The 64,527-nt window shown below is 34.0% G+C and overlaps 2 protein-coding genes across 4 annotated transcripts in view; both read left to right on the forward strand.

Annotated features, from left to right (window-relative positions):
* LOC138938913 (putative leucine-rich repeat-containing protein DDB_G0290503) overlaps positions 1-5,193 on the forward strand; it is a 6,376-nt gene extending 1,183 nt beyond the window's left edge. Inside the window, exons 4-17 of the mRNA XM_070306316.1 lie at positions 119-411; positions 514-618; positions 694-762; positions 873-1,022; positions 1,131-1,337; positions 1,822-2,227; positions 2,389-2,610; positions 2,682-3,096; positions 3,174-3,867; positions 3,978-4,235; positions 4,312-4,482; positions 4,563-4,876; positions 4,969-5,035; positions 5,117-5,193. Of these exons, the coding sequence (XP_070162417.1) occupies positions 119-411; positions 514-618; positions 694-762; positions 873-1,022; positions 1,131-1,337; positions 1,822-2,227; positions 2,389-2,610; positions 2,682-3,096; positions 3,174-3,867; positions 3,978-4,235; positions 4,312-4,482; positions 4,563-4,876; positions 4,969-5,035; positions 5,117-5,185 (3,440 nt within the window). The 3' untranslated portion in view covers positions 5,186-5,193. The remainder of the gene's footprint in view (positions 1-118; positions 412-513; positions 619-693; positions 763-872; positions 1,023-1,130; positions 1,338-1,821; positions 2,228-2,388; positions 2,611-2,681; positions 3,097-3,173; positions 3,868-3,977; positions 4,236-4,311; positions 4,483-4,562; positions 4,877-4,968; positions 5,036-5,116) is intronic.
* A 1,971-nt stretch (positions 5,194-7,164) lies between these two features.
* On the forward strand, positions 7,165-55,127 carry LOC138938510 (ras-specific guanine nucleotide-releasing factor 1). 3 transcript variants are annotated; one of them, XM_070305552.1, is made up of 26 exons: positions 7,165-7,740; positions 9,478-9,705; positions 11,610-11,740; positions 14,392-14,508; positions 35,292-35,398; positions 40,603-40,750; positions 41,952-42,265; positions 42,653-42,882; positions 43,106-43,302; positions 43,945-44,070; positions 44,158-44,260; positions 46,903-47,154; positions 47,541-47,701; positions 47,956-48,338; positions 48,602-48,711; positions 48,831-48,941; positions 49,086-49,298; positions 49,463-49,642; positions 49,799-50,073; positions 50,273-50,403; positions 51,136-51,156; positions 52,128-52,503; positions 52,729-52,826; positions 52,891-53,173; positions 53,355-53,552; positions 53,808-55,127. In XM_070305552.1, the coding sequence occupies exons 2-26, from the start codon at positions 9,678-9,680 to the stop codon at positions 54,024-54,026; spliced, it is 4,512 nt and encodes a 1,503-aa protein (XP_070161653.1). In that variant the 5' UTR covers positions 7,165-7,740; positions 9,478-9,677; the 3' UTR covers positions 54,027-55,127. The 3 variants fall into 3 exon arrangements, with proteins under 3 accessions (XP_070161653.1, XP_070161654.1, XP_070161655.1); XM_070305553.1 differs by having other exon boundaries at positions 47,550-47,701; XM_070305554.1 differs by lacking the exon at positions 51,136-51,156.
* Positions 55,128-64,527: the final 9,400 nt, after the last annotated feature.

Here is a 64,527-nt window from a genome sequence, read left to right on the forward strand (position 1 = left end):
TTTTACTTATCGAAAACTAAAATGTAAAATTAATTTTTTTTTATTAAGCAGTTCTCGGCTAATTTTAAAAATTAAAGTAATCTATATATCGCATTTTGAGCTATAATAAATTCTATAGATTATAGCGATCAAACAAGTACTTATATCGAGTACGTTGACGCATCTTCTCAAGTGATGCAAGAAGTTTGCGAAGTGGGTGTACAAACGGACGGATATAAAAATGACGCTTACGATGGACAATCTAATGTCGACTCGTCGTCTAGTCAATACTGTGAAAGTAGCGAAAGTGTATCAACATCGGAAAGCGAGTTAAGGATAAACTTGGATCCCTTGGTAGTTTGTGAGAAAAATCATAAGGGAGTAATTATTCAAAAAGATTCGGAAATTATAGTTTTGAAGAACGAACTTGGTGTACGGAACAATATTAATTGAATGGAATTTTTATCAAAACGAAATTTTTATGTAACATATATATCTACATAGTAGTGAACTTGACTCATTTTTACTTTTTAGATGAAGGAAGATGAGCTAGAAGAGCTGCGTGAATTGAATAAGCATTTACAAACATTGTTAAAAGAAGAGGATGAAAACGCAAACATTTTAAGACATAATTTTAATGTAAATCAATATTTATTGTTAACTACTTTAGTTAAAAATTTATCTATAATCATTTAGATCTCTCTTATATCTTAGATCTTGCAAGAAAAGTTGAAAATAGTAAACGATAAGCGCAACGTTGAAGTGGAAAATTTAAGTGCAAAAGTAATACGTATTTTCCGACAAAAAAAAAAAAAAAAGATTTGTACAAATTATTTTTTATATAATTGTATACATATTTTTTTAAATCGAGTTTTATATTATGCACTATTTAGCTTTCTTCTTCGGAGTGTCTGGTGGATCAGTTGAAGATGGAATTAGGTAGAAAATGTCAAGTTTGTTATTTGCAATCGCAAGAAATCCAAAAACTTAGACAGGAAGTTAAAGAGACAGAAGTACTTTCCATAGAGAACGAGTCTCTTACGGTTAGTACGTGAGACATAGTATATACTACATAATATAATTAGCTTAGAGAAATTGAATTTGACTATAGTTTAATAAATTAATGTGCATATAAAACTATGATAAATTAGCGGAAGATGAAAGAGATGGAGCATTTATCTAAAGAGGCGGAAAGCTGCGGTATTGCTTTAGAGCAGGTGAAAAATGTCTGGTGGGAGCGGGATATGCTTCAGAAGCAATATCATGAACAAAGTTGCACGTTGGCGGACAGAGAAGACGAAATAAAACGACTATTGACGTTGATAAAGCAAATGTCTGTTGCGGCCGACACTCGTGAGGTGCGTCATTTGGCTTCTCGTGCATCACGTCATATTCTCATAATTTTAATGCCGATTCAATTAATAACGGGATATAGATATTTTTTGAAAATGTCAGTACAACGTCACATTTTACCTTAAGCTTTTAGTTATAAAAATATACATAATTAAATTTTATCAATTACAGACTTATCGATTATTGAAGATATACAGAGAGTTACAGTTCTGAATAAAAAAGAAATTATACGAAAATGTAGAGATAATGTTTTAATGAAATACTTTCTTTTTTTTCGCAGGTCTAAAAATTAATTTTACGGACAATATAAAGTATAATAAATATATAAAAGGATTAATAATAATCGCGCTTTGTAAAAATAATTAGGTATAATGTTATATCAGTAAACTCGATGCCTGGTATACGTAATCAGATCTAATCCTAAATCTTAAACTGACTTTACGTAGAAGTGTATAAATAGATACATAGTAAAATTGTGTTCACGATCAGGTAGAGATGAATGATGTAGTGGCCAACTTGAAAAATGAGATTCAGGTCAAAAACGAGAAGATCTCGCAGTGCGAAATGCAGCTAATTTGCATGGAGCGGGAAGTCGGTAATCTCACTAACATGCTGAAAAGTAGTTTGAACAATTTGGACGAGTCTAAGATAGCGTATGAGGGGATTTGCGAGTACACCAAATGCGAGCACGACACTTGCTTAGATGTCCAGAGCGCGTTGTCCGCTTTAAAAGCGTTCATAGCCGAGTTGGAGGAGTGTAAACTAGAACGACGTAATCGTCTGCGGGAGATAGATAACTTAAAGGCTTATGTGGCATGTTACAGCCAAGAGTCCGTCAGCGAGATTACAAACACAGATTTTGATACCGGACATGGATCGATCCAGCCGGTTGCAGGTATATTCCGAGGCATAAGTTAAATAATAATGGAGCGCATAGGAAATTCATGACATTGGCAGATTACATCTAATTATATATTGATCGATACACGATTACGTATTAATAGATAATCTGTGATACGCGCGTACAAATGCTAATAAATTGCAATAATATTGCAGAAGACTCCACGTCGAGTAATTGCGGTGACTGTCATTTATCTAAAGAATTAGTTAACGTTCAGATTCAGTCGGATGATATTGACTCTAGTGCGATATGTTCCGAAGAATCGGAAAAAATAGAATTGAACGAAATAATTTCGTACGAAGAAATCGATCACGCTCTCGCGACGCATATCAAACGTTCCATCGACAAGATACACGAGATATCCACAGTTCTTCAAGGTATAACATGTATAGTATATCGTATAGTTTCTTGGTGACACGTCGATTGACAGTTAAACAAATTCATTAAGGCGCCGGGGATTATCACGTGCAGATCGTTAAAGAGTTCGCGAAGCAGCAACAGGAGCTGCAAAAGAAGGATCTTGAGATTACGAAATTAAAACAAAAAGTGGCGGAGCATATGTTGCAGAGGGGTGAAGGGGATTGCATGATTCAAGAGCAGATAAGAAAAAGGATGCTTGAGAAGGAGAAGGTGTTGGAAGCTGTAATAAATAAGAGAGACTCGGAGATTGAGAGGTTGCACGAAGATCTTCTCTCATTGAAAAGTGAAAACGTTGATCTTTTCGATACAAACACCGCGCAAAACGAGGAATTACGAGTACAAAGAGACCAGATGCGCAAGTTAAATCAACAGATAGATGACCTACAGCAAACCATCAATATTTTAAAGCAGGAAACAAATAATGTCGACAATATGAGAAAAAAGTTAGTACCCTTATTATTTATATCGTTAAAAATATTTGATCGATCTTTCTTAAAATCGAAATTTATCCGTTTGGCAGATTGATGGAACTACAGATGGAAAATAATGATCTGAAAAATAAGCTTACACAAGCTAACGAGATTATCTCTAAGAACGCCGAAATAATAGCGGATCTGGAACGTAAGGATGAAAAGAATAGAATGACTTTAACGCATGAAAGCATCAGATACGATGCCATGATAACGCAAAAACAGGACGATATCGTGAAGCTACAGAAAGAGAATCAATCATTGTGCGACCAGTTGAGCAAAGTTGTAATTGAACTCGCTCGGAGCAACGACACGATTTCATTATTGAGAAGAGAAAGCGACAATATGGCCGTGATAAATGTTCTGCAAGCGAATCTATCGGATTTAGACGTGGATAAAGAGAGGCTATTGGTGAAAGTGGACTATCTGAGGAGCGAGATAGTGAGTTGTCAAAGTTCCACGGCGGACATCGAAAATGAACTGCGAACGATATCGCAGAGAAATGAGACACTGAAAACGGACATAGACGCTGTAAAAAATACTAACGATCAATTGTTGTACACACACGAAGACATGGTCAAGTCCTTGAAAGATACACTGTACACACTTCCTGGGAAAATTTATGAGAAAATCGTGCGCCTTCGAACGGAAATTAAAGAAGACGATACAGAGATGGAGAATACGTCTGAACAACATCAAAGCAAAGAAATTTTGGAAAATGAAAAGGGAAAGCAACAGGCGAAAGTATATGCTGATAAGGTAAACACATTTACTAAATATTATTGTATACTTTTATCGCAATGACTAATTAAAATTTCGGGTATAATCTAATAATGTCGACAATTTCCTTCAAGTCTTGTCAACAAGATGAAGAATTTTACGCGAGTCAATGCACGCATGATGAATTAGTTACGGTCGCTCAAGAAGTAGATTGTAATATTGAGAATGCTGTGCACAAGTTAAGATTCCTCGAAGGACAATACGAGAGCAAACTGCATGAAATTAAAAATTTGATGGATGACGTAAAGCTGAGAGATTACGAAATAAAGAATCTTGAAGAGTGTATTACCTATCTGTTGCAGGAGAAGAACGATTTACAAACTAAAGTTAAAGTACATAGATTTTTTTCCTTTATAGCGTTTTTCTTTTGGATAATTTCTTGTAAATATTTTAATTTCGTTTTAACAGTCCCAGGTAGAGGAGTATCAGAACAAACTGGCGTTGTTGAAGAAAAAATATGACAGTAGTTTGAACGCTTTTCGTAAGAGACACAATGAGAATGTTGAAAGATTGCAGACAAGATTCGAAGACATTATGAAAATGGAGAAAAGCCCGTTTGACTCGGAGAGTTGGTTACAGGTACCCGTGTTTGCAAGAGGGAATCAATTAGTACATAACTTTTTACGCGTCGCGATTTATTATCAATCCATCCTTTCTAGTCGCTGAACTTGAAGGAACTGACGGAACTACATAATCGAATCAATATTTTGAGCTCACACGCAGTTGAGAATACTGAATCAAACATTACACATACCGAAACGAAGGACCATTACAGACCTCGCAATAATTCCGAAGACCATAAGTTCTATAATAAGTTCACTTTACATAAGCAGTACACGACAGAGAATAGGTTGTCTTTAAATAAAAAAGCAAGTAAAAATGAACTCATTTTCGAAAATCTCAATATGGAAAATAATGAAGAGAAAATTTCTATAACAGAATTATATTCTCGCGATTTTAAACAGAAACATAGGTAAAATATTTTCTATATATTTATATTTACACTTATACATGAATTTCAGTAGAACTTATTAATAACACACACGTTTTGCAATAACAATTCAGATTTTTCGACGATGGGAAGGAACAAACGGAAAATACGGAATCATCTAAACCTAGAATAGACAGAACCGTAAGTGCATGATAATTATTAAATTATAACATTACGTATATTATTGCATTCAAAACGCACATGTAAAATAATACGTTGCAGCTTGATTGGCAGAGAGAGAAATTTATCTATCAATGTAGCATACATCATAAATTGAACAATGCTCGCTGATATCGACGGATAAAATAGTATTTCATAATATAGAGATTTTCAAGCGCAAAACGGATATAAAGCACGAAATAATTTTATTATCTTTTCATTATTATTCTATTTCGGTATCCGCGCGCATAAATATATATATTAACTATGTACATTTTATAAAATCAGATCCAATTGAGAATATTACTTTTTACTTACTTTTTTCTTCGTATATATGTATACATATAATTTTTTAAATGTTTTACCAATGCTGTTATTCTTTGTCTAATTAAAGTTATATCCATGTTACACCATTCGTAGAAAAACATGTATTTAAAAAAAAAATGAATTTTGTAATAAATGTACATTATATAAAAGCCGAGAAAGAATCTCTCTCTCTTTTTATATGCACGTATCTTTATCAATAATAATGTATCTATTTATATAATTAAACAATTTACAAGAATACATTCGTAAAAAACATTTTGCTATAAATGATAACTTACATATTCTGGGAAAAGAAAATAGAGCGAAGGAACTTGAATATACAGAGAATTTAGCTTTGAACTTTCGCCGTAATGCAAAGCTGCGGTGCATCGCATGATACTCTAGTTATGTTACGGGCACTGACAAAATGCCCCTTTCATCATCCCGAGAACAATTTGACATTGAAGAGAAAATATCTCTACGCATGCATACGCGTTACGTATATGCGGGTGGCCCTGTCTTGCCGCATAGAAGACGGTAAATTGCGTTCTGTTCTCACAACGCCAAGTTTATCGTCGCTCCTAATGCACGAGGCGTCGGGTGCATATGCTCCTGTTGCGATATTCCAGCATTCGACAACCCGATTATAATTCGATTATAATCAAAAGGGCGTATCTATAATTTCGCTTTGCGAGGAATAACGCGACTATTTACGCGTTACTCCTATTACTATGTACGTTTTCCTTTTCTACATGATGCCTACAATTACACGGATTGATGCGTTTCGCGCATTGAAAGATTGATAATAAATTTGACAATAGGCTCTCTTAGATATGATTAAACAAGAATTTCTGAAAAATATGTCAAATCTTCAAACTTTGCTTTATATTATAGGTAATTAGACAAAATCTTATTTTCCACTTAATATTAAATTGTCCATAATTCATTTTTTTTTTCTTACATAAAAAGAAGTTATTCTTTTTTTAATAGCTCTAAATAAAATTTGTTAAATTTAAATATTTAACTTTTAAATATTTTTCTTTTATCAGACAAAAAAAGTATGAGACTTTTTTAACGTATTATAAATACTCTTTCAAGATCTATATAAATATACAAAAAAGAAAAAAAAACATTTAACTCCTGCGTTCGAGGTCGCCGGATTAGTCGGGGTCACGGTTTAATGTGGCCCTTGTCAAGGGACGATGCATTATTAATTTTCACAGATAAGGGATACGCGCTCGCGGGTTTTCCCTCGTAGCGCCTTTGCCTCGTACCCACGCGCGCACATACGCACATATATATGTATCCAAATATATATATATATATATATATATATATATATGTCATATCTTGTTATATTAATTTTGCTTCGTTTTCTGTAATTTTTTTCTATTTATCTATGCATTTTTTGTTTTGTATGTTTCCTACTCTGCGAAGGATTTCTCTAGAGCTAAAATTAACGCTTTCTACTACAGTTAGTATGTATAGCTCAGCTTGGTCCGACCTGGGTGTTGTCGATGTTGAAGATCCAAGGCGGCCCCTCGGCAAGGGCCAGGCAGGTACGCAGGCAAACGCAGGTAGATTTCTCTCTCTTTCTTTCTCTCCCTACCTCTTTCCGCTTCTACCCCCTCTCTCTCTCTCTCTCTCTCTCTCTCTCAGGGATTGCCGAGAAAGCGAGGCGCATACGAAGAGAAAAGGGTGAGTTTGCGAGCTTGCGCACTTGGGGGCCCATCTGGCGCAGCCTCCAGGATCCTTTCGCGGGGCGGTGGACGCGCGCGTGTCGCGGTATAAGCAGAGGACGGAGCTTGTCGGTCGGTGGTCGGTCGTCCCCGCGCGTCAGGCACGTCGCAACCCCCAACGCCGTAATATCGCAGGTCGTCCGCGCGTCTTCCGATCATGAGAAGAGGAAGGTCGGATGCGGTCACCGCCGGCCGTCATCAAGGAACGTCGTTTCCGCCAACATCGTCGTCTATATCAACGTCCCGGTTGTGCCTGAAATAAAATTTCCCGGCGTTTGGAAACTGTCCGTTTATCGTTGTTATCGCCGTCACGAGAAATCGTCAGAAAAAGAAGACTAGCGGATAAAAACCGGTGACACGCGCACCGGTGCGGTCTCGCGGGCGCAGGGAAAAGAAAAGGTGGAGGAGAGAAGGAGGAATATATATATCGATAGTTTGGTAGAGAGAGAGAGAGAGAGAGAGATAGTGAAAGAAAGACAGGGTGATAGTTATACGACATGCGGTCTTGAGAGTAGGCACGAACAGGTGGCGAGGCGAGATCACTCGCCGGAAGACAGCGGAAGCTGGCGGAAGAGAGGGTGGATGAGAAGGTGGGAGGAGGCAAATGACGCGTGCGACGAAATACGCACGTAGGAGTAACAGGTATTGTGAAAAAGATATGAGATACTTTCAACTTTCTTCCATCTTCTTCTTCCTCTCTTCTTTTTCTCTCCTCGATTTTTCTCTATCGAAATTTTCAAAGTCACTGATCATTTTTATGGAAGAAAACAAGAATGATCTCTCTTTTCCATCTCTCTGGAAAATTCGTGTCCTGTAAGATTCTCGTCGTGTGCTTATCGTCACTTCCCTCCCCTGTTTCATTCCTCTTGCTAAATAATTATCTTGCGTTTCTTGTCTTCGATCTTTATCGATACTTTCGAAGAGTCGACGATTTTTTCTACAGATGCTGACGGGATAATGTTGCAATTCCTTCGTTTGCAAATGCATATAGTAGGAGAGAGCGAATTCAAATTATACTAAAGCATGAGTTGCATTTTTCTCCTCTTATCCTCATTTCGAGATTAAATGATTGACAATTTTTTCCTATAATTTCGCAGCGAATATAAAAGCATAATAATTACAATTTAAACAACAAATATCATGAAACAACAAATGGAGTAATTAAATGCAAAATCGTGTGGCGAGTGTTTAAAAAATGGATCGTATCACTAGCCGTATCGGAAAACTCCCCAGACCTAGCTTTAAATAAAAAATCATATAACGCAGCATACAAATATTCCTTGTATATAGATTGCAAATCCATTTCTATTTCAATTATTTTAACGATACGAGTGTACTTATAAACTGTGAAACATTGACTATTTTTAATTAATTGTCGAGCTATATATTAATTTTTTTGATTATCGGAAATATTTTATTCATATTACAAATTATATAACGCATAAAAAATAATAATACAGTATTTCTTTATTAATGTGTTTCGAGGCGTTTCACACACACACACACACAGACAATCTTTTTGTTAAAAATCACAAATTAATTTTATTTTAGTTTAATATAATATAATTGATAAATTAATGCGAGAATAAAGATTAATGCGTGATATTTAGATACGTATAGAAAGCGTGAAAGCTGCATTCGCAATCAATTTGATTGAGAGCAATCGGAACGGAAGATGGCTATTAGAGATTCGCGCTTTCATTAAAGTTAAAACACGAGAATATCGATTTTAATCGTAAATGGATTAACATCTTATTTCCGCGAGATTAGCGTGTGCCATCGCTTCAATTTCCTACTTTTAGCAGCGTTAGCGTTTGTTTTTGTAAACTGGAAACGACTTACAAAACAAATAATTCCAAATAATAATATGAACAAAAGGATAAAGTAAAAATTAATCAACAGATATCGAAAGTTAGCGACGTCGAGATTTCGAATTAATGCGAGTTAGAAAATCGAAAGCTTTGATTGAATATCGTTTCGATTCAATTATCGTGATACGAAATTATTGCATCGATGCGTGCTAGCATATTTATTGTATGTAAATATATCGCGGACTATCGTTTGGCAAATTTTCGTTGTGTATTCGGAGATGCGAATGATTCCGGTTATGTTGAATCCGCTAGATAATAATATTCACTCAATTAATGATTCATCTGATTTATAGGAGTTTACGTTATCGGAGCGTTCCCTCGTTGAAGCTCAATAACATGTCATTACGATAATAAGCATATAAAATATCAATATCTGTCAAAAAGATTTATCTCCGTCAATCGCGAATCGGTGGCTACTGAAGGAGATTGAAGCTATAACAATTTTATTAATATATATATATCCCCTCGACATCTGCGTTACTTATCAAATTTTCTTTCATGTTCGCAGATGCTACGGCTTTCGATAAATTCACGGAAAAGCTGGCATCTTCAAAACCGATCGATGTATATCCTTGACACTTAACTTTAGCACGCAAGATGTTATTTTCTACACTATTGGAACCTAAACAAGGTAATCTGGACAATCAATCACCGCTGTGAAGATCAACGTGAGAGAGAGAAGCATCCTTCTGTTAACGACCTGTGATCATGCTCAGTCCCAAGATGCAAAAAACTGGTAAGATGTATTTCGTTTTTTTGTTACCTTTGCTCTTCATAAAATAGTGTATGAAATAATGGATATAACGCGCAGTGTATGTAAGAGAGATTTAAATTTCCACAAATAATATTTTCCGATTTCATGTTGTATGTGTGTGTGTGTGTGTGTGTGTGTATTAGAGAGATTTTACTATTGTATAATATTTATTCTAAACCCGCAGTAGTTTTAAATGGAATTGAAATATCGTGGAAGAAGGTTATTAATAAATTCATATATTTTTATAAAAGATAATTCTTTGATGATCATTACTGCATATTTGAATATGTAACATCGCTGTAATGAAATTTGCGAACAATTTGCATCACGCATTTTATAAATTAATGTTTTTTAAAAAATTTATTTATTTGTAATAAACATGTTTAAAATATAGTAAATATTTATGGAAATTTAGTTAATCGACAAATCAAAAAATATCCTTAATTATTACATTAAATTAAAAAAGACATAAACCAATTGATATTTCAATGATATTTTCATTTCAACGAATAATAGTGTTATTTTTACTGAAATTGCGCGTGTCAAAAAAATTTGATGTCTTCTCGATACTATGATATTTACGTCGAAAAAAATTTGCCTCCTCTCACTGAACTGCTCTCATTGCAATAATGCTCGTATTATATAAGTTTATTGTTTGCATAGACAATTTTTTACGCGATATCGAGATTAGATTTTTATACGTTTCGCTCCATTTCTCGCGAAACGCGCGTGAGATTATGCGAATTTCGTCGCCTATTCGCGGATAAACTTCGAGTTCGATTTGTTCGAGTGGAATAAAGTTTCTTAAACGTCCCTCGTATCTCCGCGCTAAAGTTAACACACAACCACGAAAGTTCGCGACGTACGAACTGTTATAATCGCGAATTGCACGGTGACTTCTCGCAATTTACGTCACACACGTGTTGGACGATCGAGCGGACGACTTTCGCATTCGTGCTGCAGAAGCTGCAGTTAAGTCAAAGTTGCATTTGCCTTGAGTGTACTGGGAGCTGCAGATCGTTACCGGAGATTGAAATCTTCGAAATGACCCGAGTGTAATTTGCATGCATGAACGGCATCTCTCGGTATCGCGACTCTTCAAATATTGATTTTGACAGATCGTGATTAGTATTATATACGTGAATCCGTAATTTTTTAATCGCGGATTATTTGTCTTCGCATAACTTGTCATTCGCTCCCTCAAATAACGGCCGTATGTTTTTAATTACGAACACTGTAATTTATTGGACGTTGACTTATTGTACAAACAAACGGCAGATTTGAACAATATTGTCTGCTAGCATGCTTGTCGTCAACGGATTATTAATATTTACACTCATATGATGTAAACAAGATTCGCCTCGGTACTTTGAACGCTATTATTTTGAAATAGCGTGACAATTCGACGCATAATTGTGATGCAGTGCATTGCATTCGATATTATGCGGTAAACGCGTAGATATATATCCCATATATAATTTTGTAATTCAAATGTATTTAGATATTATATGTTGATTTGCAAATATATCTTTATTTGCACAATTAATATATATTCTCGCAAAAGTCGCGATGTATCATATAAAACTCGTAAATGCACGCATTTCAAATACGCATACGTGATAAAGAGTGAACCATCAATCGAAATAATTTTGATACCAAAATATTTTTTAAGAAAATAAAGGTTTTTTTTTTTGCAAAAATTTACAAATTGTCCTTCGTATAAATTTCATTTCGCGTGAGTGTTTGTGGAAATTTGAGCAATGGCACATTGCATGCGCTACATTTTTCGTGCATCCATTGCCTAAATCTGGACGACTCCTATATATGGTACACGTCGGTTTTAATTGCTCTATTCACACACGTTACGTGTCTGCGATGTGTTACAGTGAGGGTAAATGACGCCCAACTAGTCATGCTTTCGGAGAAAGCCCATTACGATCATTCGCTGTCGGGATATTTGCACAAGCGGACAGCTGATTCTACTAAATGGCAACAACGATGGTTCGTTCTCTACCAGGTCAGTGAATTGTTTATTATGTCGTGAGATAGGAAAGTGCACGATTTACTTTATTTGTATCGTAAAGAAAAAGGGAGAAAGGGAGAAAAAGGGAAAGCGATCTAATTTATGTGTTCCATTTGAACTTGTCGGAATCTGAATTTGAATTTAATTTTACATTTATCAACAATTTTTGTTTTCTGAGGATATATATATATATGTATATTTATCTCTTTATTAATTATAACAAAAAAAATTATTTTACAATTATATTTCGTAGAGAGTTAATGATTTTCCAATATTAGTTACTATGATTTTTCTCATGAAGTTTGCTTGGCGGAAAGTTATCATTATTTCTTGGCATTACAATCAAAACAATGTGATATTTTCAACTATTAATAGCTATTGAAATAAAATAACGACAATATCTAAGTTTGCTCAAACTTGTACAAAGCACAAAGCTTCTTCCTCGCAATTCGCGGAAATTTCTTTACTGCTTACGGGGATATTGTTTCGTGGCCGTTAGAAACTTCGAAAAGGCCTCATTAACTCTCGCGGCGTTTCGGATTAACCAACTAATACAATTAAGGAAAGAGCTTTCGACATAGTTTGCGACAAATACTTTGTCATTCGGGAGATATCTACGCCAAGAATTTTCGGCCACATTTTTCCTTGCGTCATTTTTTTCCTCTGTTCTCATAATCCCTTAAGTCATAAGTAAATCATCCCGTTGTATAATTTTTGCGATCGTGAAGCCGCTCAATTATGACGGCGATGGTGTAGACGCGAAACTTATAATTATTCTATTAAAGACGGGAGTGGTGTCATCGCATCGCAAATGAGTTTGAACTTTTTAAACAAAAATTACGTTACATCATCCAATCGTTTAACTAATTTTAGTTTGAAAGAAAAACATTCTACCGAGTATCCTAGGATTTCCACACTTTACTTTTACCTTATAGACGCTCAGGACAGCTTATATACCCAAGGATAATGGGTAGGATCAAATAAATACAGGAAGTATACTGCAGTTCTCTTTTTCGTTTCGATACGATCAAATACATACAAGAGAAAATAAGATATAAGTGATGTAATTAATAAAATGCGATACCTCGTTGTTTGCGAGAGTTCGTCAAATGAACGGAGATATCGTTGCACGGTGAAGTTGCGTTTTGCTCGTTGATCATCGAAATTTTTACACGGCTCGCGATAATCGAATATCTTTCTTGCCGAGACGTTCCGAGTCATTGGATCTTAAAGCTTGTTAAATTTATCGCGCTTATCTTGAATTACTGCGGATCAAAAACTTGGCTCGCTCGTAATCGATCTTTATGCGAGAACGCTTATATTCTTCTGAAGAAAAAAAGCACGTGTTCGAAACTAGTAAAAGGAATGAAACTCTCGTCGCGCGCGATAAAAATGCACACGCCATTTCGGAGACAGAAGTTAAATTAATCTAAGATTCGTGCTTCGGGGTTTTTCTCCGAGAGCGTAGTATCTTCTTTTCTTTACGAAGTTCGTTCCATAAAACTTTATTATGAGACATGAGTCTCATCGTCGCAAATTACTTTTTATTTTATCGACAGACACGCGTACAGCACCCCATTTAATAATTTAGTCGACCTTTTTCTGCAAAATTTAGATTGTTGTTCTGAAACCGGGACGCGATCCGGGACGCGGTTCAATTGATCAAGATACTCGCTGCAAAGTACACGAATGGAACGCTATTTGAAATGACGAACAATTCTAGAGATTTATTGATAATGTCACGTTGCGACGATAGAAAAATTGTTTTGAATTTGTATCAGGTATCAGCGATGCGAATTTTATTCAGCGGATTATCTCGAATGTAACTGGCTTTATGAAATATGAGAGCATGTGTCGAATTGCGATATTCATTCCATGAATTTTCCGTCGACAACGCGAACGCAATTTAGTTTAACGTAAACCAGATATAATAGTATTTTATACAGTTCTTATTTTCTAATAACAGTAGCAATTGTATTTCTGTAAATTATTTTATTTCGCGTACCTGAGCGTAATGTGCAATTTCTGCTTTCTATCCTTACAAATATTACGAATTATTATTTCAAATGAAAGATATAATTACATTTGAATTAAGTTTTACATATTTAACAAACATTGCGCTCATAATATAATCATGATGTACGACATTAATTTTATCTATGTACATGTGCGCGTGTGTGCATTTTTAAATAAATTAAGATTTAATTACTTCCGAATAGCTCTCGTAGAAATTTCTTACTGTAAAAAGAAAATTGTTTCGTGTAATATTTTATACCGCGCCCGAGCAAGGCGGTCTTTCAGTAGAAGTGGTCTAGATGTGGTCGGGCATATTCCTACACCTTCTGGCGCTGAGAGAGAAAAGATTATATGTCAGAAATTTAATAATAGAAACTAAAATCGTATACTTGAAAATGAAAAAGAGATACCTAAATTATCGTTAAGACATTTAAATCTCTTTTAATATGCAAATTATGTAATGATGTAACACGATTATGTTAGCCAGGCATGACTCATTAAATATCATTATCTTTCGATATCATTATCTTTTCATACAGAGAATATAAGAAATTACAATTGTTCATTTCCTCACGTTTTCTTCGCGAGAAAAGCAATTTTGTCTTAGGCGGCTGTGATATATGTTACAGAATTTACTATTCTATTACGAGAGCGAGAACTGTTCACGACCCAGTGGCGTCGTTCTGCTGGAGGGCTGCTATTGCGATCGACTCATCACCGCCAAAGGCAAAGAGCCGGATAAACAGGTATGTGTCTTGGTATGAGCGCGTAAGCTGGGCAGCATACGCAACAGCTTACGTTATTCGCTACTAGAAAGTCCAGTGTAAGAAGTTATCCTCGTCCTCAATACCTATGCGTGACGAAAACAAGAACTTTAGCGGAGAAATTGAATGTTCTTCTTCCACTTTCGCTTCAACATTACACATGTGTTCCACTTTAGCACTATAAATATGTCAATAGGAATTGCGTACGTAACGAACGTCGGGTTAATCGCAATTTCAAAGTTCGTGAAACGCGCCGCTTTTAAGCTTTTGCAAACATGAAATATTATTGTATATCGCAAAAGTTAAATTTTAGAGTTAAATCTGAGAAAAAATTGTATTCCAATACATAATTTGTATCTACAAAGAAGAAAAAAAAATTTTTGATATATTTTAATAATTTTTTTGCGTGATTAATATCATTTAAAAATTGTCATAGAAGATAACACGCAAAGTAATGTAACCTCTCCAGCTTTTTTTGTGTGATGATGTATTCAAATGCGCATAATACATAATTGAAAAACGTTCATTTTATAAAAATGTATTTAATGTCAAAGGCTAATGTGTCATTTGTACGCACAAGGGGCACATGTTAATTTAAAAACTCGTACGCTATTTCTAACAATCTATATATGTCGGTCTTGTGTATTTTTTCCGTGATATTCAATTCGTAGAGCGAATTGATGTTTCAAAAGCTTTTTACACAATTTCTTTGATACGCACGTGCATTTGTAGAAATATGGCAACTTTCAAATAAGCTCCAATTTATAATATAAAACTCTCGAAATATCGTGATCTGAGATTCGTCTTACTATACAAATGCAATAATTAACACCAAATGCAGCTATTTAATTTCATTTAGTTTAATTCTTTTTAGTTAATTTAAAGATATTATTTTAAATATTAAAGATATCGATCGGGATCAGACGGCTACATCTAACGCAAAAAAAAAATGTGCAATGAATCTTTTGAATTTATGAACGCAAGAAATAAAAAGTGTATCTAGTCATTTTTCGCACTCTTGGCAGCACAAATCCCAAGTTATTATGGTGGATAAAACATTTCCTGCCGAATTTCCGTGTATATAAATTTCGGGAAAGAGTAACTTTCTCGTTAAACGGATAAATCCGAAATACGTGGAGCAATTAAGGGATTCATCGAGAATATGTGGATGCGTGAGATAATAGGGATAGAGAGAGCGTATCGATTTCTGCAAAGGTCACGTGATGCTCGTCGACTTTCCCACTTTTTCTAAAGATATATCGGCCGTTTAGTATTTTCTTTTGGTCTCCTAGACAAGGAGGAAGCTGTTTTTTTTCCTTATTTCCACTTTCGTTGCGGCCGATAAATCGATTGCATGTGCCTGCTGCGAAAAATAATGCGAGGCTGTAACTCCAGTCGCTTTAACAGCTCGGCTTCGTTTAATATCGCAATTATCGCCGATAAGAACTGCAAAGCATACTGAATGTTTTACTGGTTCGTAGAATTTATATGGTTTAGTTTTCAATTCGGTTTGAAATCTGTTTTTAATAGCTCTTCGACGCGAGATTTAACAAAAATATAACTTTCATATATATCTTTTTCATTTTTAAAAATATTTATCACGATTGGAAGTTTTGATAGGTAGAATGTTTTAATATTATGCGTCTAACGATAAGAAATATATTGAGATAAACATTTTAATATAATATTAAATTAAAATATATTTTTCAGACCAATCACACATATGGTACATACAAGTTGCCTCAATCAAAATACTTTTAATTAAATGTCTCTTTTTAAAGCTAAACTAGAAATACTCAACTTTTCGGTTCAACGCATAGATCGCGAAATTGAAATTGATTTGCAGTTCTTCTTTTAGCGAGAGTAAGTACGAAATCAACATGAGCCTTGACGATGTCGCGTCACGTAGTGGCCGTCGCAAGGACGTCGTTCTTCTTGTGTCCCAGTATAGTCGTTCCATTTTACAACCCCATTGTCATCGACGATGGCGCAGTGAGCCTTCTACTGAATGCAACGACGCGGGCCTGTTACGCGTCTCTTTTCTAAAGACGTGACGCGAAGACTTGCGCCTCTCCCTGCCGTACATCTTTTTCGCAGTTGGCGCAGCGGAAAATGTGTTTACTCGGCAAACGTAAATTATTTAAAGAACTCGGTGGCCGGTTTACGAGCAAAGTGGTACACGTTGCGAGTCACAATAAAATGAAATTATCCGATACCTTTGATACACCGCGCGTTACTTCTTCGTAATTTTCTCGTACTCGACTGGAAACTTGTTTTAAGAATATAGTTTATTTATCTTCCGCAGGATAATATACGTCTGAAAATATAGATAAATAATAATACATTTCCTATATACAAGTGTATTTGAGTGACTTTTACATGGAATGTCCATTTATTAGCGCATTTCGATTCATATATTGTATAATATCAACTCAAACATTTTTCATCCGCTTCATTTAACGCGCTTTAAATACTTAAATATCTGTCAAATTAATATCGGATTAATATGATAATATTCTAATTTCGCACACACAAACACATATATTATATGTATATATATATATATATATATATATATATATATATATATATATATATATATGTACGTATGCATAAATATACATATGCATAAATGTAAAAATATTATTACAATATTGTTCGTACGAATTTCATCCCACCATGGGTACCATGTGTTCCATAGTTCTCGATGATCCGTGAACCGAGGAAAGAGTAGCTATAGGGAGAATATTTTTTTTGTATTGTACAAATAGCGCAAAAATGTTTTCATTTCGTAAAATGTTGTTCGATTTGTCACAATACAACAGGATTTGGATAAACACACGCTGAAAAATAACGGAAGCGTAAAAAATATATATATATTCTGATAATATTGAACTCCCCCTTCGCGAGTGCCGAATGCGTTAATTGAGTGAATGTATGTATATTGTATTCTCATTCGAACGTCGACAGTCTATTAGCCACATACAATATTTATCCAAATCTTCCCCATCTGTTGTATGCATAGTTCTATCGCATAATATTTCAATTTGTCAAATACGATGACAAATCATAATGTGAATTGCTAAATTATGTGGATAACGATTGGCGTATTCGAATTATTTTAGAAACACACTCGCGTTAAATGAGCTTCTCATTTCCAGTTGGCTATTCTCGAGGTAATGTGGCTGTTTAAATAAAATTGCGGGAAAATAGATAGAGTTATGAAAGTACAATGCGTTAGAGTTGATGGGATGAATAGTCGTCCAGATGCATCGTAGTTTCGGTGCGCTACTATGTGCAGAATGTGTTTTCGCTTGAGGTCGCGTAAGCGAAATGTACTTGAGTCCTCTTTTACGAAATAATTTCTCTTGGCGTAGAAAAATTATTAATAATTGGCAAAATTTATTAATTGCAATAGTACATTATTATTATTATTATTATAAATTATTGATTTATTTGTCTGTGATAAAGTCAATCATCATTCTAATTTCAATGTCTCGATCATTAATCGCTTCTAAATAATCTGATTTTAAAAATAGCTATGAAAATATTTTTAAGATTTGAGAAATTTTCACGGATTTTCGCAAGACTTTTTCAATCTGTTTAAGTTTTGCATTATCATATGTGCTGTCGCGACCTTAAAGCATGGACAAATATGGATCTTCCTATTTGAGAAGCCACGTGCTGGGAATATTCTGTCTGCCTGAGGCAACCGTTTTGGATTTCTCGCATCATCGAACATTGTTGTTTCTTCAACAAACAAAGATATTTTTCTTTCTAGTAAAAACTGACTCATTGTTAGTTGTCTGTCATCGAGCGTTCAGCCATCGGTTCGTATTCTTCGATGTCTCTCTCATATTAATGGATTTCGCGATTAATTTCTAAAAAGTACAGCCATTTAATAATAAGTTTGTAATACGATAAAGGAAAAAGTAAGTAGTGTCTTGATTAATTATTCGCGCAGTCGTGTCTGTGAGGGATATCCAAGTAATTCAGCAGTCATCGTTTTATTTCAAGCTCCACTTTTTCATTACCATGATAGAATATCCAAATTACATTCTGTAAGTACAACCACATGCATACACACACATATATACGACAGCTGAAAAATAGCTTTCAATAAATTATATTTCCCACTGTGGCGCAGTAGTAACCGAGATGCTCTTTATTCCTTCATGCTCGCGATGAGGTCAAGGATGGTGACGGTATATCGAGACGAGTGTGAAAGTTAAATCCGACGATTCCTAATTGAGTATCTTGCACATTCAAATCTGTACACTCATCTATAAAAATGCAGAAATATTTCGGCGCTAATGATCTTAAATTGTATAAATAACGACAGTCGTTATCATTTTCAAATAAATTTTTGATACCACATGTATGTTTTATTATGAATCAGGAATATTTTGCCAATAGTTTATATTAATTATAAATTTTATATTAATTATTAATTTATATTAATAAAAGAATTATTATTAGAAATATTACAGTAACTTCCTATTCTCTTATATTGTATGTAGGTTAAGTTCTTTTAACAAGAGCTACGCACGATACACTTGCGCATAGAAATAATATCAATCTTTTATATTTTAAATTATTGCGATGTTTTTGTTTGTTAATTTATTATTATAATGTGTGTGTGTTCAATGTTTAATATTGCTTATTAATTTAATTAAGCAGAGAATGAATGTTGTTTATAAAACCGATCAAACGTGAAAAGAGATTCGGAAAGACGAAAATAAACGAGCGTTGTACTTGATTAATTTTTCTCGTATAATTAAAGCGTATCTTACTTTCTATCTATTAAGTATGCTATCAAAAAATTATTATTGGAATATTCAATTTATGTGCAAAGGTTTCAATTACTTCACTTTTCTATAATTTTTCAAAAGCTCGCAGATTTCAGAGTTTTGTTACAAAGTAACAATGTTGTGCCTTTTGATAGAAAATCCTGGTATAAAATTTCTCTAATGACCAATGATATTTTATTATTAACGAGAGGTTAATTCTTCAAAAGTCAACATTCGTAAGTACTTTTATCTATTGTTCCGAAAAATTCTCAATTTATACAAGCGACGAATTTACAATTTTGACAGACGATCAATGACGACACATCGTCCTTCATTATACACTTCTTGTTTTAATTTCGTGCTATATAATTAATTTCCCAATCATAACGTGCAACAAAGTTTGCTAATTAATATCGCAATGTAATTAATATTGACGCGTTAACATTAATAACTATGCCGAACGCACGTTGAAGGATAATCGATACCGCCATAAAAGCGCAACGCGAAAAATTAACATAGAACGACAATGCCATTCCGTGTCAAGCGCAATAAAGTCATAAACTCCCCACATATTTTCGACATTTTTTCACTTGTCGCTACGATTTAGCTTTGTTGAGTGCTCGAAACTTGAGCGCTGTAAGTTCACAATCAGCTTTTCTCGTCGACTCGAGTGGTGAAATAATCGAACAGGCTGCGCTCGGCTTTAGATAGAGAGGAAGAGAATAAAACAAGCCAAAGAAAAGCTATTACATGGCCGGAAGACCATGAAAAACGAGCGAAATCTGTTGACGGATACACGTGTATGCTATATCGCGAGATTTTCGTATACACGTTACCGAGAAATATGCAAGTTAAAACGGAGGACAGAAGCGCTTCAATTTCCCCTTTTTATGGAATCACAATTTTACGCGAGAAATCAATCTCGAGGATAGTTTTTTGATCTTGTGAGATTTCGAAAATGGATCTGGCAGATTGATCGGTATTCGCTCATCCGAAATTGTCCGTATTATTAAAATATACATTTGCGAAAGCGAAATTGTGCTGTGAAAAATTGGTTAGTTAGATTTGATGAAATTTTATTTTAGTATTCTAGCGAAATATATAATTTTCGATAACCAGAAAAAACGATTCAAATATATTGTGGGCTAGTTTTCTGTTATCATATTCCCTGATATAAAATAACAAATAATTAATTTTTATCAAATGCAGTAAATTCCTTTTCTGTTAATATTTTCAAGTCAAAATCTCGCGTTAAAATACAAAAAAAAAAAATTGTAATACACGATTTGTGCATATGTATAATCGTTTGACACAATGTAGTGTCGCCGTGACAGGTCGCGATAAATTGATCCGTTAATTGATTTTCGAGGAAAAGTCTCGTAACAATCGTCGCGATGCTTTGTAGGGACCGTAAATCGACGTTATACGCGCAGTTCGCGATGTGCATGCAATGCACGTATGTAAATGTATTCGTTGCATTTGCGGTGCTTTAATTCGTCGATTGCCATGCCAGGCGCACGATGACAATTGAACAGGTGGCGCAGGAAAGGGCTCGAAGGGCCGCATGTTGCGGCGCATCAATTGCACACACTCTCGTCCCATCTATTCTTATCGCATCGATTCGCATTGCCGATAATAACTACCGTTCATATTACCTCCATTTCATCTCCTTCTCTCCCTTCGTCATCGTAAAATTAAATCCATTCTCGTGAATATATAACGGGTTAAATTCAAGCCGCGTCGGCGATGTAGAAACTTGACGCTCTCTCTCTCTCGAGTGAGCGGGAGGTCAAGCGTGACTCAAATGCTTTTCTCTACGCTTTTTCGTGCATCTCTGTGAAACGTCAAAGAGCCCCGTTTGACCTGTATAAATATTCCCTGGATGCATCTACAAATATTCAAATCAGTTTGTTTACGCAGTGATTATATTATATACGGCAGACGAGCATGATCATTTTACATTGTATATCTTATCGCTGTGCGCCAAATATTTCATTCCACGAAAATGTAAAAGCCGATCGTGTGTTAGCTACATATATATTTATTGGCATCGCAAGTCCGATTATGGGAAATTGCATAAAATTGGCATTATTACTGAAAGAGGGAGATTTATATTTCATGAAATATTGTATTAAATATTATTACGAGCTTCGCAGTATTTATGCCGCGCGCAGACAAGGTTTCACATGTTAATTAACTTTCGCGAATTAACAATTGTCGATACCCGATACCCGATATCCGGCACGATGGAATCACACCGAGCTCGCTAAATATCGACAATCCGCGCCGATGTACATCAGATCTATCAATGATGCTTTGCGATGCTCTTGAATGAATCCATCACCAACTACGAACATTAATGGACAACAATTATCCGAGCGAGATTCATCATCAATACGCAATGACGTTGCCGAGTACTTGGTTCAACGATCGATACTGTTTGCATTCGCTTGATTCTCGAATTAATCTTATACCGATATTATGTGTATATTTCATCGCAAGTGATACTCTATATGTATAATGTAACTTCTCTAAAAACCAATAATGTTGCTCATCTAAGTGCGGAAGTGATACGCAATTCATAAAAATTTTCTTACAACTTTTACGATCGTGGCAATCGACAAGGTTCTGATTCGTTGGTGAGGGTGTTTACGATCAAAGCAAAATGAAAGGCGTATTTCGAAGAGATAAAACGCCCCGGATGCTGAACCGAAGTACTGAATTTTACATCGGTTTTTCTCACTGTTGTATGGACACGCGCGGAATAGGGCCACGGGGTAGATGTGTCAAGATATACCGGCGAAAGAGGGTCAGAGGGGCATAATATATGAGAAAGAGAGAGAGAGAGGAGGGGGGGGGGGCGGGAGAGAGAGAGAGAGAGAGAAAGAGCCATGGAGCTTTATTTGAGACCGACGTCGCCTGTTGCTGCGCTTCATGTATGTACACAAGCACGAGTCGGTGTATATATATATAAGCCCGATGTTCCATCTGCTTCCTTCTATCTCTTCATCCTCTCTCTCTCTCTCTCTCTCTCTCTCTCTCCCTTTCTCTTTCGCATAACCACCACCCTTCGTGTGTCCCTCCCGTGGCCTTATTCTCACCCTCATCCTTCCTCTCTCTTCAGTTAGGCTCGATGTTGCTGGTACCATCGCGGCAACTGGCATAGCATCAGAAGGGATGAATCGATTCTGTTTCTAGCTAAAAATAAGCTTCTCATGGAAGCTTACCTCGCGCAGAGCAGCATCCACGCCGTTTATCTCTTATCTTCCTCCATCTCTCCTTTTTCATATTTCTCATTCCTTTGGCCTTCGCTAATTACATTTTTGCGGATTTACCTAGAATTTAAAATCAAATTTACCTGCATTTTCTTGTGACATCTAACATAAAAGCGCAATGTAATTAACGACTTGTCTATTTCTCGCCGCGTCGTTAATTATACGCCACAGGCCACATTTTAACCATATTCTCTCGACGTATCGTTAATTAGCAAATATTATTTTAACATATCGTTTTATTAATTTTATTAACAGCTGATTTCTTTCATTGAAAGATTGTATGTGTATACATAGTTTATTATTTAACTGTTTTTATCACTTTTTAATATATAAATATATCATATCTACTTTTTAGAAAATTTTAAAAATTGAATTTTTTTACTAATACATATTACATATTGCAAAAGCATGCTTTCAAATTTTTCTTAATTATATTTTATTTTTTTTATGTTCTCACATGCTAATTTGATTTGCCTATTAATATCTACATTTTTCTTATCCGCCCTCTCTAGCTGTTCCCAGAATGGCGATAAATGCTTTTCTCAGTCTATCTCTATCTTTCTTTCATGACGCTATGAACAGTCGGATCAACTGCATCCGGCTTTCCCGGGAGGACACTAATTTCTGTTCATTACGGAAATACATCCGATAACGCTAATGCACCGTGCGAAGATTGACAGAAGATGCACAATGCGCGATCATTCGACAACAATACATTGAAGGTCCGTTGAGAATTCAAATGCTCGTCAATTAGATGATTTCAAACGAGAATACCTCAGTGGCAGCGAGATATATTGTAGTTAAGATCTCACCTGGACGAAATAAATTGTAAGAATTTAAACAATGTCTACGATAGAAGCAGTCGACAGATTCTTTTGTGGAATTGCCATTTCTCGCATGAAGCTTCATCCGTTATCGTATAGCTGTTAGCGTCCCGTTACTAGGACATTTCTTCCTTAATTACAATATCGGCTATTATTTTACGGGTGTTTAAAAAATATTATCACGGATGATCTTTCTCTGTAAAAAAAAAAAAAATATTCTACAAGTACTGTCTTTTTCTAAACATTAAATAATTTATTGTTCATATCTCGATTGGTGTCAATCAATTCTAATATTCTTCCAGAAATAATTTTTTGTTTCAATATCTATAAAATGCTAATCTTATATTTCTAACTGGTAAATATTCGTATTAGCTTACACATCGCGAATCGTTTTCATTTTTACATATATTGTAGAGGATACAATCTTAAGTAATAACGCTTAAGTAAAAACGCTTTGAATTTTCTGGCGCTCTTTTCTAATTCCAGAGATATGCAATTTTGAGGTGTATCGTAATTTTCGTATTTCCTTGTGTTATTTTTTTCGTTATATTCTACTTGCATGTTTCATAAATTCAAAATCGGTTTGGATTAGATTATATCTTCCGCAAGTGAACCCCGCTCCACGAGGGGGGGGGGGAGGGGGGGAGATTGGCGGAACCCGTTGCATCCACGTATACACTTTTCCATCCAAACGACAATTGTGAGATAAACTTCGCTTTGCTTTGTAAAGTATATGCGTGAACACAGAAGGTTCCGCTCCTTCTACGAGGAGGAAGATATAACTTAACTCAAATCTATTTTCAGTTTCAAAAATAAAGTTGGGTTATTAAAAACTGTTAACGAATTACGAGAAATAGATGATATACATTATTTACAAAATATTCATGACCGTGAATATAAACGAATACTTTTTCATCTGCTCTACAACAGATACAATGTACACAAACTTCACTTTTCTATATGTTATTTTATAATACTTGAGGAAAAGCATTAAAATATGTGAAACTTTAAAATCGCATATCTCTGGAATCAGAAGAGAGCACCATAAAATTCAAAGCGTATATTACTTATGAATGTTCCCTCTCTACAATATATACAAAAATGAAAACGATCCGTGAGGTGTAAGTTAATCGGAACATTTACCTTCTAACTTATATTTTCAAAGGATTAACAAAGAATTTAAATTTATCGCATTATAAGCGATACATCGAATGTAAATATTACCATTACACAGTTCAGGAGTGATAATATACTACAGTTATATATGTATTTTCAATATATGCCTGTGGGCAAAGTATTGCAATTATATTGCCGTTGTTAATCATAATTTAAATGACATACTATGATATACTAACGTAAAGATCAAACTTTACTTGGGAATTTGATATTTTCAATGTATCGATTATGAGATACGGCTATATTATAATATTTGCTTTTGTAGTAAGTATGACAATTATAAAATATATGTTTATTCTGTACTCCAAAATATAAAATAGTATTTTAGTAAATTAGTATTTTATCAATATTAAAGATTCTGTATTTAAATTATTGTATAATCGTATTATAGATGCAGAGATTATATACTACGCACAGATGTTCCATAATCTGTTTTTATATATGATTTATTTACATCAAGTAAATAATATAAAGATTATTCCGTACAATGTATTTACATTTAAAGAGTTTCATACAGAAAACAAATATCATATTAAAATTGCAACTCTTACGGATAAATGTTTATTTTTTTTGTCTAAGGTTTTATAATATGCAAAATAAAATACAAGATTGTTTTTCTAAATCAAGATACTTATAGACTATATTGTTAAAGAGTACATTCAAGTAATCTATAGATTTACAGAAACGTATACACATTTGAATGTATTCTATATATTAATTAATGGAGTTCTAAATCACTTAGTGTCAATTATAAATTGATAATTAATAATTACAGAACCAAGTACAATATTTGGCCAATTGCATTCATTGATATTATATTTTTCGTTGAACAGTTAATTTTTTAACAGTGTTATTGACAGTTTTAATTTTTCAGATTTTTATTTGTTATATACAAGAATGTGAGCGACTTGTAGGATTTCGTTAATTAATATCCGCTAAATCATGTCCTATAAATTGGGATATGATTTCTTAATTTATTATTATAGCCACATATTTCTTTATCCAATTTTTCCGTAGCGGGAAAAAATCATGCTTTGCACTGAAAACATTTCATTAATTTCTTTTTGCGCGTGCGTTGCGAATTCATTAACTCGGTCAGAAATATATGCGCGACCACATATAGTATAATATTTCAATATTTTTATTATTTTCACGATATAGTATATTCATATATGTGCGTATATAATTCAATAACTCGTGAACGATTTTATAAACTGAATTTCCATTATCTTTAATTCGAATAAATTAGAACGTGAAAATGCTACGAGAGCTAATAACCAATCGCGTACACGCGTTATCGCATGCGTAACTTTATATCCACATTATATATTGGCTGATCGAATAAGCAGAAGCTTTAGAGAGGATCTAAAGAGAGGAAGAAAAAATGTATTATTTCCCCCCGCCCTCTCTTCTCTTGTCAAATATTTACCCACAGCATTCATCTTAATTTCTCTCGGGGGGGGGGGGGGGGGGGACCGAGGAGGGATCGTGAATGTTGGTGCGCGCAATTTAACTTTATTATATGCGAGACCAGAATGGTGAATTAGAAAGAGTTGTAACTCTCTGTCCTCGTTCATTTTCTTTGTCCAGTTTTTACTTTACATTAAGAGTAATAAGTGAATTTTGCGATTTCTATTTTGTTCGTGTTCCATTTATCGTTTACCGAATTACGTAACACCTCGATCGGAAGCGTAGGTGTTGTCTAATAATAGTAATTTTGAGCTCTCTTTCTTTCTCTCTCGCAAAAAAACGTCCATTGAATCTCTGATTGACCAGGTGGAATATATCGGAAAATGGTATTGTTCCAATTGCAATGCACCTACGTGTCTACAGAGGCGAATGGCGGAAATATCTGAAGATATCGCGATGTTTCGACGCGAATGATTTTATTGAGGATTCATCTCACGTGCGAAAATCTATAAAACAATCCTAACATGTGCAACAAATCACGCTTTGCGATTTCGCGATAGTTTGTAACATTATATGAAATTTCTGGAAAATCTTGTTATATACGATAGTTTGTAACTTTATACAAGAAATCCGTTAAGCTTAGAGAATGTGAGTTATGTGACTCGTTATTTAATAATTTTCAATTTCACGTAGAAAGTGTCTTTAATTTCGAGCTTTTAGAAGAAAATAATCCATTTATTAAATTAAGTGAAATGAGATACGATAATTTTTATTTTCTCATAAAATAGTGTAAACTGCTCACGAGTTCGAAAAATGGAGTCCTTAATTTAACATAACCGTTTATGAGCAGAAATTAGTTTTTCGCAAAATTATTAAATGTGATAGGGAGACTTCTTTACAAAGAATAAAAAATATTCGATATGTAAAAATTATAACGTGTAAGTTTTGTTCATTATGAATTCTCTAATTTATAGTGAATATTAAAAGGCACCGCCCTCTTTTGCCTTCGATGCGGATTAACCTTTGTTTCTTTTGTTCGGCTTGAATTTCAAAAACAACAGTTGTTTTTTCTCGTTTTATCTTTCCTTATACGTTTTTGATATATTCATCTTTCGCAATGTCGGTTCTTTCCATTCGCTTACGTAGAGATACTTCGCGTATTCGTTTCTTTATTATTTTAAACTTGTTTTCGGTTTTTCACGTGCATGACATATAAAAATTGCATTTAGAGACGGTCGGGCGACCCTCGAATGGTTGTTCTAACTTAAAAATTCAGAAGTACGAGCACAAACCTTTCAGCAAGGATTCATGCCAATGTAATATTAATGCTATACTTTATATGTAAAAAAAAAAAAAAAAAAAAACTTTTTATATTTATTCGCGAGAACGCAAAAACAACAATCGGCAAATTGTATCCGTAGCATTTTACGAAAAAAAAAATTGAATTTATTGAAATTATTTTAATTTTTAACCCACGAGTTACTGTAGTATCCTGAGGCTATCAAAAATGGGTCAAATTTAATTCGGTTTGCTTTTTTATGCAAGAACCTTTTGCGTAAAAAATAGATAATATTTTACAAAAAAGCATATCTATTTTTATAAATATAAATATATATGGCAATATAATGGAAAACAAATGTGAAATATCTTTTGATAGTATTTTATCTCACAATTAAAGCGTGCAAAACACTGAGAAAAACATTGGCAGACTCTTATGACTTTGTACTTTTGTTATTTTTCTATCGTCATTGATTTATTTTTAATTTAATTTGACCTATACATATTTTTTCTTTTTATTATGTAATACTTTGTGTGGCTGAAAAGGCACAAGTTTAGTATCGGACCGTCCCACGTTATACCATTAAAAATTGTGATCGATTATATCATATTTTATATCAGATTAATTCAAAAACGATCTTATTATTCTCTGCTTGAATTGGCCTTTAATTAATATTTATAAAAATTTTTTAAATACTACGAGCTTTGTTCGTTACATTTATTGAAATACTTTCTTTTATTGAATCTATTTTGACCATTTTGTAATAAAATCATTGGTTTGTATAATTTCTTTGAGCTCTATATTGGTAAAACATTTCATGCGAGTTCTTTTTTGGATGCTATACTAGTATATCAAATGTCTAAATATTTGTACTTCACTTCAATATAGGATATTTTATCAAAGAGAATTTGATGTTTTTGCCGTTGATCATTTCAGCTTGTGATGATTTAACGAGACCCAATTGTGGCATATCATTTGTAGGCATTAAAACCCGCTTATATGCTTCGAGAATTGGGAAACTAAATTTAATAAGATGAAAGAGTTTCTATAGACAGGGTGTCGCGTAATAACCGTATCATCTCTCGTGTGCAGATGAAACCGAGAAGAAAAGTCCTTTACTATTTTGTCATCGAGCAATTTGCGTGAGTATAAGAGCGCAGTAAAAAGGGACAATCCATTGATGTGTGGTTGTTAGGACACGAGAATCCATAGTTATGTACCGCTCGTATGTAACCGTTATCATTTGTAAAGCGCTCCTCCTAAAATTTCATCGTGCGCCTAGCGACCGCAAATTTTTGAGTGGTCTCTGAGCTGTTCTTTCTCGCCGTGTGTTTATACTCACTCAAATTGATCGATCTTTTTTAATTAATTTCTCTATAATTATTACAAAAATTGCAAAATAATAAAGGACTTCTCTTCGCGGTTTCACCCGCTCTACCTGCATATATAGAGAGATGATACGGTTATTATGGGACACCCTATATTTTATACCGCAGAACATCCTTCTCTTTGTGGATTCCATGTGGATTTGGAACGAGACGAGCAAATGGCTGCTTATTAAATGGGTATTAAACCCTCTATTTGAAAGAGATTACTCTCTCAAAAAGAGATTACTATTAACGCACGACCTCTTTCATCAAGTAGCAGATAATTTTCAGTTAGTGCTTATTTGCGCCACGCCAAGACTCAATGAAAGCGATAGATTTACAATTCGTATATTTACGTCATAGTGCGATCGTAAAGCTCGATATAATCTATTCTAGATTAAATCGTAAACTCAACCTTGACATAAATCGAATATATATTGAAGGTTCTCCGCTTCGAGGATTGCTGCATATTCCAATAATACTCTCGTCATTATCGTTTAATTATGTAATTTATTACAAAAAGCGATGCAATGGAGAGACTAACTGATTTTAGACTTGTAATATTCAAATGAAGATATGGAATCTTGTTTAAACGGAGTTAGTTAGTTAGAATTCTCTGTATTAACAGAATCAAATAGAATCTATTACGCGCCATCTAATCTAAACGTAAGTTGATACGAATTTCATCTTGATAAGAGAGACAAATAGTAAGTGGCAAGAGGATCCTGTGTCATCGTCGGATAAATTATCAGAACAAGACACTTTCTCTGTATAGGGTCTCTCAGAAATTGTTCTTAAATAACTACGAATATATGTCCGAGTAGTAAACTCCCCGTAATTTCTAATAGCTGCCGGTCGTATGATGGATTGTCAGCTTAGCCTTGGCTTACTATGCATAACTAAGTCGCTAATTCAACCGTCTCCTCTTTTAGTATGAGCTATAATAATGTCAAATAATGCAAATATTTGTCAAAATCTCTAGGATAATAACTAAATGTTTGAATGCATGTGTGTGACTTTTTTAATCTTTCTAAACTAAATTTTTACCAAAGAGAATACCCCCTTATATATAAAAATTTAATCTTCTTTTTTTTTTTAATATTCGAAGAGTTTCTGAGATTTGTAATTCAAATCGACGGATGTAAAATTTCTTAAATTTAAAAAAATAATTTATATATTTGAATTTGCAACTTTGAGATTAATATTTAGAGCGATTTGTATTAATCCTGATCTCGTATTAATCAATTCCATGTGACGTACGTGGAATGCACAAATAGAACAGTATCAAAGATTACCGGCGTGTTACATTAGAAAGTCAAAAGCCACATTGCGTGCGTAAACGTTAATTGTAATAGTGTCGAATAGATTTTATTCGAATGAGCCGCACAATCGTCAAAAACGCAGAGATAAATTTTTCCTATGTGAATAGTTTCGTGAGCAAAGAGCTCGTCAAATACACGTGGCAACTACAGTACTTTTACGGCCTTAGCGTTATTTTCGTGTCCCCAAGAGACCTTCTTTCAAACGTGCTCCTTTTTTCGAAGTTCTCGTATCACCGTTAAATCCTCACGTCTTTTAGAAACCAGAGAAGAAAGTTTCCCGAGCAAAGAGTCATCTTGATCGATCACGACGTTTTTCTTACAGGGTAAAAGAGAAGGCATCACACAATGACTTTTCAGTCTCGTTCCTTTTATATTATTATCTTTTATGTGGTATTATTAAAAAGTAAACAGTATTAATGAGTTCGAATTAAATTTGACTTTGAATAATAAATTAGGTTTTTATGCAAGAAAAAAATAATGCGACAGAAAACTAAAAACTTAAGATATTATAAATTTAAACGAGAAAAAGACATTTAATATTCTGTAATTTATATAATCTATATAGAGTCCCAATAATCTATCAGATAAAATCTTGAGGAAAAAATTTACATAGAATTTAATTTACATTTTCGAAAATGTATCAATGTATTTACATAAATTTGCGCGATAATAATAATATAAAATTATGTAAAGTGATTCATACAATTGCTCTTGTATCAGGAGTAGTTGTTTGTCTTGAAAAATGATGTGGTTCCGAATATATATATATATTCATTCAAATTGTAAAATCTACAAGAAATCTCGCACGATGCGAGAATCAGTTTTGCAGTTTATGATAAATTTTTATGACCAAATTCCAAAGAAATATGTATCCGTATATGCAAAAACGGTGTTTAGAGTACACTGTAACGTGGAGTTATATGCGAAAGCACTATCGCGATGCAAGGGGAAAAAAAAAAAAAAATGCAGCTGTCGGAAACTTAGAATATATATTTTGCTAACTCTGCCCTATATTCTTGTAATGTAGCGCGACAGTTAATTTAAATTTAACGCGAGAAGTTTCATGATGCATAAAACATTCATCTCAAATTTTTTAAGCAAGTAAGATGTAAGTATGTGAATTTATTGTGATCTTATCGGTAATTTGCGGTGTCTTTGATCGTAATATTTTTTTTAATTTTTTACAAATTTCTCTTTATACGGATTTTTTATTTTGAACATATGATATTTCTTTTCCGATTGGGCGTTAAATCGATAACAATCGACGCGATCGCTTAAATTCTCATCTCTTTTTCCTTAATATTAGCAGTTTGCTTAATATTAGCAAAATAGACAGTAAGTAAAATATCCGTCGCATGGAAATGGAATAAATTTTATTCTTTTTTGCCTCGAGTATTAAAAAAACAGTAGAATGAGCGATTTCTGGCCAAATGTGCTCGTTTTTATTGTGAAAAGATATTATGTTAGTAATACAATGGTAAACGCAATGGTAGAATCGCTCTTAATTCATTTATTTTCTACAGGAAATCGATAAAATATTCCCTATGTCAAATATATAATGAATTATCTGAATGACCGATATCTTTAGACATCGAAAATCGATAGTGCTAACTAATGGCGTTTCCATAATTGAAACCGTTCTCCGAACTCTGTTCCGCGTTCAAAGTAATATGATAGAAACCACTTAGTTCACTCGGACTTAGTCCTTCTCGGCTATATGGGTCATGAATATTCTCACTCGGATAGTCATTGTTATTACACCTGATTTCATTTACAATTGGCCCGTTGCTCATGTCGCGTGCACATACGGACTGACAATGTATCGCGCGAGCCTTTTGTCGCCGGATACAATAGAACGTTACAATCAATGCAGACAAAATGTACGCCCCACTAACCAGTGTTATAACGCAGAACCAGTAAACGAAGCTTAAGTTATATCAATGTGCTTTAATTAGCCGTATCTCTTGCGAATGCTCAGACACACGCATACCAATTATGCTCATAATGATACCATAAAAACTTGATATATGGGAGAAGTAAATTCGAAGCATAAAGCTTATCGATTGATTAATTGTTTTATTAAGCCATGCTTCTTTATATCGCGATTTATTCATATTTATTTGTAAAAGGGCATGTTAAATCGATACTCGAATGTATCAAAATGATCGGCTGTCTATCATATAAAGACATGATATGGTGACACCATATGATGCATGAAATAGAAGATGGAACAGAATTAGACGAAGACGATTCCACTCTTATTGAGCGATTGATTGAATTTTAACCGATTTAAATCGAATTGCTTATCGGAGCGAAATCGAGAATATCACGCGAAAAACACGACGAGCCATATTCGATACGCTGAAAATCGACGCATTAATGTGTTCTCAATCCATGAAACGCGCTTATTACGAGTTATATATAATTCGTGACAATGCTTTTACCGTATTATCACGAATCGTTTGGATACTTAGCTTCCCCTTCGGGATAAATCTTCCAGTAAGCCCTCCCACCAACATCAAGATGCACCCATTTTAGGAGAGTTATATTATATTATTATATAATTTTGTAATATATATGATATATACACACACACATATATATATATATATATATATATATATATATATATATATATAAATATAAATATATATTTTGTAATATTTATTTTATAATTGAGAGATTATATATTGCATTTTATAATATAAATATACAAATTGAAATTAAAGATAAATATTCGCGGATTATAATATTTTAGAATTTGTCAATTGTTTACATGACAATTTCCGATCGATTAAATCTCGCGATAAATTGCAGTACGTTATACAGTGTAAGAAAATATGCGCTAAACATGAAGTAAATTAATTTATTATTTAGAATAAGTTCAGGAAAATGTTTTGTTTTCTAATTTTATATTAATTACTAATTCAACTATTTATATATTACTACTTTTCATTATTTTAATACGTTCTATTACCTATTTTAATTGATCTTGCACACATTTTATTACACGAATTCAATCCGAGTGACAAATCATAATATTTAATTCAGCAAAAAATTTAGAATATTGAACGAAATATAGTAGATCTTTTTTAAGCATTATTAGAGTAATAATTATTGTCAACTATCGTAATCAACCATCTTCTCTTATTGCTTAGATTTTTAGTTGAAATAATAAGTAATCGTGCGGAATACCTATTTAAATCTATCGTCGCGATATGATTCGTATCTTTTACGAAAGTTACTTTATTATTAATTATAATAATCATGCATGAGTGTATGTGCGTGTATGTGTGTGTGTGTGTGTGGGCGAATTATTTTTCAATACTTGTCGCGATCGCGTTTCAAATAGAAATTCAACAATATATAGAGTGTCTCGTGCTACAACTTTATTGCTCGAGGGTCGGTGAGCAATAATAACAAGGTCGTGCTATGTAAACAATAACACGCTATATGTTGTCACGATCGAATACAGTCAATTCGCATCGTCGAAAAATTTATTATAAAATATATGTATATACACAAAATATATTATGTTTCTTGAATTATATATATTGTATATATATTAATTAATTAATATATTATATGAGATCTTTCATTACGTTATTCGTTAATTAATGCGATTCTCCAGGGCATCAAGCAAGCTGATTATAATTAGTAATTTTTGATTGCGGCCTCATATGTATATATGACGAGCTCGTTGGTACCGCAAATATTCAATCTGAATACTCTGTCGATCGAAACTGATGCATAACCCGGTTGCCCGGAGAAATCTGTTATCTTTATCGTATTTTAATGCACACCTTTATTTTACATCACCTCAAATTTTAATTAATTAATGTATCGCGATTTGCGTTATAAGCTGCGTCTGGAACCACTATAAGCCGCAAACGAAAATTAGTTAATGCATACTGTGTTGCAAAAGAGACGTAACAGATATTTTCATTTCAACATAGAATATTAGAATATCAAAATATATTAATTCATTTTATGCGAAATACGAATTCAAGAGAAATGAATTCTATATTGTCATAACGATAGGTCATAAAAATAAAACTGACTGCAACTTAATTTGAAAAAGTTAACGCTACTCGGAATAATTGAATTTATACGTGTTTTAGAAAACTATTTTTCTTTGCTTTAATTAATTTCATATATGACACACATGAAAATATAGTACACTTTCATGTAGTTACAGTTTTCCAGCTAATTAGTTTGTATATAATAATATGCGAAATTTTAATCGTTTTTCTTTTTAAATGGCTGTAAATTTGAAAATAAAATAATTCATCATACCTCTTCTGCGTTCATAAGGTTTATTTCTTTGTTACTAACCATAAGATGATAAATTGCACGCATGGCTGATCTGATACGCAATATCTATCTCGTTAAATGTTAAGAAAGTGACAAGAGATATTTTGTCGCGCATCCTTCAAAACGCGAATGCTTGCGGCATGAGAGAAAGAACATTCGAGCGAATGCGCCCTGCAAACGCGCTTCGTGAATAAGTAAAAATGACCCGAGAATTTTCTTTGAGAATGTAAAGCGAGGTCCCTTCAAGAAAGACCTTCCGCATGCTTTCCTCGTGGAATGTTGTCGGATACAAACGAGCCCCGGATAGAGGAAGCTGCTCGTAACGCACGCGGGGTATGTTGCATTCTAGCAAATAGTCATGTAAGCTCTTTCACGACGCGCCTGTAAATACTATTCTTTTTTATTTATAAATATTATTCCATACAAAAAAGACAAAAGATCACGAGAATTTTAAATTATTTGTTACTTTATATATTTATGCATTTGAATGCATCTGAAAAATGCCGTGGTAGACCATACAAAATACGGTCGGTGTTTATATCGGACGATTTTGATTTACATAAGTTTCAAAGCGCGCCACGTAGCTAAATAGAATCTTGATAAGGATTTGCATAATTAATATTTCCGTAAGAGCTATCGCGCAAATAAAATCCACGGGTGAAACAGAAATAATACTGTCGTAGAGAATAAAAGCAGTTCCTAAGCTTTTCGATTTATGCAAACTTGCGAAGAAGTTTAATGAAATCCGAGACCAGGTTTCCGGATTTGTACGGTATATAAATAGCGAAACGTAGGAGTTGAATACGATCAGGAAGTAGAATGTACAGAATGATTCTCGATCGCGATCTCCTCTTTATTAAAGCGCCGTCGATTTGCTTCCCTATGATATTTTTCCGTGCATACAATGCGCGAATCGAACGATGGCGGAATCGCGCTTTTCGTCGGCTCCGTCTCGTCATCCCTTTTACACTGAAGATAACTGAATTTTTCATCGTTCCTCTGTTACAGCATTGTTTCGCGATATCGTACAGGAGAGAGAACCAACGGCAATACGAGCTAAAAGCGACCACAGAGACGGACTGCAAAACATGGATCGATGCGATACGAGAAGCTAGGTAACAAAGGTTCGCGGCCGAATCGAAGATTGGGCCGATTAAAATGACGCACGCGTCGCCCTGATTTATGGAGATTATGAACAATGCTCGATTCCGTAAATCACTACGATCATTTCAATGACCGAGTGTAACAGGCCGCGTTCAAATTTGAAGCTCCAATTAAAATTTCCGTGGCACCGCGGCGGTCTCCGCCACACGATCGCCGATTACTTTCATTCGCGAAAATCGCGGAAAAACTACGCCATTGTGGATTTTACAACGCGATAGATACAAACGAATTGATTTCGACGTGCCTGAACACCCCGTCCCGTTTCCGTCCTCTTCGTTAAATCTTTTTTCAAATTTAAATTAACTATACGCGTGGCAGAAAAGATATTCGATATCCATTGCGGATTCTCTGAGCCGGAACGAATTAAAATATCTATTCCTGATAAAAGTGTACACTATATAAAAGCGTCGTGTATTTGATTAAATTATAAGTGATCTCTATTTAATTTTACACAACGGCATTACGCAACGATAGAAAAAAATTTCTCATTAATCCAGCGTTATAAAAGCAGATGTGCTATCGCGTTTCTTTTATCTCGCACGTTTGTTATGAATTTTATATATATCTTTAATAACGAATCAGTTTAATCTCAAATCACGCGGTTAATTTATATGCGTTTATTTTATTCAACAAAAAGCGAAATGCACTCTCTTAAACTAAATCAGTGAAAATGCCGCTGATTAAAGTAGTGACAAGAGTTCACCTCAGTATTTCATTAACGGAGGAACAAAGCGTGACTATTTTCACTGATCTGTTTTTAGTGAAAACATTCACACTTGGCATTTCCGTCTTATATTTCACTGATTTTCCAGGGCAGTGATATTAATTTATTTTGATATAATTAGTATTCAAATTCCGAATTATGTATATATTACATCTCTTTATTCTTAAGATGTGATAAACTCACAAAACATGAACAGACTCTTGATCAAACTCAGACATTTCTTTAATAAAATACACTGCTAAAAAAAAATAGGAAACACTTTTCATACCCAAAAAATTTGACTATTTTTAAACCGGTGAAACTCGACGAAAAATTATCGTAGACAAAAAATTAAAAAAATCTTTTTGAAGCATGAAGTTTCAATTGTAACGTGATAACGATAGTTTTAAAAAAATTTTTTATTTTCTCATTTCTAGAAAGTACAGGTTCAGTTTCGAAATCGTGTAACTCGGTCAAAAGAAATTATAAAAAAAACTTAAAGAAAAGCATTTTGTAGGCAAAATATTGCAGTTTATGGAACTTGAGTTGAATTTTTCGAGAGAAATTTTTTTATCGAGCTGCAGAGTGTCAAAAAAATACATAATTTTAAGGAACAAAACAATGAGTTTTTTTCTAAAGCACAGAACAAGGAAGATAAAAAGTTTTTTGAAAACCACCGATAGCGTGTTAAAGTTGAAACTTCAAGCTTCAAAATGCTTTTTTAATTTTTTGTCTACGATGATTTTTCATCGAATTTGAGCGATTTTAAAATAGCCTAATTTTTAGAGCATGAAAAGTGTTCTCTAGTTTTTTTAGTAGCGTATATTGCTCTGTAAATTTATCTCATATCTCATATTGTAAGATACATTTTAAAATATCATTGATTAAAATTAACTGCTACTACACTAACTTTTTTTACAGTGACATTTTATTGCATGCAGTGTTATACTTATAACTAAAACATTTATCAATGATATAATACACTGATTCCATTTAAGAGAGCACGAGGTAACAGAATAACTTTCCTATAATAAAATTTGTAATGCAATAATTAACTTTGTTTCCCAGCATGATTCTATTTCATCTACAATTTATTTCGTAGACCCTACACTTCGTCTATTATTCAGGAGAATTCTCTTAAGCTTGTTGATACGCTGATAAATACATTTGCGGGCATCACATTAACATCGGGCCGTCTCAGCCACTACTTCTCTATTAATCCCACTCTTGTAATATGCTTACATTAACGCCGAAATAATCTTCATCATACTACAATATCGAACGTGCTTTAAGAGGCAGGAATAGACTAACCGTAATAGCTAATTACGGGGAGATGGATATACGCGAGGATGTGCGAAATGAAAATATATTTTACCCTAATATACGCGTTAATAATTAATATTAATTACTATACAATCTGTTTAAAACGATAAATTCCATAAAAATAAAAAAAATAGGTTTATTTAAAAAGTTTATATTCTCTCTTATTTATTTATTTTTTTTTTTTTTCTAAACGAAAAACCTCATATTTTCTCGGCTAACAATTTTGCAGCTGGGTTGCTTCTGTTTAGGGAAATGCGCATGGGTTACAAACGAGCCCATTTCACCGGTATTTTTTTGTCGCAGGTGTTTCTCATGAAGAACGTGATCGTTACATTGATGCTCGCAGATGCATCAAGTGTCGTTCTAACGTTTCATCATCGTGCGTGCGTGCGTGATACCATTATGCGAGAAAGAAATGATACTCCTACAGATTCATGTCTTCACTTGACACTTCTCGTATTACTAGAAGGATATTTATATTCCAATCTACCGTCGAATCAGGTTTATATCTCATCCTTTGCGTCCTTTTCGCGAATATCTCTACGTTTAATTTTTCAACTGCTTGAATTGAAATTTGAAGAATTTTTTAAATTAATCGAAATTTTTTTAAATTTATTTATTTATTATATGATTTGGAGAAAATTATTACATGTTACTGTATTACATTATTTTTAAATTAAAATACACAAATTTTTGGCGAAAATCAAGTCACTCTTACTTCTTGAAACATTAGCTGAATATAAAACATCGTATACAACATGTTTACATGAATAATGTTTCATCCTTTGAATATTTCACGATATGAGAAACTATACACCTTCCTTCCGCAGTCCTCATTTTACGAGCCAACTTATACAGTTTTGCATCCAAACGGAGCGGCTATCTTCTCAGATTGCTGCTATGCTGCACCGTAATATGCATAGATAATGATATCCATTACTTCGGCAATTTTGCCGTGTATTCGAAAATATAGGGTTGATACTTCTTCGAGTATCTCATGTCACGTAGAAGATCGATCGATAATCGCGATAACTTCTTCATGTAGTGTAGACCACGTTCGAGATTGCTTGTTTTGTGTAAACTCAAGCAGACCTTCTCAAAACATTGCAAACTATGAACAAGTTTATGCTACAATATATATTTGCGCGATTTATAAATTTTTATACGTGTATTGTAGATAAAACAATTTAATTAAAGTTTGAATCAGGCCGCATAATCTTATAATATAATCTAAATTTTAAAAAAGAAATTTGCAATATATATATATATATAATTATAAAAAAAGGTCGTACAACGTTCTCAAAAATGAAGAGATATGGCAAATCACTAATGTATCTCTTTTTTGAAGAGAAATAATATGCTTTTATTCCTTGTCTCGAATTTCATTACTCGTGTCACTTTACTTTCGAAACGATGTGAATACTCGAATCCTGTGCCTTCTTTTCGCAAAGATTATGTTAATAAGAGGTAGATGTAAATTACACGAGTCAACGAGAGAGATTCTAATGAAATTTACCGATCATCTATTTGGGGTAATAAAATTTGATAACTTTATTTGTTACGAGTATAATTTTGATAAATGTTCGAATTAACTTACATCTCTCACGGAGATTTTCATTTTTATATATATTTTAAAGGGTGCCTTCACTCAAGTAATACACGCTTTGAATTTTGTGGCGCTTTCTTCTGGTTCCGGAGATATTCGATTTTGAAGTATCATAATTTTCATATTTACTTGTATCATCTTTTCGTTATATCTCACTTGCATTTTTATATTTTTAATTCAGAATTAGGCTATATTTTCCGGAAGTGAAGTCTCTCGTAGGGGGGGGGGGGAGGAAGGGCTAGAGGCACAACTCACGATTTAAAAAATAAAATTGGGTTGTTAAAGTGTCCATGACCGTATATATATCTCGTAAAAGTAAATAAACACTTTTTCCACGTCTGCTCTATAACAGATACAACATACACAAACTTCGCTTTTTCTAATATTACTTTATAATATAACTGAGAAAAGATATTAAAACTGTAAAACTTGGAAATATCGCAATATTTCTGGAATCAAAAGAGATCGCGACAAAATTCAAAGCGTGTATTATTTATGAATGTACCCTCTCTGAAGTATATGTAAAAACGAAAACGATCCGCGAGGTGTAAGTTAATCCAAACATTTACAATATAATTTTTTTAGATTTAGTATTAATGCTCGGATAAAGAAAAAAAGTTGATATAATGAAGTGGATCCCTGTTGATTCTGCGAGTAGAAGAATTTGTAGAAGTGTATATATAGGTTTGAAAAAATACTGAGGTACTATCTCATAAGGGAACAACGCGTATGATTTAATTAAATCTTACAAGAGAACAACATGTCTGATTTATTCCGCGACTCGTTGTCGACTGACTATTACAGTGAAAGAACAGTACACGATACTTCGAGCATATTTGATATAGGAAAGAGAAAGAAACGTAAACAATAAAGTGAACAATATAGGCAAGAATAGACAATAAGACAACAGAACGTAAACATAAGCGCGACGCGTCCGGATAAATTCGATTACATAAAGCAAAAAATATAAATCTATAGCAATAATATTGTAACATGTGGAATATTAAATATTATATTCGTAACAAATCAAACATTATCAATTCTGTTACGTTTAAGTAATAGATTTTTCATTAAACATAGACGGAGAAAAAAAACACATAAAAGTACGTCTCTATTTCGATTTTTTATATTTTCTTTTACTTGTCAAATCCTTCAAAAAATAAAAAAATTATTTTTTTCTTACGAGAAAAGTTTAAAAAAACATAGAATTGTATTGTATATATATTTTGTTTTGTTATTTCAAACCGTAAAAAATATTTTAAAATTTAGCGAAATTTTCTTTCTCAGTCGCTTCGTGACTGCAGACAAAAAATGTCGTAATTTCATTACAGTGCGAAATTCCCGGAATGTGCACTTTGTGCATTTTTCCAGGCCACGTACAATATCTAGCGCTTTATTTTTTTTTTTTTTTTTATATAACGGATTCGCGCTTAAATAACGCTTTTAATTTTAACCGCGGCACACGGAATACAAACGCGTCAAATCGCTAACATGGTTTTTTTTTTCTTGGGTATTGATTCTAGCTTCAACAAATTGTTGCTGCAAAAAGAGGAGCTCGAACAGAAGCACCTGCACCTGTTGCAAATCGTCGAGAGCGAGAAAACGGCTAAGTGGCAATACACTCAGCAATGTGAAGAATTGGCGTCGGAAATAAAAAAGCTCCGAGCGGAGGTCAGTTTGCCGTGCATATAAAGGATGTCTGATAATAATCGTCCCACCCATAATGTGCAGGTAGAGCGGGTTAAACCGAGCAGGAAAGTCCTTTATCATTTTGCGATTTTTGTAATAATTATTGAGAAATTAATTAAAAAAGATCGACTAATTCGTGCGAGTATATATAAGCGCGCAGCGAGAAAAAATAATCCAAAAGTAGGCGCGCGACAAAGTTTTGGGAAGAGTGCTCTATAAATGACAACAATTACGTACGAGCGGTACATAACGATGGATTCTAGCAATCACATATCAATGCCTATATCAGGCTATCATTTCTCACCGCGCGATAGTACTCGCGCGAATTGGCTGATCTTATTAAATTAATTTCTCATTAATTATTGCGGAGATTGCAAAACGGTGGAGAACTTTTCTATTCGATTTAATTCGCTTTACCCGCACATTACCGGTGGGATGATTATTATCAGACATCCTGCATATAATTGTCTAATGATAATATTTCTTTCCGGTAATTCTATCACGCACTTTCCTTCATTTCATTCACCGACCACTTTTCGGTCAATAAATGCCATTATTATTATCCATAACAGGTAGACCAATTTCCTGAAAATCTATCTACAGGAAAATCTTTCATGTTTTAATAATTTACATTTCAGAGATTATAATATAATAGATTATAATATGCGCGGGTATAAAGCTTTATTCCCTATTATTCTCTCGGAAACTAATTGAAAAAATTATTTTATACGTCACACGCAGCTTATACTATATTTTTTTAAATATACTCTTTTTCACGTAATATATATACAAAATATTAGTAATAGAATAACGCTTTCCATAGTTTCGATTTGTCAGTTTTAATTTGTGCTGATAATAAATATCGAAATATCTTCGGGTGCACCAAAAGTTAAATTTTTATTGGTGTTTTATTTTAACATCTCATTGGCCTTCAATTCTATCACATTAATTTTTCTAACCTTTTTTAGTTTAATAATTAAATTAGTTATAATAAATTATAAAATTGGCGAAATTATTACATTATAAAAAATGAAAAGTATTTGATATAAATATTCGTTCCATATTTAATCCAAGCCTCGTTGAACATTCCCTTTTAGTTTACTTAAAAAATACAGAAAGAGATGTTTGTTGAGGATTATTCCCTCCATATGAGATTACGGATTTCGTTATGGTTACATTACAGTTGTGCGCCCTGAAAAAGGAGCTAAGGCCCTCCATAGCGCCGGTATTTCGTAGTCGACCGGGGGTTCAAAGAACTATGTCCCAAGGTACTGGGAGTTTATACAGCGGAACCCAATTTTCCGGTGGTGTTCACGACGGATTCATGTGCGCAGAAGCGCCCGGATTACACGGCATCACGGAGGGCTCTATTGAAATGCAGAAAATCAAGAAAGTCCAAAGCTTTTTCAGGGGCTGGCTGTGCCGTCGACGTTGGAAACAGATCGTTGAACAATATATCAAGAGTCCACATGCCGAAAGCATGCGCAAGCGAAACAGGTAATTACCGCAACGCGCGATGACGTCTAACTTGTTCGCGGTCTTCATATCCCGATTAATGGTTTGTCATGTTTTCGCGAATTTCACGATTGTATTTTTCACGACATTAGGAAAATAACAGAGCGTGGCGAAAGAGCTAGATGAAATTACGAGTGATTCGTCTGTAATATATAGAATATAATTGAGAGAAATATTTTTTTGTTCTCAATAGAATTTTCGATTGTTTGATTTCCCCCTGCCATTGAAAAATTTTATTTTAATCAGGACGGCTGATATTTCTTTCATTCACGACATAATAACAACAAATCAGCGATTATTGGTTTCATTTCATTTGTAGAATGAAACCGTAGACGGTATATATTAAATATACATATCCTACTATTTCAGTTTGGTATTTCAAATGGTGGAGGCCGAGGAGGAGTACACGGAGCAGATGGAGGTTTTAGTAAGCTGTTTTCTGAGGCCTTTCAAGATGGCTGCCAGTTCAAAGAAACCCCCATGTAGTCACGAGGATGTTAATAGCATATTTTTGAATAGCGAGACCGTGCTGTTTCTTCACCAGATCTTCCTGAAGGGTCTTACTTCTCGTATGGAGAGCTGGCCCACTTTAGTTTTAGGTATGAATTTGAATTCGATATGAATCCATATTTAAATAATGAGTTGCCTGTATCTCTACAACGTATTGGGCAAGTCAAAGAGCAAGTAAAAATTTGCGATTTTGAATTTCTAGCATTTTTTTTTTTTTTTTTTTTTTTTGTATAATATTATATTTTATTAGTATATATATTTTGTGAAAAAGATTGCACACTAATCAATCGCGATATATCGAATGTGACGCAGGTGACTTGTTCGACATGCTGCTACCGATGTTATCGATATATCAAGAGTACGTGCGTAATCACCACTATAGCCTTCAAGTGTTGACTGAGTGCAAGCAATCGTCACCCCCGTTCGTAGCATTGCTCAATAGGTTGGAGAACAAGACTGCCTGCCACGGACGATCCCTGGAGATCTTTCTAACGTATCCCATGCATCAGGTAACAGTCCCATAAAATTTTCATGCGCGGATAAAATCGGCGCAATTTTCCTACACAAGATAGAGAAAGTAGTAGAAACATTCCTAGAAATCTAAGTTTCGCTTTATATTACATTATTGCTGAAGGAGAAAGAGAAAAGTATAACTATTAAATTTCTTTGCGTTGTTGTTCCTGCAAGAAATCAAATTTTTACGCGAAAAGAAAATGGAAAATTCAAGAAATTATTTTAGTGACACAAATGCCTTTTCAGGAACAATCGATTATATGAAATAGTTCGGAAGCTTCCATGAATATTGCATGACATCTGACGAGCTTGTAAAATGATAGGTCTTGATAGCGCGGAAAATATACATTCCATTGCGCCTTTCCGGAAATTCCGCATAACGTAGGAAATTCTTTTAGAATTTCATCGACGGAATATAAATTTACGATTGCTTTAAATATATATATATATATAATGTGTTAGTTTATATATTTCTGTACGTTCTCTCTTTCTTTTTCTCTTTCAAAAAATTGATTAAAATTTCTTTGACGAGTTTTAAATCACAACTATTCTCCTAACTATTTTCTTTCTCTTTTTTTGGATTTTAGTGGAACTTAAGCAGAAGTTCCTTAATCCAGCTACTTACTTTGCTCGTTTAGATTCCAAGGTACATTATTACTTTGCACGAGTTATTGGCGCACACGCCATACGATCACGTGGAACGTAAGAGCCTTCAGAATGCCAGGCAACAGCTGGAGGATCTCTCAAGACAAATGCATGACGAGGTATTTGTCAATCGATTCTATATTAGCATCGCCTCTCGTCTTAATTTTGATATTAATCCAATGTATGTATCTTCTCTCTTTTTTCAGGTCAGCGAAACTGAGAATCTAAGGAAGAATCTAGCTGTTGAGCGAATGATCGTCGAAGGATGCGATATTTTGCTGGACGTAAATCAAGTGTTCGTACGACAGGGTAAGCCTATTAATATTCTCTCATAATCTCACGAAAACTGATGTCTCAAAGCCTCTTTTAAAATATGCTTATAAATCTTAAGTTTTCAATTATTTAATTCATATAGTGTAGAACACAATTTAGTTTTATCAAAAAGCAAAATAATCAAAATTATTTTCTACTCTAACGTCATATATTATTATTATCTATTATATTCTATTTATCTCTGAACAGAATACAATAAATATCATACTCTGTAAATAATAAAAAAAAATTGCTTGCTCTGTTCATTAAAACATCATTTTTATATTATAAAGAAATTAAAAGATTTTGAATGAAAAGACTTTGTATATCCCGTCAAAGTTGATAAAATTCAAGCTAACGAGATAACTCATGTATATTGCTTATCTTTGGCTGGGAAACTCGAATCTAGACTTGATCGCTGTCGGTAAAGCCCGACAAGCTTGCTATCGTTAGAATTGCGGGAGGACGAAACGGAGACGCAGGTTGAAGAGCGCAAACGCGCGGTTGCATTTTCGGAATCGATGACGCGACTTGGTAGACATATTTTCGCACTTGGTTTCGCGATCCTGCGCAATATGTTCCGCCAGGGCCGACGTACTCTTGTACTACTGCCAGAATTTTATTAAGGAAAATGTCTTTGTTGGATTGTACGGTTGGATAGCGAACAATAAGCAAAATATCATGTAGTTTTAGCTCCAAATTTCATCGGGATAAAATAACTCTTCTGACAGTTGCAATTTTAAATATTGAAAGACGGCTGTATTTTGATAGAAAATTCAAATCTTAAAAAAATGTTGAAAATACTCGATAATAAGCAGAATTAAAACAAAACCGTAAACTGAAATTTAAATCTGAGAAATTGTATACTATACATTGTACAGTTAAAATTATTGTTGAACAAAAAAAAAGAATATATAAATAATAAAAAAAAAAACTTAAATTAATATTATAATAAAATATTATATTGATAGTCCAGGGTGTACTTTTGCTGAAAACATTAAAAGATTAAGTAGTAATAAGACTATTTTAAGTAGTAAAAGTCTGTCATAAATCAGACCGGTAAACATCTCGGCACGACCCTGGCGCCCCTCGTGCTTGGCGCCGCATCACATGGTTATCACGTAAACGTCTCTCAATCGCCAACAGTAGAGTAGTCCCTTCCGCGAACGCGATCATCCCTCTTGCCCTTTCGTCGCGACGAAAAAAATCAGCCATCACGCGACACTACGCTCCGTTCGAAGGCAATGAGCTAGAATTCGTTCGGGATCTGTCTGTGATGCGGGGGATGTTGGGCGGTTTAGCGGGATCTGGGGTCGACGAACGGACGAAAACAAGCGGCGGCCAATTCGTGTCGTTGCCATTTTGTCGATTCATCAATCCGGCACATCTCGACGTGCATGAGGATCGCGGGAGTCTTGCGACGTGTTGCGCCAGTTCGATAATGTAATTTCGATAGTGAGCAAAGAGGGACCAAACAGTGACGCTGGTACGAGGGACCAAGGGTGATCAGGCATCTAAAAGTAGCATTTCGTCCAATAATAAGTGCGCGTAGACACTGGCGAAGGATCATTAAGTTCGATTGTTAAAATAAGGTACGCGGGTGGCTCACCGTTTTTGACGATGTTGGAAGGAAATTTCAATGGAAGAAATTAACAAACAAATAACAAGTTCTGCACGATCAAGCTGACTACGTCGATAAAAAAAACCATATTATTGCTTTTATCGAAAAAATACGATGTACCTTGATTATCTATAAAAATGTGAATATGCTGCATTGCATTAAAAAAAAAAAAAAGAATAAAAACAAGAATATATATCCGAGCAGTGCCTAGATCCTTGCATGTTAGCGATCGCATATTGATGGGCTGTTCCTTCTCACTGCGCGCTTATATTCACGTGAATTTTTTTTAATTAATTTAATTATACTCGGTCGATCTTTTTTAATTAATCTCGCAATAATTATGGCGAAAAACGCAAAATGATAAAGGACTTTCCTTCTCAATTTCACCTACTCTACCTGCACACGAGAGATGATACATATATTGTATATATATATATGTGGTACACGTATATTTTTGATCAATTATTATAATTAATTAGTCGTTTGAAACGAACTGTTACATTTGTAATATACATTTTCTAAAACCCTCATAATATTGAAAACTGTTTCGCCTTGTATGACTTTTTTCCCTTTGATGCATGATTAATCTATGGATTGAAATCGATATAATCGTGTTCAGATCTTGAACTAGGATTTCGAAGATATTTTTTTCGCAATATTATATTTGCAATATCGAAAACTCGTGAGATAATGTTGATTTTAATCTTTATGACAACGTCACCAATAGTCTTGATGCTGTAGGCACTGTTATTACAAATATTGCATTTATCGCAATAACACACGTTCGCCGTGCTATTTTTAAACGCACGTCGGTGGCCTCCCTTAATTGTATCGATTATTTTGAGAAAGCGCGCGCGGGTCACCGGTATCGAAGCTGTCACGCGAGAGAGATGTAGCTATTTTTACCGGCACGGCCGATTATTTCCTCGGGTTTCTTCGAGGATATCAATGAGAACGGCGAGACAACGCGCTGACAACGGTCACATTTAATTGCATGATTTTAATTGGCGTGTTTCAGGTACGCTCGTACAACTCATAGACAAACCGCGCGGTGCGCGAAGCAGATTAAGCGCTACTTTTGGCAGCAAATCCTCTAGCGACAAGGAAGTTTCCAGACAGTGCTTTCTCTTCTCAAATCATCTGTTGCTTACGACGCGTCAGTCCGATGACGACGGCCGTTTAAATCTAGTCCCGCAAATCGGCAAGGTACCTCTTTCCGACGCGGTGCTGATTGAAGATCCGAGCGATCAGGGTGCCGTGGATGACGATGGTAATTATTTCTTCATTGATATAGCTGTTAATGATCCGTCATTAATTTCCTTCAAGATCGTCTCAAGTTGACGATGCACACATTTTTTTGTTTTAATTAAAATTTAATATCGAGTTATTAATGGACAAAGAATACGAAAAAATTAATAAAAGATAAAAAGAGAGATATAGTACACAGTAGTAATCTTTCAAATAATCTCATGTCATAACACAATGTCTTTCTCATTTTACGTATTATTTTTTTATATATTGCCATCCAACTGTTCTATTATAAATTGTTGTCCGCGTCACGGAAAGAATTGTGAAAGTTATATCGCGAATATCTCGTGTCTTACTCATGAGAATTTATTCAGTGCTACTGGAGTAGCAATCGCCAACTGATTTTAGGATTGTCAGTATGTTCGATGTCAAGCGGCATTAGCGAGAGTAGCGGAGGCGGTAGCGGTAGCGCGACTTCGCAATTGCAGAATCGCGACTTCAAGATCTTACTCGATGTAAAATCCGGTGGACCGCAAGTGACAGTTCACCTCGTGGCGCCTACTATACAGGTAAGTATTATGTATCACTAACAAAACATGATTTTATCATCATTACTGTAATATCTAAAAATACATGATAAATCGATCTTTAAAGTTGTATTTTTGCATTCAAACTGCAACAAGAAAAAAAAAATAAAAATAAAAAAAAAATAAAAATTAAAAATGATAGAATTACAAGATTTGTTAAACGCGTTTTCGCTCCTTTCTATATTATCATACAAGTGTTATAATATGATATTGTGGCATGGTCGAACTTTTTCTAGGAAAAAGCAGCGTGGGTCAGCGATATTAGCCAGTGCATGGACAACGTTCGCTTTAACGATCTCCTCCACGGATCGTTGTCGGACACCAGTTCCGTCACGATGCCGCAATCCATCCGGAACGATCCGAAGCTGTTCAAGGACGACGTGGACATCAGGTTCAGTCGTACTTTGAACTCTTGCAAGATACCACAGATCCGTTCCGCAACGCCGGAACGTCTATTGCAACGATTGACCGACCTCAGGTTTCTCAGTATCGATTTTCTCAATACATTTCTGCTGACGTACCGGGTGTTCACCGATGGTGTCACAGTACTGGAGGCTCTCAAGAAAGTTTTTTACGAAGCTGAGCCACCTGACGCGCAAATGCCCACTGGATCCCTCATGTAAATACGATGAAGAGTGATAAAAAAATTGTTTATTTAAGATAGATTTATAACTCTGCAATTTTAAGAATTAAATACGGTAATCGTAATTATGAATTATCAAAAATTGTCAAGAAAATTAGATAACTTGCCGTACATTATAAGAGTCCTTTCATTATTATTATTATTATATAATTAGATTTTTTTTTTTTTGGTATAAAACATTGCTGCTAATTATTTTTGACATTTTTATGGAGATTATATGTTTTATATTTATATTCTAGGTCCTTAGATGTGTTAGGAGCAAATTCGAGCGAAACACAATTGCATTCAGAAGAACGAAGAAGAAGTAGCTTTTCACCGAGACGAACTAGTGGGGCGAGTTCTGTATCAGGTGCATTATAAGCTTCGTTAACAAGATTTAATCAACAATCGACAATATATTAAGAACAATCCAATTAGTTGCGACCTTTCAATTAATAATAACATCTTGTATTTTGCATATATATATAGGATACGGATCGGAAGTGAGCGATAGCCGAGATGCGAGGTCCCATAGCTCCTTTGATGCTAATACAAGTGGACATAATTCAAAAAGTCACTGGCGATCTGGTTACAAGAAGTGTAAGTATTTCTGTGGCGCATATTAATTTACAATAAAATATAATAATTTAACTGAAAAATTAAATTATGGAATGAAACGATCGAATAATTCGTATAAAAATGATTGCGTATTGAAATGCGATTTGAAAAATTTCTCATATTTAGTGGAAGAAGAACAACCGCTCGGGCTGATTTCCGAGATGCCGATTATAAAGCGTAGTCCAACGTCGCAAGCGTCCAGTCCGTCTAGCGCGCAATCTCCGGTCACACCGCGAAAAGTCAGCATTCGTGTAGATAACAAGGATGTTGAGAACAACGGATGTCACCTGACGATACCGAAAGTAATAGCAGTGTCGTCTAGCTCCGAGACACTCACAGGTATAGTTAAAAATTCAAATTAATCGAATACTCAAATTTCCAAAGCCACGCGCCCGGAAGAGAAAATATTATATTAAAAATTGTTATACGGAAAGATTATAATATGGAATTTTTATTAGGTAAAATTGTAATTTTGTTAATATATGAAAGACCTGGAATATAAGATGTTACAGTGATTAGTGCACCGTCCTCACCTAGTAACTTGAGCTCTGTAACGCTGGTTGGTTCGATAGAATCCGGATCCGGATCCGGATCGGATCCAAGTCCCCAAGAGGGAGGGGATACTTACTCACGTCGTGTCTCAGAAATTGATACGCCTGTCGCGATGGAAGAGGATACGAGAGGTACAATTATTTTTTACAAAGTATTAAGAATATAGTAAGAAGAATTATTGGTAAGAAAAAAGAAAAAGATGCATTGATTAAAAATATGGATAAATTACATTTGGGTTTTACGAATTATTTAATTAAGATATGCGTAACACATGAAATAAATTATAGAGGTACAATTTACTTATGACGACATACAACAAACATCACACTCAGCCGAATCTGCCAAACCGGATACGCCAAGGAAAACGCCTACTTCTCCGCCGAGCAAGGAAACGAGAACGAGCAAGGAGGAGCGATCTACGCCGAGCGACGACGAAAGTGTATGCTCTTTTAAACAATCGACGCAGCAGAATCAGCAACAGCAATATCCGGAGCATAGGGCATCGATCGCTTCTGCGCCACCGGGCACCACGAGGAGCGGCTCGATCTCCACTATAACTGGAGTATGTATGATAACAAAATCTAAAAATTTCTTTTCACGGATTTACTAAATTAATTTAATCGATCTACTTTTTTAGCATTATTAAATGAACATTAAACATACATTAAATTTCGAAAATTGCTTTCATATTAATTTATAGCATATAATTGAATTTCTCGTGTTATTTAACAAAGATTCGCAATTTTGCGATCGTTTTGCAGAATTATTGGGCAAGTAGGCGATCGATGCATGAGGAGGTCTCTTCGCAGCATAGCAATTTTCAGCACGATGTTCAGCAAGTGTCCAGCAAAGCCGGTGTGGTAATAACAAGCTTCCGCCAGAGTCATCGAAGGTTCGTTCGAATATGGTTTTATTTTATCGTATCTGCATTTCTTTGTGTCTCTTACAATTTAAAGACGTTCGTATATCGATAAAAGTTATCTCTATTTCGTTTTAGCTGAATGTTGAGTGCCACAGGTGGCGACTTCTGCTTTCTAACGCATGAGAGCTTCTTCTCGATATCATGTTTCATTTACCAAATTCACAGTTAAGTTCATTTTTTGGAAAAAGGAATTTAGAAAGAAATAGAAATAGTTTATAGAGCGTTTAGTATCTTTTCATAGTCTAATCCGTAAGGTAGTAAATAACATTTTTCTAACATAATTCCTTGTTCTGCAAAAATTTATTTTTTAAAACCCAATCTGAAAATTTCTAGCCATAATTAAATCGTATCTATTTGTATTGAAAAAATTGTAAATATATTGTAAATGTATTATAAATCATATCCGTCTCCTGTGAAAGTCATTTTATAAATAATTTAAAATTTATTTTTATACGATATACACTTTTTGAATAATTCGTAAATATCTTAACACCTTGATTTCTTTTACTCTTGATAGATAAAATGCTAATAATAATCATAATGCAAAAAATTATCACCCTATTTCAAATTTTTATTCCATTTTGCCCGATAAATTATATTCTTATCACCATCTTCAAGATTAAATTAAAGTGATCCCTTATATTAGAAAGATATTCCTGCTGTTTCTACTGTATTTCATGTATTGTTTTGTGTCGTTCATAGCATTGGACCTGAATCTATCTGGTAAGTGGGCTCATTTTGAAAGTGTCATTATCCACTTATTACGTGTGGCATGGCTACAATTCTTTTTCTGCTTGCGACATCTTTAAAAGAAGCTTGAAATGTTCTCGTCTTGTGTTCTATCCTATTATTATTTCTATTATTAGAAATCTTTTTCTAAACTCTTAGAGTTATTAATTCCAAAGATCACGTAATCCTCACAAGCAACGCTCTTTCCTTGCGATTTAATTATGTATATTAAACTGACGATACATCTCATTCAATCTATTTGATCGTTTATAGAATGCACCCCATAGCAAACGAGTGAATGGATCAAACGAAATAGAAATAGTTTTTACCCGATAACCGCCTTGTCTCACTTGATATACGTGCTTATAGTGCTAAATATTCCAGAATTGGAATCGGTAATATAATTCCGGTGAATTCGGATTTCGATGCTATCTCTACATTTTTTTCATGATACAGAAGACGCGATAAATAGCGTCCTTGTTGATGAATTGTACAATTACTATAGCATCAAAATTTGAATTTGCCTGAATCGTCAGTTGCAATACCTGTTTCCAAAACTTAATATACTTTGTACTAGCAGCACATTAGCGAAAATAGCAAATAAAAGAATTTACACCGCTGACTTGCCGATATAGTAGAATTTTTTTTTGCGACTCGATATGCACAATGGATATTATTAGCATAGATCATTCACGATGCGTATTGTATGATGATATAAAGTTTAATTAAAAAAATACAGATACATGTTAATCGCGAGCTGAATTCTTTCCCCGATGTCATGCTTTCGTTCCTTTAGCACGATAAGGTGTTTGAAATGCATCGCGAATGACTCGCAAATTAAAACGCAGAGCATAGAATGGACGGGTAGATCGTCAAGATGAAAAGTAATTCACGAATAGACTCGCGATTTTGATTTATATTTAATATGATCGTTGATACGTTACTAAAATTAATCCCGAATTCAGGAGTAGCACGTCTACCGCGGCGACCGCATTTGCCATCGCGACCTCTGCTTCGAGCAATCCACCGGACAAAGGACCTATGAGCGACGGGAATAATCGTAATCGGGACAAAAATAGAAGGAAGGAATCGGTGATGTCGACCGCCGCGACAATGAGAGTATTGAACGTCCTCAGACATTGGGTATCCAAGCATGCCCAGGATTTCGAGATGGATCAGAAATTAAAAAATCTGACCATTGAGTTTTTGGAAGACATCAATTACAGCCCGAATCTATTGCCGGCTGAACACAAGGCGGCCAGTCAATTGCTGAGATTAATCACCAAGGAAGAATCCGACACTAATAAGGTCGATCTGAAGAAATTATTAACTCCGCCATCAGTAAGTAACGAGAAATTATATCTTTCTCTTCTTATTCGTCCGATATTGTGTCTAGCAAAAAAAAAAAAAAAAAAAAAAACTCCATTCTATAATATTCATTATTTGCGAGAAGTAGTTCTTGGAATTAAAGATTTAATTAAATATAATAATATAAAATTTAGCTTAGTAAAGTCTAGAGATAGATATACGTACATATATTAAGGTATGATTACGAATTATTTTCAGGTTCAGAGTAAGGAGAGTATCGAGACATTGTCTGCACTAGAAATCGCGGAACAGATGACATATCTGGATTATCAAATATTCGTCTCTATCACCAGCGAGTAAGTAATAAATTACTAAATAAAATCGCTGTTGCTACCATACAATACATAATTTACTTCTCAGGGAATTTCTTGGACAAGCGTGGATGAAGACGGACAAGGCAACTCGGGCGCCTCATATCCTTCTTATGACGAAGCGATTCAACGAGGTGTCGCAATTAGTCGTTTCCGAAATTATTCGTCGTTCCAACATGTCAGCCAGAGTTGCGGCTATCGAGAAATGGACCGCGGTCGCCGATATCAACAGGGTTTTACATAATTACAATGGCGTGCTGCAGATTTGCGCAGCGTTCACGAACAGCAGCGTATACAGGCTGAAGAAAACATGGGAGAAAGTTCCCAAAACGGTAATCTAATAGAATTCCTATATAATTACAAATTCATCTTTCAAACAAGTAAAGGCCACTAATAGATGACTAAATAATTTTTCATAACTTTTATGTCGATTATGTCGATAATAAAGTACCATAACTAATTGATAATGTATATATACGATCAGATTATTATACAATTATTATTAATTTTCAGACAAAGCAGACGATAGATAGGCTACAACATATCGTCTCATCCGATGGTCGCTTCAGAAATTTGCGAGACGCTTTACATCGATGCGATCCACCCTGTATCCCTTACTTAGGAATTTACCTCACCGATCTCTCATTTATCGAGGAGGGTACTCCAAACATTACCGACGATGGTCTTTTGAATTTTTCGAAAATGCGAATGGTAAGCGATATTTTTCCAAATCAATTTTCAAGATCTTAAATTTGTTCTCAAATTTTTAAGTCCTTTTGAGATTAGAAACAAAAATTAATAGAAAAGAAAAATAAAATAGAAATAAATATTATTAAATGGAAAAAAGATAAGAGGAAAAAATAAAAAGAAGAATCTTTAATTTAAATTTAATTTAATGATGTTATTTAATTAATTATATCATACTATCTACGTTGTTGAATGAAACAATACTATGTGCATTTTCAGATCTCTCATGTAATTCGCGAGATACGGCATTTCCAGCAAACCCCCTACAAAATCGAATTAATCGCTAAGGTAACCAACTATCTGTTGGACACATCGCTCTTGCTGAACGAAAAGGATCTATATCGCATGTCCTTGGAGATCGAACCCAGAACGTCCAAGTTAAGTAATTCTAGTTTAATCGGTCTGCCTCCTTCGGTCAGTCATACGTCTACGAAATGAATTTTGTCTCTCGTAAAGCAATTCAATTACATCATTATTTTCTAACGAACGATAAAGAAATTCTGAAATTTCGAAAGGGTTAACTCTCTGTTGCGAGCGATCGATCCTTGAAGGACGATCGCAAATGCGACTCGTCGTGTTTTTCACAGCCCCGTCCATTATTTCTGTCCATTTCCGCTTATAACGTAACGTTCGACGTCCATTTCTCTTGTCATTCGTATTTTACGTTTTACAAGATATTTGCGTAAACATTAGATAAGTAAGCTTAACAATGATCTCATCGTCGCACAGAATCGGCCTCTTTATTCGCGGATGGAAGACTTATCAGAGAATTGTTAGTAGGCGTAACAATTGTAACATAACAAAACTGATTAGGTTTCGACGAAATATTCTATGTTAATAGAATTGTTCTCTTTTCCATCTTTTAATTATTCTAATGCTGTTTTTAAGTTTTTAAGAGAGAAAGAGTTTCTCTGTCGTAATTCAAAGTTGCATGGGAGGATACTGAACAAGAAAATTGTAGATTTTAGTAAAAACATTTAATAATAATAAAATGTAATAATAGTACGAGTATAGAAATTCCAGAAAATTGAATACGACGGTGTGCATGTAAAATCTACTGATGATAACAGTACAAGATTAGTAACGAACGATGAAAGAGACTTTCTTATAATAACATGATTATAATTAATGTTCTCTCTCTCTCTCTCTCTCTCTCTCTCCGTGTTGTTGATTCACGAGTAAGTAATCCAAAGCGCTCAGAAATGTGATCAATCCGCTAAATAACGCATATTTCGAAGAATATCTTCATTTTTTACAGTATATAAATTGTGTCGTTGACACCGATCAAATTATCTTGGCGAAAGCAACAAAAAACTATCACTGATTTTAGTTTAATCCAGTTCAATCGAGCCAGTATTATCACGCGTACATAAGCAGTTCGAATGAGTACCTTTAAGAAAACAGACGAGAGGCGTGAGAGGTTGAATGGGATTGTATTTCGACAATCAATAGCGTAAAGACATCGCTGTGTTTTCCGTTTCTAATTCAAATTGTCGCTACGAATATTAAAACAAAAAAAAAAAAAAAAAAAAGAAAAAACTCAAGTTAGTCAAGCATCTTTGAAACCATTTTTACAATCGTCTCAATTATTATTATTGAAAAACAATTTTATATTTTAATAATTATATTATATAATCTCATTTTTATTAATCAAAATTCGCATTATCAATATTTCATAATATTCATTTTTTCGTTATATATTGTATTTCAATTTTGTAAGCATTATCGTTAAAATAATATTTATAAACGCATCTTTAAAACTACAAGAATTTCCTCTGTTTGCCAGACGAGATTAAAGTCTTGTATACACAGAGGAGTGGGGCGGGGGGGGGGGGAGGGATACACACATATCAACTATTTAATATAATTCGAAATCAATGTCTCTCTCGCTCGCCTTTATATTTTTATTCGATATATATATATATATATATATATATATATATATATATATATATATATATACATAGCAAAGTACGACCAGGTAGTCTGGAAAGAAAACTGGCATTCTCTCTATGAAGGTGTATTAAAAGAAGAAGGCGAGAAATCTCAAGCACGAAAAAATTTATATACATATATTATATTGTATATATATATATTTACACATCTCTCTACATTTTTAACTTTACGTTTATTAAAAGACTCTGGATGCGTTTCTGCATCTCTCTCTCTCTCAGCATACTTGACATTCCCGTGATGCGAGATGTATACGATCCTTCTGAGTCCGAATATAGAAACCATATATCGCACGCGGACCACACACTTATAATTAAGTGCATAATGAAAGGTTTTCTTCGAAGTGCCGCTCTTTGAAAAAGCGATGAGCAAAATCCCAACCGCTCGCATTCGCATCTTCAACGTGCAAGTAGTGCAAGTATATTTTAAGGCGACGCGCCATGCGGTTAGAACATATGATGTTAGAACATATGTACGGAACGTGTGTAAACAACAAGAGTTTATTCTCAAAGGATTCGGAGTAAATCGTGCAGTACGATATGGCGGTTGGGTGTCTTATTCATCGAAATGATAAAATCCTTCCGCGATTCCTCGTATCATTGTCTTTACGGCTGCGCCGTTCGAGGACGACATGCGACCAATTAATCGTAAATATATCGAACTTCCCCTCTCGTTACTCTTATCAAATTATCTTCAAAAGTCGATGCGACTATAATCTCCGGGTGTGATCCGCAGATCATGTGTGCATCTTATGTTTTCGGAAAATATCGCTTATGGTTTGCACATTCATTCTCATTTTTCAGTGTATGTGATACTATTATCTATTATAGACGTAGAATACACGAGAACGAGAGTAATTCTCAATTCGCATGATTAATCCATCCCCTAATAATTTCGCGTTAAATTAGATTAACTAATATAAATTTGAATAAAATAATTTTTTTTTTATCGCAATATTCTTTGATTGTTAAATAGTCTAAGAACGGGTTAATCGTGCAAATTGCGACTTACTTACAGAATCCATCAATGTTTTAACTGATGTAATTAAACGCATGTTGCGCAAGCAACGTTAAACGTTCGTTGTAACAGCGAAAATTATTCCAAAATCTTGTGTTCATGTGTAGATTCTTTCGATAGATACAAAGCGTCCAATGAGGAGACATGTATTCCCTATTGAAAGTTCAAAGGTACGGTAGGAAGAAGAGAAAGGTAGAGAAACAGAATTCGCGAATCCGAATGTTCGCGGATAATTTTACAATTAGACGGAGCATATCACTGTCACAATCAATATCGTAATAATTATTAACGCCCTTTAGGATCCAAGTATTTCTGCGTGTGTGTATTCGCTCAAGCGGCTATAAATTTCGAGATGCATGTGATGACCTTTCGATACAGATCGATGGCTCTCTCTGATCTCATTCGATCATAAAATCGCGTTTAAAATGCATTATGGAACAATTCGTGCAATTCAAATTATTTCACGTAATTACGTGTTTCTTCGAATTTATATACTTATATAATTATATAAATTCGAAAAATACCTGACTCTTCAAAACTCATCGCTCTTTCGACATGACATCCACATAACATTATTGTAATTGAAATATTAAAATTTATGCAATTCGCATTCTCGCGATTTTATCCTGACCGCGTATTGTCGCTGTCCTCTCTGTGATTTTAATGCCAGTTCCTCTTACGACTGCTTTCTTGCATCGTCGCGAACGATCCAAGCCAAGAGTGAGGAACGCAAAGCCCCTTCTACTGAACAAAATGGCCCGTAGAACGGATATATCTACAGCAGTCATGTTATGGTTCAGTGAAATAAAAATATTAGAGACGGATGTTAGTGATTTTTACTATATGAAATATAGTAAGTAATTACATTTTTTTGTTTACGACATATGTTTCATCTGAAAAAATTAAATAAATTTTTAAAAATTATTTTGATAAATTAAAGAGTTATTTTATGTCAAGAGACAGTTTAATTTTAATGAATTTTTAAAACAATTTCAAATTCGAAATTAGATTTGTATTCTAATTTTATTGAATGTTTGTGTAATTCGCGAGATAGTTTCCAAAGTTATTGGCTATTTAAAGAAATTGTCCACCTCTTATCAAAGTCTCGTGCCAATGTGAGAGAAGATTACGCGACAAGTTATAGAGTCGACTGGATCGGCAATTTTTATTAGAACAACTCTAATTAACGATTCCATGTCCTTTTTCCGATCATAGTCCGAATTATTACGATAGCGTTAAAGAACAAATATTAAGATTATGAATAGCGTTAGCAAATGCCAATGCAACCAACTCTGAGAAGTCTTATGTTTAAAAGATCTGTTAAATTCAGAATACTTCAACGTGTATCCGATTGCCGTAAATAATATCGTATTGCAGAATTATCTAAGCGTTTGCGAGCTAGTATTTCTCTTTTCCTCGTCTTCTACTCGCTTGCTCGCAAGACACCACAAAGCTCTATCGTATAACATGTGTGTGTGGAAGAATATCTTTTAATTCTAGGATGTGTACAAAGTTATAAGATTACGATCGGCTAACATTTTCTATGAATTGTTATTATGACAATTCTTGGTCATCCTTCAAATATAATCCAATTGGCCATTATATTCACGCAACAAGTTATTCTTTTTCTTTTTTCACGGAATTATTTCGCGACTCGTTTCGCGAAATTCTCATATGTTAATGTTATTGTTATTAAAATGTATAATTAAAAAATACCCATGTTATTACAAGGAAATTTTTATGTAACGATTAAAAAATAACTTGCCGGTTTAATTATCAGATTACACATGATTAATATTATTTAACTGTAATTACTAATGTATTATCATGCAGTTTAACAAACAGTTAATGGTTTTTCCCACACATCGTCCTTTTTTTTTTTTTTTTTTTTTTCAAAGTGCCAAATAAGTTGTTAATTCTTCTATTTCGGCAATCGTGCTCCAAGTACCTTCAAGCATTCTGAATGATCTCTTTGAGAGATAAAAGTTGCGGATTTCATTAGCGCGCTTTCGCACATACATATATACGTATTTACGTGGCGTACCGTGACACTCACGTGAGCGCTATAATAGATATCGATATGTGTCACGCACACTTCCTTGTATATAATTCTAGTTACATATTGAACATGCGTTGCACTAGGCAGCCATTATTGTTGTTGATAGATCTTGCTATACGGAGGATGATGATTATCGATCGACTTGATTACTATTAATGTAATAAAACGCGCAGATGTAACATTGCATTATCGCGTACATACAATTAAGATATGTCATTTTATTGTATCCAGCTAACGACGAGAATGGGATATTAAGATCTCCGTTCTCAAAATCATAGTGTAAAGATGCGGTACTTACCGGTACCTATTTAATATAATTTTGTGCCATTTTATCGCGTTAATGAATGACGTAGCGCGATATTCTCTTATCTCCCATTGTACTTTTAAGCTATCGAGAAATAAGTTATAATCATAAGACAACAGCTTAATCGAATAGCGCCTTCATCGAGACTTTCGTTTTAACCGCAAAGAGATACAGCAGAATTGACACTCATAATTGCCGAGAATTTTCTAGAGTCCGCTTACTTTTCATGCAAATTCTCGAATAATGAAATTTCATTAACCAGTGGCTAATTCAAACAGAACTCCTGAATTTTTTTTCTTTCACGATAATCTAGTTTTGCGTCGTGATTTATAATGCAAAAGACAACGGCTTGATTCACATTTGATGAAAGCTGCATAGGAACGACTAAACGCGTTTATCTTATGCATATAATTGCAAAAACTTCATTAATAATTGAAGGCACAATTCGGCGTTGAAAATAAATATTTTGGCTCTTATAATTCTGCACGAATATTCTAAAGAAGATACGCGAGAAATATCCGAATGAAGGATTGCTTCAAAATTATCAATTTAGAAAACAAATCGCGGTCTTTGTAAAATACGAATATTAATCTGAATTAGTAGAATTAGTCGAGTTAACAATAAACATTAAAGTAATACGCAAAAAAACATTTATTGTACTTTAATCACACGATTTATGATCTTTCAACTAAACGTAATTGTCGTTATAAACACTAGGATATAATTATTACGAATAATTGTGGGTACTGTAAGGTACCGTCTTAACCAAAGTTACCTCATTCCTTAATATCGATATGCGGCACTATATATAAATATAATTGTCGTTCTTGTGTTGTTAGCTTCTTGTCGATTAAAATTATCTCGCAACGAGAACTAACCAATTCGAATCGCCAATTGCGATAGCACACAGTTAAAATGTTTTACAAGTATATTATTCGTATCTTTTAATACGCGATAAGATCTATATTTTTTCTCGCAAGACTAAAAAGAATTACTCATCGATAAACATAAGCGTAATACAGAAGAGAATAAGACTTATGACAATTTTCCATAATGATTTTTCTATTATGCACAAATTGATGATGGAAATGCAAACGCAAAGTCGAGTACATTAATCTTACAAAAATCCCCTAATTTTGCAATTTTACCAAAAATATTTTTATTATTAATAATAATATTCAGTAATTTGTTTAAAATTCTTTGTGGTCAATTAAAAAGTTATTTTTTAGAGATATCGCTTAAAGGAATATCGTCTTTTAGGAAACTTTGAGAAATCACGCGAATAAAACCGTGAGTCTTGAAACACTCTGTGTGTATTATGTGCACATATATACCTTGTAAGATTCTTTTTTTGTTTATTTGTGATTGTACGGGTTAAGTGCTTAGGAAAGCTTAGAGAGATTAACGATAGAAAGGATTTTCGGTAGGGAAATACCGTAAGAGTAAAAAGTTTTCTCCTTCTATTTTTTGAATAGCATTTAAAGTAGATACACACGAAAAGCGTATTGTTAAATGAGAACGCGTAGGACTTTAAAATCCGTGATTCCCCTTGTTCTCCCATTTTAAATCTTTCTAGTCATAACTTCTTAAAAAAAAACGTCTTCATATCGGCGATATTTCACCTTGCGAACTTTCTTACTTTTCTTGATACTCCAACGATATAATTAAACAATAGATACAAATTATTTTAAAAATATATTTAATAAGATAAAAAGTTTTTCCTGGAAATTTATATTTATTTTCTTTAAAGAGAAACTAGTAATTACTTGAAATCTTCAATTTTTTCTCCGCAAAGTTACAAATTCTTGGACATTCAAAAAATAAAAGATTTAAAAAATAATTTAAATTTTTACACTTTTAATAGATCGAATTTTTTTCTTTTTCGATTCTCCTAATTGAAATCTTTATACAGAAGAATACTTGGTTTCTCTTTTCTGATTAACAATTATCGCTAATCTGTTCAAGAAAATATCGTCATTATCGTGTAAGTGGGCTATGTAAAGTGAGCGTGTAAGGATAAAATTGCGTGTTGACGTGTATTTTTAAGTGTGCAATGTGATGTTTCTTTGACTAAAGTAAGCCGAATACTAATCGATCACAAATCATCAGCTGGTTGTGAGTAAATGTTAACTAAGTATCAGTCATACTAATGTAGAGATTCAAGTGCGCGGCGATGACTGTTGAATAAGCTTGATTTTTGCAAATGTAGATCACGCTAATTATTATAACTCCTCAAGATGATCTGTCGATGAGTGTTTGCTCTTAAATATTGTACATAAGTCTCTCGACATTTTATGTAGTTAAAGCCAGATTATGTATTGAACTTTACATGAAATGTCGTATGAAACAAAATTATGAAAAAAAAAAAAAAAAAAAAATCAATTTTGCGCAACAGCAACGTTCGCCACTTCCTCAATACCTTTTTGACATATAGTGTAAGTAATTATTATCACGATTATATTATTGCTAATCTTGTTCGGACAGAATCAAAAGGTCATTATTAAATCAAAGAAGAAAATAACAATATCATAAATAACACGAAAGTTGGAACCTTAGCTGTTATAAATATAATATAATAAATAAAAATTAAAATATATAAAAATATATGTAATATATATACATATTATATATATTGTATATATATATATATATATATATATATGTATATATATAAAATTTCGCTGTTGTCTTTAATTCTCAATCAGGATTTTAATGTTGTACATGTTTATAAGCCATTGATAAGCTAAATAGTTGATAATTTCGTTGTTCACAAGAAAGAGAGAGAGTAAAAAGGAAGGCTAATCTCTATTCTTGAATATTATACAGTAATCGTTAAAGCTGTCCATTGTCTATCAAATATTTTATATCTTCGATCTGTATACATTAAATAGAAAATATTCTTCTGTATACTTCTCTTGTATATACTTCTCTTATTACCTTAATTGTTATTATTCACATCCACACATTAATATCCACACATGGTATATATCCTATTTTTCAAAGCATACAATATTTCATAAATTATTTAAAAAATATTTATATTTTCATAAGAGCGTTCCTCTTTTTAATATAAAAAGATTACACCCATATATATATACTTTTTTTTTGTGGAGCATTGCCCAACACACTGACGTACACGAATGCATGCACGTACATGTCACAAATTTATCTTTTTCCTTTATATATGAATTGAATTTTTATAAATAATTTATTTGTTAGTACGCATGATGTACCAATATTTCATCATAGAAATATCTTTGGGAAGAGAAATAATGAATCTCAAATAATATCAGTCTTAAAATCGAGTAACGCAGCCGCACAGTGTGATATTTCATCCGGATTGCCAGTGCTTTGGAACAAATTGCTACTTTGCTTACCGAATGTGCGGCGTAATCCGGCGTGTAATTGCGGCGACTAAGTGGATAACGAACCAAGAACCGTAACACTTAATTATCACAGCTGAACACGCGATATTGCAAAGTGGACCGTACACGGGACACTCGACTGCCATTAAACCGTGGTAAGCCCGCTGAATCGCTTCAGAAAACGGAATTTCTAAACTTACGAAACATCGTGCACATATAATGCATTTATAATACGCGGAATCCCATTCTTTTCTAAACATCTAACTTTGCTGTACAAAAAATATATATAATCGTACATTTGCATAGTTTTCTTTCGTTTTCAATCATTTGTACTTTACATCATTAAATTCTAGATATCTTCAATCACTACTTTCCTCATATTTCTTAATTCCTCTTTCCATTTTGTGATCCTTAAATCCGAGATTTTCCCTCAACAAATGCACCCCTAGGTTTTATGAAAATCGAAAGAGAAGAGTTTGTAAATACCTCTTGCAAAAAGCTTTACGCTTACATTTTTACTATTACATTTCCTTTTATCTTACATACTGCATATGTGAAAGAAATACATGCATGATTGTTTGCGCGATTTGTGTGCGCGGCTTGCATTATCTGAGATTTGTTGAGAGAAAGTCGCGCGGAGAGAATTGCGACGCATTAATTATCAAACCTCGTCAATGAGATGGCTGTTTGGTGTCCTCTTCTTTTCGCAAGAGTGGCTTCCCTCACTCTCTCAAAAGAGACAAAACACCCCCGCTATCCACCTTCACGCTTGTTGCGCAAAACCATTTTACTCTGATGGCAACGCTTCGATGCGCGTCGCAGCTTTCAAAGTTATTAAAACAATCCATTTACATGCGGCTACACGGTGGATTTTTTTTTTTTTTTTTTTTTTGCTACAGCGACTTCTCTTCGCGGCATATTCTACTCGGATCCGCGGTTACAGTCGTCCGTTCCAGCTGATTGCAATGGCAATGCTCTGCAGTAGCGAGTAGCAACGCGACCGCCAACTGTCGTGAAAAGACGTATCGTTTGGCTTCTTGAAGGAGGCGAGAAAATATTATCTCTCATGCATGTGTCTCGTATAAAGCAATATAAGTCGATAATTTTTAAAGATGGAAATATAAAAAAAATCATTATACATAAAAGGTTTCTACAACAGCATAATTTTATATGACGTGTGAATTATATTAATGATATTAGATATAGTCGATTTTGCTTGTTATAAAAAATTTGGTTTAATCGTCTCGACTATGGGCTAAAAACGCTATGATATAATCATATGACGCAAGCTGATTCGAAATAAGATAATGTTTCGCGATACCATTTATATCTCTCCGACGTGATGTGATTAAAGACGAACTTGATGAAATCTCAAATAATTACACCGCACACAGATGAGTATTAATTTTAAGAATCGCGCGAGATTCTTGCGAGAGAATCAAGCGTTCAACAGAGACAAAGCTGCACTTAATTAGGCAGATGTTATGGTTTCCTCTGAAATGAACGTACGTAATATATGATCCAGCTGCGTCTTCGTCACTCACCTCTCTGCAGAATCTCCGCAAAATATTCACCGGGAAATTGTACTTCTCATAAAATGACAGACGATTCAATTAAAAGTGTTATTAATTTAAAATTTAATATTTTGATTTTAGATTGCTAAAAAGACCGTAAGAATTGTGTGATATGTAGATTATACAATCTTATTATAATAATAATACATAAATTACACATTATTTATTTATAATTTGTAATTTATCTAATTACAAATTAAATATTAAACTGTAAGAATAATATATAAAGATAATACTTGTATTCGACATTAATTGAAACGCTGAATTAATTTAACCGCAGATTGATGTCGATTATCGTTCGTTATCAATCGCGAAATATTAATGATTCCTTTTGGACTTTCCATAACGAAATCAATGTCGCTGTTTTGTACATTGGTATTTGAAAACGTGCATCGCGATTGTATCACCACATCATCGATGACATCGCGATTATTCGCGAAAGAATGCATACTGCATTATAGCGGCGATTCGATAATATCGTTGATTATAACAAATCGTTCATTGCTCTATTTATTTATAATCGCGCTCCCATATCGCAATACGGCTTCATCGGTAATTATCAGCATGAGATTATCTCGCATGAATATAAACCGCTTATTGTATTGTTAACAATAACCGATGGCAGCCCGCATTTTAATATGTCAATATTCTACTATATCTGCCTCCT

The sequence above is a fragment of the Polyergus mexicanus genome, unplaced genomic scaffold (assembly GCF_030449975.1).
Source record: "Polyergus mexicanus isolate NDT 795.1 unplaced genomic scaffold, iyPolMexi1.0 SCAF_13, whole genome shotgun sequence".
Lineage (NCBI taxonomy): Eukaryota > Metazoa > Arthropoda > Insecta > Hymenoptera > Formicidae > Polyergus > Polyergus mexicanus.

Excerpts from the sequence above, each read along its gene's own strand:
- LOC138938510 (XM_070305552.1), top strand. The coding sequence starts at position 9,678 with ATGCTCAGTCCCAAGATGCAAAAAACTG. Across the intron at positions 42,266-42,652 it reads AGCATGCGCAAGCGAAACAG|TTTGGTATTTCAAATGGTGG; the intron begins GTAATTACCGCA and ends CTACTATTTCAG. Across the intron at positions 47,702-47,955 it reads TCGTGGCGCCTACTATACAG|GAAAAAGCAGCGTGGGTCAG; the intron begins GTAAGTATTATG and ends AACTTTTTCTAG.